This window comes from Ammospiza caudacuta, chromosome 3 (assembly GCF_027887145.1).
Source record: "Ammospiza caudacuta isolate bAmmCau1 chromosome 3, bAmmCau1.pri, whole genome shotgun sequence".
NCBI classification, from domain to species: Eukaryota; Metazoa; Chordata; class Aves; order Passeriformes; family Passerellidae; genus Ammospiza; species Ammospiza caudacuta.
Genome location: NC_080595.1, coordinates 12,555,804 through 12,627,892, shown reverse-complemented (window position 1 = coordinate 12,627,892; position 72,089 = coordinate 12,555,804). Strand labels below are relative to the sequence as shown.

The 72,089-nt window shown below is 43.9% G+C and overlaps 1 protein-coding gene across 1 annotated transcript; it reads right to left on the bottom strand.

Moving 5' to 3' along the window:
- Window positions 1-19,848: 19,848 nt before the first annotated feature.
- On the bottom strand, window positions 19,849-38,596 carry KCNK12 (potassium two pore domain channel subfamily K member 12). Its single transcript, XM_058802094.1, has 2 exons — window positions 38,245-38,596; window positions 19,849-20,744 (listed from the first exon to the last, which is right to left on the bottom strand). The coding sequence occupies exons 1-2, from the start codon at window positions 38,594-38,596 to the stop codon at window positions 19,849-19,851; spliced, it is 1,248 nt and encodes a 415-aa protein (XP_058658077.1).
- Between the last annotated feature and the right edge of the window lie 33,493 nt (window positions 38,597-72,089).

Genomic DNA, 72,089 nt, shown 5'->3' with positions numbered 1-72,089 from the left:
TTGAATAGAGCAGGACGAGGTCACTGAGTCTGTGTGTGATGTTTCACTTCTCCCTTCGTTGGGTAGTGAAACCAAGCCCTGAGCCCTTGGAAACTGAGTGGGGCTGCTGAACCTGAAGGCTGAAGTGTGGGAGAGGCTGTAATTTTTGGGTGCCCTTCACATGCTGCTCTAAAAAAGCCACACAAAAACCCAAACAAACAAAAGCTGTTTGTGCACAGAAAGTGGTCCTAGTTCTTCTTTTAAAAAAATATATACACTAGCAAAGTCTTTCAGTTCCAGCTGAGGAGGAAAGTGGCTGCTGAGATTGATGCTCCTGAATGTGTACAGAACAGCTCCAGGAACTGGATGGCAGAAAGCTTGGTGCCATCAGGTTGTCTTGTGCCTGCTGAAAATTCACCTTTCTAGAAATGCTTTTTTCCCACTGCTCTGCACCCCCTGTCAGGCCATGTAAAGAACACCCATGAGAGCTGTGGTCAGTAGGATGTGACTCTATGTCAGAGTGTGAGCTGTGGAGAAACCCTGGCTGGGCTCTGCTTGTAGCAGTTTCAGAGACCAGCTAGAAACCAGCCCAGCAGAAATAGGTTGTCAGCTTCAATGTACCCTGAAAGTCAGAAGACTCTGTCTTAAAATGGACTGAGTGGCCAAAAATGGTTGCTGGAAAAACAATATAGAAAGATGTTGGTCTTTATCCAGTTCAGAGTGGAGAAGCACATGGACAGGCATCCTCATGGATGTCCTGAAAGGAGACAAACTCTTTGCTTCCCCCCTGAAGCTTGGACCCTAAATAAAGCACCACTTTTGTGTCACCCTCCCCTCCCCACTCAGCCCCTTTCTGGGGAGAACAACATTTATTCTAACCCTTATTTTTAGTGGCTTGCAGCTCTGCAGCCTGTCCAGATGGAGATATGAGCCTGTCTATTGATAATCTATTGGGATTTGAATGGCTGAATTTGTTCAGGGGAAGAAAATCCACTTGGGGACCTGTCACTTCTCCCTCCCTGGGGTGTCTCCACAGCCTGTGTCATTTAACCAGAGCAGAGAAACCTTTGCAGTTTGAACTGAACTCCACACCACTCCCAAGGCAAATATTGCCTACTCTGAGCTCTCCTCATGGCCTCAACATCTGCCTTGCAGGTGCTCTAATCCTGCCCACAACAAATTTCCTGGAAAGCACTGAACCAAGCAGGAGCAAGCTCTCTGCAGGATGATGGTCCCAGAGCTGCCAGCATGGCATATTAAACCCTTGTGGGGTACTAAAAAAATACTGCAGGGTATAGGACTGATGCTAATAACACCCAGCTACAGTTTCTGGAGTTTTAGAAGATTTTAGATGACTTTAAAAGATTTTAAAAGATGACTGACAGTGCTGAATGATGCAGTGAATGCATCCTCTCCTGACTATATGGGGTGCTACTGGTACTGACTTGAGCCTATAAAAATCAACTCTTGGCCTGAGAAACCCCCTCATCCCTGGGCATCTGTGGGTACCAGCAGTGCCTTGGAATGATTTTCTTTATGGGGGCTGTTTCTCTTCTGGCAGGTTGTGCAGAGCCTCCATGTCAGCACCACATTATCATCAGAAGTGGAGGATGTGGGAATGAAATCATCAGAAATCCCACATAATTTTCTTCAGAAATGGGGGATTGGTGCCACTGCTGAGCCAAGGGCCTGACGGGCAGAGGGGAAATGTGCCAGGTAAACAGGATGAGAGGAAATAAACAGGATGAGAGGAAAAAATGGGATATTAGGAAATGATTTGTCATGTAAAATGTTGTCAGCTATTGGAACAGGCTGCCCAGGGAAGTGGTGGAGTCCCCATCCCTGGAGGTATTTAAAAGTGATGTAGATGTGGCACTCAGGGCCATGGTTTAGTGGTGGCCTGGGCAGTGCTGCGTTAATGGTTGGACTCAGTGATCTTACAGGTCTTTCCCAACCTTAATGATTCTGGAAATCTCTGATTCTGGAATTCTCTGATTCTCTGAAAGACTCCCTGTGAGCAGCAGTGTCACCTTGAACACCAGGCTCCTGCCAGTACACCAGCTCTCCTCTCCTTCTGTTGGGCAAAGACAATGTCTTTAAAACCCTTTAATAAAATTATATTCTCAATTTTAAAAAATGGCTTTTGAATCTCCTCTTCTGGAGTTACATATTTATTTGCTTGAAGGGCATCCAGGAGCATTTTGGGCACCAGTGCCAAACCATCTGCTTGCAGATGGGATGGATGCTGGCTGTGCCCTGTGGCACTGCAGCTGTTGCAGGTGCCCAAGAGCACCTTGCCAGGGACACCTGGGCACTGTGGTGGCACCCATTGCCCTGCTCAGAGCTTGGATCCTGAGATGTCAGAACTCAGTACATCCCTTTGAATGTCCAGAGTTGCTGGGGCCCCTTTCGGAGGGCTCAGAGACCCTGGCACACAGCCCAGAGCACCTGTGGGTTTGATTTTGACCCCTGGAGCAAGTTACCAGCTTTGTATGAGGATCTGAAAGTCACAGAAATTTAAATAATATAATAATAAAATTATCACCGGATGAAAAGGTATATTTTAGGATTTTTGGAATGGGGGTTTTGGGGACAAGATGGGAGGATCTGGGCATGTCCAGCCTTTCTTCTTCTTCTTCTTTGTCTCCATCTTTTGCTGTGATGTTGGCACTTTGGGATTGGTTTAGAATATAAGTGCAATGTCTAACATAGGTGATAGGTATTGGAAAGTTATTGTAAATATGTTATTCTTAGTTTTTAGTATAAAAAGACAACACCACCTCAGGGGCAGTCAGAGTGCCTGTGGCTGCCTTGCTGAGCAGATCTCGGCTGGGCAGAAAGAAAATTTTATAGATAAGAATTAATAAACAACTTCAAGACCGAAAACTGAAGAGCTCTGGCTCGTTTTTCAAGCACCAGGCTGGGAAAAGAGAGTTTCTAACCTTTCTTGGGGTCACTCAGACAAGCCAGAGATCCCGACACTGAGGTGTCCTGCAGGCCTGACCGAAGTGAGAGGCAGGAAGGTGAGGAATGGCTAAAACACCCCAGCTGATGTGCTGAGACCCCCATGGCATCCCCATCCCTCTCAGTTGTGCAGGAATAGCCCTGGGAGAAGGATCTGCTGAGAGATGGATGCTGGAGAGCCCCCAAATGCAGCCCAAATTCCCCCAGAGCCACCCAGATCCCCCCACATTTGGTCTCAGGGCTTTGGGCGCCTGCCCCTGCTCACGGCAGTGCACAGGGAGTTTCTCCCCCACATTAGCTGCTGCCTCTGCATGGGTTAAATTGTATTTTCTGCTGTGGAGGTGCTCAGAGGGTGCATGAGCCCTCTCTGACGGTATTGCTGGCTGTGCCCACCTCACCACCTCTGTGGGAAGGCAAGCAAGAGCACCTGTGGCTTGAGGCAGGATTCTGCATTGGATATGTTTCCATTTGCTCTGGAAAATAAAATGACGTGCTCTGGCAAGAAAGGGCTGTGATATTTCTGGGGACTTTCCAGCAGAGCCTGTCTGTGGCTCCAGGTTTCTCTGTAGCCTCTGCTCTTTGTAGGTGAAACCAGTTAAAAAGAGTGAACAATCCCTCATGATTGTTTTCACTTGTACTTTTGATGTAACATTTTTACAGCATTGCAGTGTAGATCAAAATGCACTTAGGCTGGGACATGATACCATAAAAAAGCTCGTTGGCTTTTCAGGGCCTAGGTACAAAGCAAAAACGAAGTGATTTTTAGGATAGCTTTAAAAAGTGCTGAGAGATGCAGCTGTCTTTTCACTAGCAGTTTCAAAACCTAGACTATGCTTTTTTTAGACTGCTTTGATAAATGGTGTTTTGTTACAATCCCACTGAGCTGAGCTTATTTCTGATTCCTGCTCCCTAATTCTGATACCTGCACGATGGGAGGAATTGTCCCTATTGGCTTTTTATGTGGCAATATCTGCTCCCAGCTTTTTCAATTCCCAATAATAATAATAATAATAATAATAATAATAATAATCTCAGTCGTCTGGTGTCCACTTTCACCAACTTGATGTGCACAAGGGATTTGGTCTGGTGAAAAATTCAGAAATTGATGAATACTCTGTGTTTCTGTTGGAGCCAAGGTGCTCAAGATTTGTAGGGTCAGGACTCTGATCATCTTCAGGAGATAAATGTGCTGCCTACAACATTGTCTGGGGCTCAAGGATTTGCTGTTAATTCCTGCACAGGTCTCCCATGTTGTGGTGGACAAGTCCTTGACTCTCTGGTATCTTTCTGTGCATAGACTCACAGAATCATTCAGGTTGGAAAAGACTCACGAGACCATCAAATAATGTATATGAAATGAGGGTGCCAAAAATGTCTCATTCAGAGGCTTGTGGAGGAGCCTACAGCTGGTCACGAGATGCTTGGAAATCACCAGCAACAGAAGGGAGCCAAGATGGAGTGTCTGATTCATCCACAGGCTTCTCATTATTGACAATGCTCTGAGGGGCTAGAAAAGAGGTAATGCACTTCAGATGGAAACAATTACTAAAAAATTATCCTTGGTGGTTCGTTTTATTTTCCCCTAAAGGGCTATGGATGTAGCCTGTAACTGCCTATAACCATTTTTAATATGAGATAATTTCTGCTTTAATGGTCTTGCAAATCTCAAGGATATGCTAACATTTACCATCAACTATTAGATCTATGTAGGAATATTTCACTTCTTCAGTACTAGCACAGATGATGCTCATGAGAGGTTGTTTAATTATACCTACATTTTCAAAGATGAGCGATAAAAATAAATATTGGTACAAGTCAACATTATTATACGGGTATGAATAATCTTGTCCATATTGGCTTTTTCCTTTCCCATTGCTGATGGTTTTTTACCTGGTTTGCAGAGATTTCAGGGATGAGTGTTTCTCTCCCTGCACAATTCAGATGAATTGGTTTGATTTTGCATTGCAAATGCAGTTGATGTAATGAGACCTGGGCTGCTGCAGCCCCTGGCATGCACAGGGCTCTGGCCAGGAGTGCAGGAGACGAATTCTGACCCTGTCTGACCAGGCATGAGCTGAGGAGAGCCTGAAGCACATGGATAAAGCAAAGGTACCCCTTTATCTTGCCCCAGAGGAGTCCTTCTGGTTTGGTCCCTCCATTGATTTCATCACTTCTCTTTCCATGTCATTAAGCTGCAGCAGTGTGTCAGGCTGAAGAGCTTTTCTTCCCTGGACATCACAGGTTAGCAGAAATCCTTTATTTGAAAGACACTGTCAAATTCCCACATTTCCTACTAAAAGAGCAGAGGTTTGGGGTCACTTGCCCCATATAATGTCCCCAGGAAGGGGTAGGGGTGGCCACTGGTGCACAGCTCAGCGAGGATGGAGGTTTGATCTCTTTTGGGAGACAGAGGAACAGCACAGAACTCCTCTGCCGGAATCCATGTGCCTCTAGTGCACAGGCCTGCCCTTGGTGCAATGTGTGGCAGGAGAGCAAACATTTCTGAAAGCAGAGAGGGGCCATGAGATGGCCTCTCTTAGCACAGCAAACCCAGGTACATCAGTTATGGCTGCACTGCATCCTCCCCACCAAGCATTTTGTTATTCCTTCCTCTGGCTCACCAGGAGCATGAGAAGGTCAGAAGAGTTTCCTTGGCCAAGGAGCCATACATGCAGGATTTTGCCAACTGATTGGCATTTAAGTAGTGATGGACATGTGGACATAAAACTTTGTCCAACAGGCATCCACCTGCAGCTGTTGGGGTGAGGGAAGGGGGCTCCTTCTTCTCATTCTGCCAATAGTCCCAAAGGGAAAGTGTCCCCAGTTGTTTGGCACTGCTCCAGGGCTGGGTCACTCAGGACCATCTCTCTTGGTGCCAACATGTTGTGTGTGTGAAAGACAAACAGAAGTTGTCATGCAGAAGACCCAAGACACTCAAACATCAATAAATTCCAAAATGAAGGGTTTGATCATAGCTTTATAAACTTCCCACATGAACCATTTTGAATGACTGGAGGGTGATAATCTAAATATAAATGTAATTTCTTTTTTAAAACTGACTTCAGGCACATATATACAGCTTTGGTTGACTTTCAAGAGGAGTCTGTGGGAACATCTGACAGCAAAATTAAGTTATATGTTTCTTGTGGGAGTTTCGTTTCCTCCAAAAACAGCAAACGCCTTGATTCCCTGGCACTCAGATTTTTAAACCTGCAATCCTAGCAGGGTATGAACTATTTTTAATTACCCTCAGTGACAGAATTTTGTCCTTTGAAGGAATCACTCGGGGCAAGGCATGAAGGAGGGAAGGGGGACAAGGACATTCAGTGCAGATGCGAGGGTGTGATTCATTTTTAGGGCTGGTGTGGTGATCAGCTCAGCCATGGGGGTCTTGGCACTGATTTCAGCAGGTCACAGGGTCACACACAGCTCTTGGATTGGCTTGGGAGAATAAAGCAGTGGGAAGGAAACAGAGGACTTGGAAGCAGGCAGAGGAATAAATGGGGTAAGATTCCAATTAAAGTGGGTAAAAGCAAAGAGAAAAAGGGTGGGCATGGTGAGGGCTTTAATGACTTGTACAGCACATTTCAAGGGTATTTCAGGTGAAATCTTTTTTGGGACACTCATTCAAATAGCGTCATTTCCACCAAAATAACTGGTTACATGACTAGGGTGAGGTGGATTTTAACCTTTATATAATGTTCCTGTATAAATGCAACAGTTGCACAAAATGTACTTTTTGGATATGATGTAGGAAGAACTGCAGAATCAGTCAGGTTGGTGGAGACCTCTGAGATCATCCAGCCCAACTTGTGACTGAACACCACCACACCAACTTGGCCATGGCACTGAGTGCCATGTCCAGATGTTTCTTGAACACCCGCATGGATGGTGACTCCACCACCTCCCTGGGCAGCCCATTCCAGTGCCTGACAATCTTTTCCATGAAGAAATTCTTCCTGATGTCCAGCATGAACCTCCTCCAGCACAATTTGAGGCTGTGTGCTCTACTCCTGTTGCTGGGAGAAGAATCCTGGCCAACCCACACCTGGCCACATCCTCCTTTTTGGGAATTGTAGAGTGATAGGATCACCCCTGAGTTTCCTCTTCTCCAGGCCAAACACCCCCAGCTACCCCAGTCACTCCTCATGGGATTTATCCTCTAGAGCCTTCACCAGCCTCATCCTCTGGATTCACTCCAGTATTTTGAAGGTGTCAGTGTGTTTATGGGTGTGTGTGACCAGGTGCCCACTGGAGATGGAAGGACAATGAAACCCAGTCCCAGGAAAAACCAGCAGCAAACAATCATCTCACCCCAATGAAGTTCCCAGCTTGGTGTCTGGAACCACTGAAAACCCCAATACATGATAAACCCCCAAATCTCAGTGCTCAGGGTCTAATGAACCCCCTGTAATGGCTTCATCCCTAAACACCAGCCCTGTGCAGGGCTCTTCTCAGGTTTCTGTCATTGAGATGACTCCTGAGGTACTAGAAAGTCTTTTTTCCCAGACCCATGACCAAAGAAGCTGAGTTCTGCTTTTCAAGGTTGTTTATTTTCTCTTATCCATTACATTATCTATTCTCTTATCTTTCTTATATCTATTATCTTTCTTTCTCTGACCTGCTGAGATCTGTGCAGCAGGTTAGGTTGTGGCACAGTCACTGCCCTTGAGGTGGCGTTAACTTTTTATACTATGAACTACCTTATTTACAATAGTTTTGTATTTTATTTACAATAATTTTCCAATGCCTATCACCTATGTGAGACAGTCTGTCTCTACTCTAAACCAATCCAAAAGTGTCACCATCACAGCAGAAGATGGAGGATAAGGAGAAGGAGAAGGAGGACAGGACATGCTCAGATTCCTCCATCTTGCCTCTTGAACCCCCATTCTAAAACCCCAGAATTCTACTTTTTCACCCTGTGACAAATAACTATCCTTCTATTCAAACTCCTGTAAACATACACTCTTTGTGTGGCTTGTAAATCTTTAAACAATTACCACAAAGGTGGTAATTGTTTCCATGGGCTAAAATCGAAAGCACAGGTGTTTTTGACTCCATGCCAAGGTCTCTGAGCCCCCTGCCAGGGTCTGGAATCACCCAGGGCAGCCAGAGCAATGTCCTGGGTCCTGAAAGGCTCTGTCCCAGGGTGGCACAGCAGTGACATGCCAGCAGGCAGCCTGGACACCGAGCTGGGAGCTGGAATGAGCATGGGACAAAATCCCTTTGGGAACTGGAGGCAGCCCCATCATCCTGGTACTGGAAATATAAATGCAGCCCTTATGTGAGGGCTGGGTCCTGCTGTAATAGATTGGATTAAGGGCTATTTTTACATTCCTGCCTCTGGAGAGGGTTTTGGGGGCCTGGAGACAGATGCATGTCATGGCTGGGTGCTGGCAGGCCTGTGTCCACTCCTGGTCTGAGCAAGCCAGCCCAGGCTCACCTGAGGGCAGCACGGATGAGCTCCCCACCAGCAGCAGAAACAAGGGCAACCATCTGCCCTGAAATCACCTCCATTGAAATTGCTGCCTTCTTCCAGCTCCTGACATGCGCCAATCCTGGGTGCTTTCACAGAGGCCTTCTGCCCACACCAGGACAAGAGAGAGCGACCTCAGGAGCAGCTCCCAGAGCTGCTGGTGCTGCTCATCCTGGTGGGTTTTCCCTTCTACTCATTTGCTTTGTTGTCTTCTTGGACAGCAGAGCTCAGTGAATTATTTTTTTTCCCATTAGGAAATGAGCTGAAGTAGCTGGTGACTCCTCAGGGATATTTTTGCTAATCAGGAAGGCACTTGAACAGCAACATCAAAATATAGTGGCGTAAAAAGGGTAATTATTAAAACCAAAAGATTTATGATTTTCTGTAATTATGAATATCTAACAGATTAGTAGGATTTTCCCATCACACTCTTTATGGCTGGAACTGTGAAGAATTTGAAACAGTCTGAAAATCTTAACTTCTTTGAAGCATGGGAGACCCTGAATAAATCCTAGAGGAATTAGACTCCCAGCATAGCAATTTTGGGGACACCCACCATGAATGAAATGAGGGCTAAACAGCCAAAAATTTCCCTCTCCCCTTCACTGCTGGGCCCAGCATAATTTTGGTGGCCACAACTCTTCCACCCTTATCATTTCTGCTGGTAAAATAAGTTGTGTGTGCTTTGATGGGCAGGGGCTGCCACAGCAGCCCTGGCAGGTTTTGTGTCTGGCTGGCCACAGCAGCAGCAGGTGCCATCCCCAGCCTGTGCCCAGCACCAGCTCTTTCTGGGGCCTGTTTTATTTTATTTATTTTATTAGCTGAGAAGATGGAGAGAGCAATAGTGAGGACTTTACCTGGGTTTATAAACCCTCTGGGTCCATGTTATCTGGCAAGATTAGCAAGCCTCCACGTTTGGGGCAATGACATTTCTCTGTTCACAGTGTGATTGATCTTTTAAGTGCCTTTCCAGTCAATATCAAAATTCCCAAGATTTATCTTAATACCTTGAACAGATGGCTTCTATTGATTAGAATGGGAGTTGTGGAGAGGGGATATATTGGGAGTTCCTTGTAACTGTTTACAGAGCAAACAGTTTCCATCTGCTCTCTATTTTATTGCAGAGCAAAGGATCACTCAGCTGCAGAATTTATCAGATGACCATGGGGTACATCAGAAGCACATCCCACCAGTTGTTATCCCTCCTGCCTCTGCTCAACCATTTACCCAGCACCTGGGTCTCCATATATGGCTCTGAGGTTTCCATTTCCAAGGGTTCTCTCACCCAGGAGGTGCTTCTGCCTCGCCTCCCACCCTCCATGCTCAGAAGAAAACACAAGAGCACTCACATGCACATCCCAGGCAACATTTTTTTTTTTCCTGTTTATTTCAAAAGTCTTTGCAGGAGCTTAACTGCAACATTCCAAACGTCACCTGGGATTTGACATCCTCCCAGATGTAGAGAATCCATACTCCATCATGTTTCACGGCATTGAAAACACACAGGAACGTTCCCTGGACACCACCAGTGGGTTCTTCCACTGTCTCCTTAACCACCAGCTCTACACATCCTCTGCCAATGCCTCTGCACTGCTCTGCAAAGCAGCTGCACCTCAGCTGTCTCTGCCTCCTGGATCCATAACCATGTTTCTGTGAATGAAGGGGTGCCAAGCCCAAAATACCCATTTTTGTTTGCAAACTGTACATGATGAACCAGCAGAAATGTGATCCGCCTTTGATTGGCTTGTTTATGGCTTTTAGTCCTCTTCATTCAAAGATCTTACAGTGGAAAAATCCTGAGCTGACATCAAAAGTGGGACTGATTCATAAAGAGCACTCATAATTATGGTGTGAGCTGGAGACTAAGTTCCTGTCAACCCAGGATTAAAGCATTTTTAATACTGACACTTGTTTATACAGATTTCAATATTGAAATTTATTCCAGTTTAATGTTTTGCAAGGAAGTATTATCTGAAAGAGAGTAAAAATCTGTTTTCCAATCAACAATTTACAGGAACTTATGTTTCTTCATTTCATCTCTTGGTAAACACAATCAAAATTGTGATGGAAAAATACATGCATCTCCTTTTGACTTCTAGCAGGCATTTAAGTCATTACATCTATTTAATTAGGTTATTTACTACCTGCAATTCAACCAAGTTACTCCAGATTCAAGCCACAGGAACACTTGCTTCTTAGACCCTCCCAACTCTTTTGGTTTATTTAGGTAATCTTTGTGTGGTTTGGCTCTTTGGGAGTATGTTGGGTGATGTCAGGAACTGGGACCTGCTGCAGCTCTTTATGGATGGCAAAATGTCCTTTTTTCTGACCAACACTCAGCTGAAATGTTTCTTGGTTGTTGAAAATGTCCCTGGCTAATACCCATATGCACAGTATGTGACAATAAATTGCCCGTGTAACATTTGCTGCCATCCTCTGATTTCAGCAGTAGGGATGTGAAATGTCCCTATCAGTGCAGAAACAGATGCAGAAATTTGTTCCAAAAGTGCCATTTTGATGCTGAAGCTGCCTGTAGGGCAATTTCCAGCACCCCAAACAACCATCTGGTTCTCTCCTGAACCCAAACTGCTCTCCCTGCCATGCAAAGATCGAGCTGCTGCAAACAGAGGCAGCTCTGCTGAAAGCTTTTGCATGTGAGATCCTTACCACCACATTCACGATTATTTTTCTTGTCTGAAATGCTGATAATGGGTGTTTGGGTTTTCTGTTTGGGTTTTTTTTCCACCTTTTTTTGAAAAACCATGACCAATTGAAGGTAAGCTGCCAAATGGACTGAACGATCAGTGCAGGAAAATTGAAAATCATAACATCTTGTGTGTAGGCTGTGAATAATGGGCAACACCCTTTTGATCATTAAAATAGAAAATGATCTCTCTGTTTTCCACTGTTTTTAGCCCATTAGGAAGGCAGGGATAAGAGCACAGTGCTGATGATTTGCACCACTCTCCTGGCAGCACAATCCCTGGCTGCAGCCCAGGGGCTGGCAGTGGGATGGATCCCACCCTGGCAGGGGCTGGGCTGGAGGAGGCAGCTGTGCTTTGCCATGACCTTCAGCTGCTCTCCAAAAACCACAGGCACCCCAAAGCAGGGACATTCTGTGCATTTTCTGATGGGGGCTGGACCAGTATTCATGGTCCACGGGCAGGCTTAAATTTGGGGATGGAGGCAAGCTCACCCCTGAGCGCTGTGCAGACCAAGGCATGTCCTCAGATACATTTTGCTTTCTTACAGATAAAGAAAAGATAAGCCTTGCATGCCGAGGAGCAGGCAGAAAACAAGGCTTTTTCCCACAAGACACAGGTGCATTGAGCATCGGAAAAGAATGATAATTTTGTGACACATGCCTGAGCTTTGGGGTCCAATTGTATATTTTAGCACCTTACTTTCTGTTCAGAACACTTACTTTTGTTGATTCACTGTACTGGTAACACAATTCTTCTTGTTTTCACTGATAAAGATCTCTTAGCAAATATAGCCAGACTCGGTAATTGATTCATCTTTTAATATTTATATATGCTGTCATCATATGGAAAGCCAAAAAAATCTCTCTATCCGTTTTATGAGGAGAGAAGCATCACAGTAGGATTGCTGCTTTGCCAGTGCAGAGGCACTGAAAAGAGCAAACTGGAGTGTCCCAAACACTCCAGTTTCAGGAACAACCAAGGGTTCCAAGGTGGCCAGAACCAGGAACAGCCTAGCACAGGCCACAGCACTTTGCTGTGCTTCTCAAGAGGGGCTCAATGCTACGTCCATTATCTTTTTTACTTTTTTAGTACTGGCAAACATCTCAGCAAAGGGAGCTGCCTGGATCCACCCAGCCAAGCTGCTTTAACCACTCCAGAGCCACCTCCCAGCCACCAAACCAACCTCCAAAATAATACTGTTGTGTGTCAAGAGCCCATCCATCACCCTTGGCCCTGAAGCTGTGTGGCCTTTTTGATTAAAGTGGTTAGCAGCCAGTCGAGCCCTGTGATTTATGTTTCTTTGCTTGAATTGGAATTACATTAGCATGCCCTTGGTTTGCAATGGCCAAATAGGTACAAATGTTCAGGTTTTAAAGGTCTACACATGCAATTCTGTTTGCAGCAATCAGGCAGGCTCCATTTCAATCCCTCTGAAAGATCTATTCACAGAAGCAAACGTTCAGCATAGGGCTTCTTCCAAATGGGACTAACATACTTCTGACTTTAAGAATTTGAAACAAATTAGATAGAATGGGCAAATGAAATATGCAAGTCCTTTTACATGAAACTGATTCATTAGCATCCTTCACAGAATTCATGTCAAGCAATTCTGTTAAAAAAAATTTCAGTTTGCTAATTCCAACCATGATGTAATTTACAATCAGATTCTAGATTTTACAAAACAATTTAAAAAAGAAAAACATTCAGAAAAGTGACTAATTTTGGTGGGTCTGGGAATATTTGCTGGTGTTCACATTTCAGCTATTTGCAATCAATGCAAAAAGGAAAATCATACCAACCAGAAAACAGCACAAAACTGGTCGTTCCTTCTAGAATTCAATGCAGAAATGAGCAAATACCAAAGCCAGGGGAATCAGCTCCAGAAGTAAAATTTTGAGGTTTGTAGTAGGAGATAGCAAAGCCAGCTCAGCTAAAGATATCTACCAAGCTGTGCCCTTTCAAACAGAAACAAAATAAATAGGAATACTTTTCAACAGGTTATATCGAAACTCAAGTGATTTAAATTGGCTGGAAATTTGGAACAAATATTTTTTGCTGAGAGTATCCAACAAAATAGAATTCTAGTGAAAACTAAAAATGGGATTGTATATGTAGAATTATAGCGTTTTTATTTTTGTAAATAAACAATGTTTACACACACAAAAACCCCCCACAGACAATCCCCAAACCATTTTTTAGCTGTTGTGCTTTCAGATACTGAGGTTTTACAGTAAAACTGGAACTAAATTCTTGCACTGCCTGTGCAGCCCATGGATGATACTGTAAGCAAAAACTTCCTGGACATAATTTTACTTGCATGGAATAGGAAATTATACCCATTGAGAAAACCTAGTGTTTGATTTGCACATTGTCAGAAATAGGAGTAAGTTTTTCATGTTGTTTATGCATGTTATTATAAAAGCATTAATCTTGCATTGACTCACTGGCTTTAAAAAGTACTCTTACAGTCTGCAAAAAAAGGAATATGGAGACTTCTTTGTATTACTTAGATTTGAAAAAGCATCACCTGCTTGAAGGTTTGATCCTGAAAACACTTGGGATGCTGAGGATAGGATGCTGGGATGTTACACACACTGTCAAACCCAGCTACATCCTCGTGCCAAGTCTGGGCTTGGGAGCTGGCTGGGACACACCAGGGTGTGACACAGCCCTGGGACTAGGAGGATTTGGAGGCAAGAGGATCTGCACCTCTGATAGATCCAAAACACTGATCAAACACTGATCATCACTGCAAGGGACCAGCACGGCTGCTTTCCCAGTAAAAGCTGGGCAACTGACTTGTGTGGTCCCTTTTCCCCCAGGAAAAGGCATTTCTCACAAAAAGCCTCTCTCCATGTTCCAGATGAGGTGGCTGAGCCCACGATGCCCCGAGAGCCTCTTGGGGGTAGCAGTGTCACAGCCTTGTGTGACGAGGAATAAATGCACGAGGAATGCAAAGCAACTCTCTGGTTTTCTGCTGCATTTGCTGCAGAGCACCTCTAAGCTTCTCCCTTTCCCCATGCTTTTCATCCTGCTGTATTTTTCCCCCTCATGCTAAATCACCAGACTTTTTTGGGTAACCTGCAATAAACTGTATCTGTATTTGCTCTCTTTTTTTTTCCAGGGAAGGATGAAACACAATACATTTGAAGGCTGCATATCTGCAGCCCCACTTCAAAGCTGAACTATACCACTCTGGATCCTTAGAGTTGAAAGTTTGGATTTGATCTTAGACCTCTTTTTGCCTATGCAAAATGTAGGGCAACCGCATTTTCTTTTTGAGGGTTTAAAGAGATAATTTAATTAAAGGGTGGATGTTACTCATTTAGCAGACAAAGAGAGAAAGAAAAAAGGTATGTGTGTTTGTTGGTAGCTGCATTCAGACTGTGGCCATGTAAACTGAAGTAGTTTCCTTTCCTCAGTGCCATTGCTACACAATGCATTTATAATGCATAACGAACCACTTACTGTGTATGTGCTAACATGAATAGCCTTTGTGTCAAAACTCAGTGGAATTGTCCATACTTTCCTTTATTTTCCACAATGTAATGCTTCTCTTTTCCTAGCATTCATGAAAGCATAATTTCAGCTCAAATATGGACATATTCACAACAACAACAACAAAGAAAAAGATCAAAAATTGCATACTGGTTGTACAATGTGCAATGCACCCTTCATTATTTATTCTGTGTGAGTCAAGTAGTAATTTTTCCTAATTGAATTTATTATGTAACACAGCACTTATTGTATTATTTAAATGTAACACTGCAGACGTGTGTTGGTTTGCAAAGGCACATTAGTAATCCAATTAGAGCAGCAGCCATACCCACAGATTTGCTAGGCTAGCAATCAGCAAAGTATGATTTTGTTGAGATTAGCTCTGAACATTCACTGCAATGATTTGCCAATGAATATTTTTCAAGTTAAAGGCTAGAAAAATACTAAAATGTGAGAATGGTCTCATTGCTACAGCTAATTTCCATATAGTCATAAATTCATCCCACACTCTCAATTAGGTTTATACTGAGCCCACATGCCTGGCTGTATGACCTCCACTGCTGCTAAAGTCTTTCAGCAGCAAGGCATGACTGAAATATGGGTAAATGGTCACAGTATACTCAAATTTTCACCCACAGAAAGCTGGGGAGGAGAAAAGACTGAGGGCCAGGGCTGAAGCTGTGCTGAGACAGCAGCACTACACCAACAGGGGCATTTCTGGGTGACCTGAGCATGGCACAGGGCACTCCCAGAGAGCTCAATTGGGATTCCTCTCTTCCACCAGTAATTCTGGCTGCAATCAGAGCTGAACTGCCTAAAGAGCCTTTGGATGCATTGCTGTGCACTGCTGCTTCTGCAGGGAGGCAAAGCACAGCCCTGTCCTCAGACACTGCCCTCTGTGGCTGGGATTGCTCTGAACATTGCATGCTCTGGAGGACATCGTCTGCACTGCAAGGAAATAAAGAGCCACTTGAATTTTTTCAAAATGAGAACAGTGCTTGCAGATGGGAAGAAACCAGTGAGAACCGGATGACATCTTGGTGTGACTCCAAACTTTGTCCAAGACAAACACAGGGAAGACAGACCGCAAGAGGTCAATGGAGTGACTTGCTAAATGCTACAGGTTTCACAAGAAATTATTCCTTGTGGCTGCTCTGTGCTGACCTCTGGGGTTAAGAGAAGATGTCACTTGAATTTGGTCATTGTTGCCCATCAATTGGCACCTAAGTTTTAATTTCATCTGCAAGGTGTTAGTGCAGGTGCCAGGTGAACATGGGATCTCCTTTGTCCAAGCAGCTCACACCATTGCTGCTCTCACTAGGGCCAGCCCACAGAGAAGTCCTAATTCCTGCAGCCTTCTGCTGCTCCTGAGTGCTCTTCCCTGGGCTCAGGTAGCAGAAGACCAATCTGGGGGACAGGATCTGAGCTCAGGCCTGTGCTGCCTGTGGGCTCAGCAGGCAGCTGGGATGTCTTGGTCTGTGTCAGTGAAGAGTTACTACTGCAGTTCTACAGCGTGGTGCAGAGGGGGATGTACCAGGGAAGATGAACTTTTAAAATCTAATTCAACTGTATTCTTTTGAGTTTACCTATAATTAAATTTGAAGGAAAAAAAACCCCAACCCATTTCAAGAATGTAATACAGCTCCCAAGTTACCTGAAAAGAAAGTGCAATCTAGTGCAGTGTGCTTTCACTTTCCCACTCTGTTTTCTTGTTTCCTTCTGATTTCTTGTGCTTCAGTCTGTGTCCAGGTATTGCTGGTATATGCTTTGTCTGTGAAAATGAAACACCAGGAGGAATTGCACTTGGTGCAACTGGTGCAGGTTTAGGGGGTAATTCACCAATGCAGCAGGCTGCCCTGGGGAATCCACAATGAAAGAGGAGTTAGGTGCCCAAGCCTGGCAAGTTCAAAGAGGAGTTGTCATTAAAAAAAAAAGGCTAAAGGAAGAGCACAATTGACTAGGAAAGACTGATCTCAAACCTCCTGTGGCCTCTTGGCTCATGTCCTCATGCACAGGGGTGATGGGTGCCCAGGTAGGGGTGGCGGGCTGAAGAGCAGAGATTTGGAGCTTGGTTTCCATGCATCCTTGGAAAATATTTCTCCTACTGAATATGAGGGAACTGTAAGGCCACCCTTCAGCAGATGCTTCCCAGTGAGACCCCGGTCAATTACTGTGCTCTGACCCTCCTATAAACTGAGCTTTGCTGAGGCAGATGGGTTTGGGGATTCTTATAGGACTTGGATACAACCTGGTGGTCCCTGTGGTTGACTTCTGTCAGCATCTGGGGATTTGAGACCTGCAAGCAACAGGGCCACTGTAAATAACTGGGCATGCACTTCCTCTGAGGCTAGAGAGAAGCAGAATGGAGATTATCAAGGACCTTGGGTGTAAGTAAACATTAGATCTAAGTGAACAGAGCAGCAATCTGATGCCCAAATTCCTTGAGATGCCCAGCTCTAGGAGCTGGTCCAGCTTCCTCTGGAGTTAATAGGAACTGCAAAGGGTCCTGCAAAGGCACCCTTGTGACTGATGGCACCAGAAAGGCTTGGAAACTTTCAATCACGTTACAGCAGACTATGTGTCTGCCTTTGCCTGGACTCAGAAAAAGTACAGAGGCGGTATGTACAATTTCGTATTACTTCACTGTATTTGCCAGCCTGGAATAAGTAGTTTGAAAACAATTCACAAATTTACACTTTAAAAAGGATTTTAATCATGGTTATAATATTTATCCTTTGAAACAACTCACTGAAAAAAAACCCCTAATTTGCAAATTTGTTACCATAAAAATAAGAGTTCTTGAGCTTACAGAATGTTGATAGATTTGAGCATGCTTTTATGAGCAAAATAATAAACAAGTAATTCTGCTGTGGCTTGGGGCCCTATCAGTTCAAATTCCTAAGTCCTTTGGGACAGAGCCTGTCTGCCCTGATTTATGTAATAGTTCTAATGAGCAATAGTGCCCATGATGAAAAATGCACCAAGATACGACCCTAAGAGAGGGTGGGCTGCAAAAAAAGAGCAGGGTCCCATTCACACTTTTAATAAACAAACACATAAATCACCACAGTAAGAGATTTACCCGTGGGGGTAATCCCAAGGGGAAATAACAAATTTTCATTCTTTTGGTTCCCTGCCTGTGCTTTTCCCTTGCATCTCTGGAAGGCATCAGCCTGAACTGGGTCTTCCAGCAGTCAGAGCTGTTTCCAGACCGTGACCTGTCCCTGTGCATCCTGCCTAAATTTATCCTTCAGTGGCCTTCAAAAGGAGCACCAAGCACCTCTTCCTGCTTCCTCAAAGAGGAGGAGTGCACAGACAGGAAGGCACTCAGACAGATGGACCTTGAGGAGTCTCTCTGCCACCAAGAAAGCTCCTGCCTCTTGAGTGCAGCCCCTACCATACCACAGAACCTTAAGTGTGAGTCTGCGCCAGCTGGAAACACATTAAAATCATCACTGCTTGTTTCTGGCCAAACACATCTTGATAAAAGCTGTGACATTTACAGTGTGATACAGACCCATGTGTGATGGTTTATCTGCAGCTCTAATTTCTTTTCATCAGGAGAAAAGATACATTCACCGCCATAATTCAGCTGGCAGGCTCACGTGTGCATAAACCTCAAATTTAAAGTTCGTTTTCCAAGGGTAAATTCCAAAACATTTTTCACTGCTAAAAATTTAAAAGAAAGCAAAAATTATGGCTACTCCAAACTCCAAACAAAAGTAAATAGAGTAAAATATCCATATAAAACTTCATGGAAATATTTTCAAACATTTCTAATATTCCTAGTTTTTGTTCATCAGCTTGTTCAATTTATTCAGTGACCAGCCTACTACTCATGATCTTGCCTACAATTTTCCAGTAAGTTTCCAAGAGAAGGCTTCTCAGAACATAAGCTTAAGTTTTACTTCTTGCTTGGAATCAGCAGAAGCCTTTTTATTACCTTCACAGTGTAGTAGAGAGAATTTGGAGAAATGATCCAGAGCTGTGCATGCATTTTTGAAAGAGGTTTGCAGCAAATTCTCTGCACCCACTTGTCATGCTAAACTACACACTCTAGACCAGGTTTGCTTTTGGTTCTTCAGAGATTTGGGCTAGCACAGGTTTAATATGGTTTAAGATGGCAGCAGCAACAGCCAAAGGCCAATTTATGACTTGGTATCAACATTTTGGGGGAAGCCAGCTTCAGGGGGAACTCCAAAGCAAAGCCCTTCTTCTGTACAACCTGCACAGATTTCTGGGAAACAAGTACAGGGTTGGGGCCCTCAGAGAACTGCAAGGAGATGATTTGCATGAATCTCTGCAACAACACTGCAGAAGATGCAAATTTAGGACAGCAGAGAGCCTACATTCATTTTAGTGGCTTATTTAAATGAGAAAGTAAGGAAGTAAGCATTTTTGAGGTGATGCAAATGTTTGACACCAGAGGTGCATACTGGCTTCTCTGGCATTAAACAAAGTCAGTTCTGAAGATGACAACTGCCTGTTTTCTGTTATTCAGCAGGTAGGAACAGTTCTGCACACTTTAACATGGTCCTTGATAATCCCCTGGCTTTTAAGAGTTAGGTGGCAGGTGGTCTTTCAGATAAGCCTGGCTAAACCCCATCATTTGTAGGAGGGGAGTTCAGCCCATTCCATCCTCTGCCACTGAAGTCAGTGAGATTATTGAGGTGAAGCACAGCCACCCTAAAGCTGGTGTGACAACAGCCACCTATGTGTATGTGTATGTCATACAGAGGCCTGCTATGAGGAATTGCTGAAGAGCACTGAGTACAAGGCTCAGGACCAGATCCAGACTTCAGCAAACTGGGAGATACCGGTTAGCCAAAACTTACCAACCCCATGTTTGAATCTGGAGTGCAACTTGCCCGCTTTATGCCTTTTAACACAGAGTTTGGGTTCAGGTGCTGTTCTGAAGAAGAACATGTTGGTTTTGACACCATCCTAGCCATGCACACCATTCTTCTGTAATTGCACCAGATTCTGCATCAAAGACATCCAAGTCTCATTAAAAACCCCCTTGGGGGAAAACTGTAACATAATGGTAAAGATCTCACTGCATATTAGAGAAAACTTATAAAACCCCCAAAAGTAAAATGCTGAATGCCCAATGAATACCAAGGCTGTCTCTGAAATGTAAATCCTTCCAGTAGCTTGCAGTGGCAACTCCACCCTAACCACCATTTCATTTTCATTTAAGAAACAAACAGAATTCCAAAAGCTCTACCTAGAATCACTGGTTTCTGCCAAGCGGTTGTTCATGATGGCCAGAGCCCCCACCCCCGCCGAGAACCCGTTCTGTCTCGTGTTGATGCACACATTCCTCGGGTACCCGTTGGCCGTCTCGGACAGCTGCTTCTGCAGGATGGCCAGGGAGACCTTGCTGGAGGCCGTGAGCTCCCTCATGGAGATCATCTCCCCAGAGAGCCTCCTGCCCTCGGTGTCACTGTCGTACTGCCCGTCAGCGTCCCTGGCCACGTTGTGCCGGCGCAGGCGGGCCCCCGGCGTGATGGCGTTGCGGCGGCTGAGGCGGGTACTGGATTTATGGCACTTTGGGCAACATCTGCATTCGAATTTTTTCAACACCCAGTTCAAAATCTGTTTGATTACGATGGAGATGACATTAAAAAGGGAGTATATGCAACATACTCCCATTAATATAAACATGAAGTTCCCGAATCTGTATAATCCCTGATGCTGGTACACAGCGTTTTGGTTGCTTACCAAATCTCCAAAGCCGATGGTGCTGAAGGTGACAAAGCAGTAATACAAGGAGTCAACGTAGTTCCACCCTTCCACTGCCGTGTACATGGCCGAGGCGCAGCAGGAAAGGGCAATAGCAAAGATTCCCAGGATCAGCATGACGTGGTAAACGGATGGCTTCCAGCCCACGAGGCTGCCCACCCCGGACACGGCCGGCCCCTTTCGGAAGTTGGGAGGTAGGAGACCGCTCCTTCGCAGCTGCCTCTCGTAGCACGCCTTCATGATGAACGCCAGCAGCGAGATGATGCGCTCCAGGAAGAGGTTGAAGAAGAGGATGGTCCCAGCACAGCCAAAAAGGCCATAAACGATGAGGAACACTTTTCCAGCCACGGTTGCTGGTGTGGTCATTCCAAAACCTACAGTGTGGAGGTAAACAGGCAACATTAATAACTCATGTTTTTGTGATAAGCTTGTGATATATGTACCTTAACAAGGCTTCCATGTCACTGGACAAAAGGAGTGCCAGCTCTAAGTCAGCTTAGGCCAACACAAAACCGAGTTTGGTGAAGAAGGAAGAAGGCACCAAAAGTTCAACGAGATGACTAAAATTCAAAAGCGAGCAAAAAAATCCTTGCAAGATGAAAGGATTATTATCTGTATTAACAGAGCAACACCACTTGAAATGCAGGTGGAAGGCTCACTGAGCCCAAACCTTTTCAAGGTGGGATGAGGTGAAGAGGCCATTTCCCTGCTCCCACATGTGTCAGCCATCACAACCTGATGGAAAATTTAAGTTCTCTGTTCACAAGCTGCAACCCAGTGTAACCTTTTTGTTACAGGGGTCTGATTATACCATTCCCACTGAGAAGATGGAAGTTTTCAGGTTGTATAACAGGAAAAAAAAAAACCAAACCACCTCCCAAATATTGAATTCTGTTTTAAAAATAACAGCACTTTTAAGTCTTTTCCAAATCCCAGCTGTGACTCTAGCCCACCTGGTATCATCACAGGGGGAAGGAAAAGCCATCACGCCACAGAGCTGCCTGGGGGCACTGGGAACTTGCAGATGGATAATTACAGCAGGGAAAAACACTGCTGCACAGTTGAACAGAAAAATCAGAGTATACAAACTCTGGGAAGATCCAGCAACAATATTAATGCAACTCCTCTTCGTATGAATTACTTATTGTAATATTACTTATTATACCATTACTCATACACAAAGTTTTATAAGTAAGCAGTAATGCCTTGTAGCTAACAGATGGTTAAATAACAGCAAAAGTGAACTTTAATTTGCATGCAAATAAATACAGTAAGTTTACTTCATGTCATTTGCTGATACCAGTTATCTTATGAAAAAAAATATCTACATTTCACATCCTATCTCAAGAAGTCTTCTGAAACTCAGTTCTGCAGGTATTGGCTTTTTTCTGCCATTCTCCCCTGTAAAAACACTTGGTGACTCAGGCAAAAAACATTGACAGGATTGAGGTGACTGCTTATGTCCCATGAACAAATAACCACATGTAATCTAAAGTAAAGTTTTGTAAAAAATCTACATTCCCAGATTTCATTGCTGTATTGCTCAACCAAAATACCCAGCAAGTAACATATTCAAGGAGGTAAATATCAACACCAGACTATATAAACAAAAGTTTGTGAAGGAAAAGCATAGAATATAATGAAATTATTACAGAGCATAGTGAAATAATTAAATCCAATTTATTACCAGAACACACCTTTATAAACAGCAACAGGATAATATTGCCTCTATACAATGAGTTGAGATCGCTGCTTGAAATCTCTTGATCTATTTTTGCAATGGCTGAATTTTTCTGGCTAGTTTATCTGTTTTCCTTTCCTACTGTGTTGATAGAGAATTTCCCACTGGTTGACAGAAGACTGTAAAAGCTCATGACAGGTAAACTCAGGTGTATCTTTCCAGTGACATGAAGATGAATGAGGAAAGACGTGGTCCTACTCTCACAACAGATTTGGCAGGCTCAGAAACAGCTGTGTGCCAGCAAGTCAGCCCATACCTCACAATCTGAGTAACCTGGTCTAGTGAAAGGTGTCCCTGCCCATGTGAACAGATAACCTTTCAGGTCCCTTCCAACCCAAACCATCCTCTGACTTTATGATCAAAAGCATCACTGTCAAAAGAGTATTTTGTGTAAAAGTCAGTGAAAAACTCACCCAGTATTACTAGAAAATGTTACCAAAGAGGTCATTATGTTTTGGTTTCTGGACCCACTGTATTCTCTCTTCTCTCCATTTTGCAGTGTTAGCAACACCACCTTTGAGCAGACCTCACAAAGCCTGCCATGGGCTCTGGAAAATTCTCAGTTCCTTCTTCTCTGTGGGATGGAGCTGTTCTCTGGATTGGGCTGGCTGCTAGCAGGAGTCCTCTCATTTGATGATGCATATCCAAAAGTGTCTGGTCCTCAGAAGGAGCTGGGGAGCCTGTTGTGGTTGCCAGCTAGGGATACACAGCCAACTTGTGTTGGAGAAGGCATCTGTTTGCCTGTGCCTTGTCAGCAAAGCTCTTAAACATGTGCTTCACAGCAAGCATGTGAACATCACCATCAAAATAAATGGGTTTATTGTCACACATATGGCTAGACACATTTATTAATTAGGAAAAAAAAAAGAAAGAGATAGCAACAGTTTGGATCAAGCTGTAAATGTGCTGAAGCCTCTTACTATTTCCTGGTGATCGTTCAAGAGAGGTGATGAAGTTTTATATTTTTGATGCTGTTTGTTTCATCAAGATTTTCTGAAGCAAAATGCTTCCAAAATTCAGTATGTAGCTAGGCAAGGAGGTGAAAGGGCCCATCACAGCAATGAGAATGCTAAAAAATACATAAAACAGGCCAAAAACAGGCCAAAAATGAGGCTAGGCAAACAGTGAATCATTTAGGTTGGACAAGACCTGTAAGACTATAGAGTCCAACTGCTACCCCAGCACTGCCAAGCCACCACTAAAACACATCCCTTAGGTCAGCAGCTGGCTGAGGGAAGCAGTCATGGGCTCTCTCTCCATGCAGGACCTTCCTCCACCAGCTGTGTTTGTCCCTTGGTGTAACCCCCAGCACGAGGAGTTGGTCCTGGTATGTTCTGAACCTCATCCCTGAGCTCAGCCCCTGCCCAAGGCTAAGAACTGATGCCTGGATGAAGCAAACTCATCCAGAACTGCCTATGCTTCCAACACAGTACAGGGAAAAAGCACAACAGGGCCTTGTGCTTTCCATGGCACCTCACAGGTGCCTTGGGGTTGACTTTGTGTGGCTCAATATCTGAACCTCCCCCGTGCCAATTCTGCCCCACCAGCTCAGACACAAGCTCTGTGGCAGCATTAATTTCAGCTGGTTGGTATTTCTCCTCCCCAAAGAGAATTAGCAAAGATGAGCTGATAAAAACTCTCTTCAGCAGCCTCTCATGGTTGAGTGCTGGCATTTAATGAGACCCTCATACTGACTTGCATAACAGGTTTGTGGTTACAATCCTGCTCATCTGGAGCTTTAAATTACTTAAGCTGGGGATGGATTCAAGAGGTAGAACAGATGGACAAACTTGTGACATATGCTTCCTGTTGCTCTTGCTTTCTTTTCTTTTACCCACTTTCTTATGAGTAAGAGGTGTTTGATGCCAGAAGACAGAGAGGAATAGCAGCTTTAGTACTTGTGAGCTCTTCTCTCAGTCAAATTACTTTGGCAATTACCTTGTCTTACTACATTTTGAGATTAAAGGGGATGACAGTTTTGCAGTAAAAGACGTTTTTACTCTAGATGCGATAAAGTTTTGGTCACTTCAAAAACTGAACACAAGGAAGTCACAGAAAACAGCACAAGAAAGGGCATAATGTGTCCCTGCCTCTTTCAGCCACCCCTAGTTCTTCTTATAAGCCACAGGATTTCATCACACAGCAGGTCAGCACACTGGAGCAGTCATTTGAAATCCCAGAGTGAAAGAGCACTTAGATCATCAGAGCACATCACCTCTATACCACCCTATAACCATCATGTAGTTATATTCAAGGAAATCAAAAGAAACTAAAATTGCTGAAAGTAACTTTTTAAACTTTTTAAATGGTTCCTCAAACAACAACAGAACAACTATAACCATAATGCTGCTTCCAGAGGGAAAGAAGTTCTTACAACATAAAGGCTAAGAGATGGGAGTTACAGAACACAGAGGAACAAAGAGCTACCAATTCTCATCTTTTCCTGCTTCCTGTCTTTTTCACACTTGTGTTACTTCATAGCTCTCCAATAGTCCTGGCTGGTCTTGACAGACAAATAAACCACACTATACATGTATATAGGAACCAAACATCCTACTCTGAATCCCATGTTTGGGTTCTGGTGCTTCTCTCCACCCTTTCCCACCTGTTAGCATTTCATCATTATTTCCCCTGGGAATCACACCTGTATGTTCCACAACTGCCTCTCATTTATTCTCTAGCTCCTTACCACCTAACATCCAGAAACAGTTGCCTTGGATACAGGGTCACAGCTCAGAGCTGACAAAACTGCTGCATCCAGAGCTTTTACCCAAGGAATGGGAATACAACGAGTCAGTTCTTACAACTTCTGCATTTCCTGACTACAAATTAAAGATTTACTTTCCCTTCAACACCTTTCTCAACCTGCTTTACTAAAATACCCCACTCTGGGCTCAAACAGTAAATTATTTTAGAGCTTTTCTATTGCAAAGCCTTTAATATAGAAGTTGCTGCAAAATCCCACTTGATCTTATTTAGATTACTATCTGCAAACACCTCCTGAACAGCAGCAGTCTTTCCAGCACTGTGTGAATTAAGATCACTTAAGCTGGACCTGTGCTATTTCTGAATAAATGAGATATAACTGCAGTTTTTAGGGCTGGCCTAATCTGTATCACACACAAGCTTGTAGTCCTTGGTAACCCATGTACTGGGGCAGATATTCCATGGAGAAAATACTGAGTGACCATGCAAATAAGGGCTGACTTCAATAATCATTCTCTCTATCCATTCATCCAAGAAAGAGCACCATGATGAGCCCAATGAATGTAGTTAAAAACCACCCATGTCTCTGCTGGTGCTCCTTGTTTCATTTCCACCTGTGAAACATCATCCAGGTGTTTGAGACAACTGCTGCTCAAAGGGGGCCACGCTGGCAGAACAGAGCCAGGAGATGATTAATTGAACTTTAAGGAGTTTCAAAGACCTGCAGGTGACTCTTAGAGGCTTTCTACAGTACCAATTTTATTCTATTTACACACAACGGTGATCAAATTATTGGTTATCCAAAGTGCTGTGATGCCTTAGTGAACACCAGAATCAATCACCCTTGGCACTTCTCTGCTAGCCATGCTTTAAACCACAGGCTAGAAGGTCATGGCCACATATTCACTCCTCTTTGTTGTATGTTAGCTTTAAAAAGAGATAACAGAATTGTAAGGAGGGTGAAGAGAGGAGCCCAAAACCTAAGGAGAGGCTGGCATGTGTGAAACAGCCAGAACAATGTATTTAGGGTGAAAGTGAGAGGTGTAAGGGTGAGGTTTCACCTCAGGAACCTCAACTGTGGCCACCTTGATGGGGTCTAAGGCACTGGGGGTGATCCCAGAGAAACCTCAGGGAAGGAGAGAGGAATAACCTCCTCAAAATCTGGCTGCTCAGGAAGGTTTAACTTCTCCTCCTGGCAGCAGGTTTCCCAAGGGTGTTTTCCTAACCTGACACTTTCTAGCTGAGCTTTCCAAGAAAGATTTTCATTCTCTAGTGGGTACTCAGCAGGCACATTAATCAGCTCAAGTGGCCTAACTTTTGTATGTTTGAGTGATACATGGCCCTTAAAAAGATAAACACTGGGGCTTCTGCTTCAGCACCTGCACCAGCATTCCTGCTCTTTCCACTCAGCAGAAGTAGGAAAGTTTTTTCCTCAGCTGTCCTGCAGGTTGCCCTTTCTGTGCACAGCCTGCAAAGGAAGTGCACATCAAGGACCAACCAAACAAGTCCACCCTTGCTCACTATAGATGCCATTGTCCTGAAGACAAAACCCAATAGATACAGAAGGAGCTGAAGCTGCTTTGGCACAGAACCAAGCCAAGGAAGAAGCAGAAGAGTCCCTAAAGCAGTTTTATGGTTCCCTGGCTGGGGCCAGCTGCTCTTTATACACCTTGTACAAGCAAATGGGGACTGACTTGTGCCAAGCCATCAGTGCTGCCAGCTGAGCAGCAGCTCTGGCCCAAGGTCTTGCTACGCAGGCCCCCCTGAAGAGGGAATACACGGGGAGAGTCACAGGCTTGAGGCTCAAAATCTTTGGCAAGCTTATGTTCAGTTTTCTGCCTAATCCTACTGCGACAGAAGATGGTTTTGAATGAGGGGCAGGGAGCCTCTCCTAAAAGGAGATGCTGGAGAATAAAGCTCAGAGAAAGATGAAAATCAGGAGCAGGAATTCAAATTACACAGAGGAAAATAAAGTCAAGACCTACAAACCAGCACTATTCTTGCTGAATTGACTTTAGAGGGATGGATGTGTCCTGTGGTGTGACAATCTCCCTTCTCTATTAACATGTTGTTCATAAACTTTCTTTCAATACTTAAGGTTTTATTGTTCTTATAAATAATATAATCCTCTTGTCTGCTAAACTCTTGGGGCAAGTCTATGGTTTGCAATCAAAAAAATCAAAACTGAAATTATTTTCTTCATTTTATGCTGCCTTTCTTGGACAAGCCTTCAGCAAGATGCCACTAAATATCCTCCTGTTTGTCAGTTATCCTACCCCCTGGCACAGCCAAAGCACCCTAATGGCTTGTTAAAACAGAAAGAATATGAGCTGGTGTTGCCTAAATTAGTCCTAAACCACCTCACAAAGGAGGACTTCCAGAAAAAGGGGATGAGAGCAGGATGTTCTCTCCTTTGGTGGCAGCCTGTCTCCTTGTACATTGATCTAAACCAGCCCAGAGCTGCTTCTGTGGCTGCCTCCACACTGATGATTGCAGGGTCCTGTCTCTGGCTTGTTTTCTTTTCCTATCCTAACAGCTGGGGAAAAACATTTTGCTATAATCTTCTCTGAAATAGTGGTGGTGCTAATAACAGAAAAATATATCCCACACGCTCCACAGTTGTTTGACAAAGTTGTATTACTGTGAAAAAACCCTCTCCTTTGCACTACAGGCTCAGGATTTTCACAGTGTCACATTAGCAGCTGTCAGGGAGGGTATCAAACCCCTGCTCATGATCCAGGCTGTGTGAAGAAGCATCTGCCCTGGCTCACTGCACTGCCCAGAATCACCTAAAGCACAGGGGTGTCACTGTTGTGTTTTCTGGAAAAATCCCTTTGCCAGGATTTCTTCTCCTGGGAAGCTGAGAAGCCTCAGAGAAGAATGAAAACAATAATTATCTGATTTGCTTCTCCCTGTTGTGCTGCTGTGGAATGTGGTTGGACATTGTTTATCAACAGGTGGTTGTTTCATTGGTTTCACGTGAATTGTTTTTACTTAATGACCATTCACAGTCAGGCTGCGTCGGACTCTGGAAGGAGTCACGAGTTTTCATTATCATTCTTTGTAACATTCTGTCTGTATCCTCTCTCTATTCTTTAGTATAGTTTTAGTTCAATATCATATCATATCATATCGTATCATATCGTATCATAATAAATTAGCCTTCTAAGAACATGGAGTCAGATTCATCAATTACTCCTTCGTCCTGGGGACCCTGAAAATACCACGCAGGGGTTTCTGCACCACCACCAGACATAGGAAACACCCCTGCATTTAGAGTAACTGCTTTAAAAACACACAGAAAACAAAAGCATGGTAACCAGGAAATAGATGAAATGTGGCTCAGTAACCATGGATATACACAACAGTGGAGCTCAGGGACCCCAAGAATCACCAATTCCTTCTTGCTCTTCAGATGTGTCCCATCTGTGAAGCCATACTCTGCCACCTCCTCTGACCTTCCTACAGTCTTCATGCAGCTGATGATTCTAGGTGAATATTGTTCCAAAAGTAGATTTCTGTTGCAATCATAATTTCTCATCCTTTAAAGTTGCTTCCATTCTTATTTCCCTATGTGTTTTTGAGAATGTTTTTTTGTGTGGATGATTGTGTCTCTAAGCAACACCCTAAAAGAAAAAAGCCTATGCCCTGTCATTTCAAACATTAGCATTCACACTTTTGCTTTTGCTGTTTATTGAAACTTGCAGTTGCATTTCAGATGTTTATGTACCCCCAAGGTTGAGCCTTTTTAATTTTTTTTCTGAACTCCAAGTGGAAAAGAATAATGGCATCCAGATTTTGTTATATTCTTGAGGTATTATTGGCTTCTAAAGAATACTTGCACATGTACTGTCACTCCAGTGCCAGTACATCTCACAATACTTCTCCTTTCAGGCTAAGAAGCGGCATTATCTAGATTTCACAATGATCTTGGGTCTGTGTCATATTTCCCAGCATGAGAAGTCTGACAGAAGAAGATGTCACTCGTGGGCTTCCTGAGCCTTGCAGATGGGAAAGGTTCTGTTCCATGGTTATACTGTTGGCTTATTTTTTGACTGGATTAAACAGCAGACTTGTGAAATATTTTTTCTTCTGCCACTGGTGTTTGTGTAGGTAGGTGTTCAGAGAACATCTGTTTCTTCGTGGTTGTCTCAGCTATTCTGCTTTACAAAGAGTTTGGCTCTAAAGATGTACCCAGGGATAAAAAGGCCCTAAACATGAAAACATCCTTTCCACTTTAGGTCTGTTTTTTGTTTGTTTATTTTTTTTCAAATCTCTGTACAAACTTCCACAGTTACAATTTAATGAAAAAAAAAAAACCTCTGATAAACTACCTGGGCCTCTTAATGATTTAAATATACCTTCATGGGTCCCTTATTTTAAAAAGCTTCAGCTAAAAGCAAAGAGCAAATTCTCAAGTATCATTTTGCTCAGGCAGCTCTTCCAATCCATTCGTGAAGGCACAAAGACCTAATTCTAAGTTACTGTAACAGAAATAGAGGGTGACAGGACTGCTGACTAACCAGTTATTTCGCATTTTCTACTTCTTCATTTAACTCTTCCTTCCTTAGTATGCATTTCCCTTGACTATTTTTAAATTTAATGGTACTGAACAACTCCACTACACTACCAAGACAATTTTGAGCTCATATTTTATCTGGGATTTTCCTGGTCCTCACAGCTCTGCCAGTAGCAGCTTTTATAAACTAACAAATCATCATATCAAACAGCTTGTTTCTGCCTCTCTTGTGAAAATCACAACTTGGGTTTAAGACCTTTACACTGCTGTCACTCCCTCCTATTTCCATCAAGCTTAAAGCAGACCTGACTCCATGCACATTGAGCATGAATGTGTTTTTTGTTTGACCTCAGGAGAGAAATATATTGCTTTCACAATTCTCAGGCTGAGCAACAAGATGACAGAATATATAATGATGAATAACCAAAGGCATTTTATCTGGCTTTAACTGAAATAGTTCCTCACTCGGCTCTTGCATGGACAAATTTCTTCTAGCTGCAGATTAAATTTGCCTGTGTAAGACTTGAGAATTATTGGGAAACATTTGGACAATAATTTCTAAAGGGGAAGAAGCTGCAGTGGAACAAGCTCAGAAAGGTTAAAATTCAGTGAGGACTTCCTGTGGGGCTACAACTCTTTTCAAGGTATTACTGCCTCTTTCATACACTTATCATGGAATTTTAAACACGAGCAATAGCAGTGCTCACCCACAATAAGTAATCCCATATGTTAACATCAAACCATTCAATTTCTTATCTTATTCCACTCCAAAGCTTTAATTACTTTTAAAGGCTGCTAATGCTTTGCCTTGTCTAATGCAATTAGATTTAATTTTCATTCTACTTCTCATTTGATTCAAGAAAGATTGTACTGAAACCTTCCCATGTCTAGGTGTACCAGCCAGTGCCATCAGCAGACCCACTGAGCTCAGGGGGATGTATTTGACATGCTAATAACAAGTGCATTTGTTTTATAAACCTGGTGTGCCAATAAAGCACCTAAGGTAGGATTTCCTAAAGCTCTGCAGACTGGTCTGCTATTGACTTCAGCAGAAACAGGCTATTGAGGAGGTATTTTATTTGTCTGGATTGCTATGCAATTGCCCCTTGGATTATAGTTCTGCTTGTTACTAGAGTGTTTTTATTCACAAAAGGTTTTTATTGTCACTTCAAACGTTTATTGTGCTCAGGAGGACTTTTCACATTTCAAATGTTCACCAGCATGAACCCTAATTTTGACCTTAAACATCTTTTCCCAAAACACCCTGAGATAAGCACTTGGTGCTGACACATTACAAAAACTGTCTCTTTTGATACAGGTAAGCAAGGCTTATTCAGATCATGGTCAAAGGCTAGGTTTTCAATAATACCAAGCTGCTTCAGTCAGAAAATTGCCTATGAAATGTTCTGAGCTGCTTTTCTGTTGCTCTAACCCTGATGCCACTATGGCAAGAGGCAAAATTCTCTTTGACTTAACAGCTTTAAAGATAAGGTAATCCTGCGTTCATTAAAATGAAGAAATGACATTGTATTTTCCAGCACACTGCCAGCAGCAGGTAATGTTACACACAGTTAATTCTCAACAGAACTACCCTGTAATTGTTTTCCTCTTCTCTCCACGATGAAGAGCAATTAAAGCTTGTATAAAAACAAGACACTGTGCCGGCAAAGATGACCCTGTGGTTCGAGTGAGAAAAAATTGTGACGTGCGTATGATCTGTGTCAAACTGAAGACAATGAGAGAAGGAGGAAACAAACCAAGAAAGAAATGAGGGTCAATAGCAGGATTAACACTAGGGAAAGGAGTGAGGGTGATGAGGAGCAGGGAGAAGCTGTAAAGCTTTACTTCTTTGGTAGTCCTTAACGTGAAAGACTGTAAAGTCAGCAAACAAATATCTGAAAGTTAATCAAGCAAACAAATCACCAGTAGGGAAGGGCATCCTAACTGGAGGAGGGCAGGAGAAGCTGGAGAAGCTCAGGCTGGGAAAGGCAGGTGAGCAGCAGCAGTGGATAAGCACTATGAGAAGGCAAGGGGGAATATCCCCAGGAGAACAAAGTGGGGGAAGGCTCCAGGGGTGGCAGGGCTCCATGGGAACACAGGACACAGAGCTTCAGGCAGGATTTGGCTTTATGAGCCTGCAGCAAGCAGGGCAGCTGATAAGCCCTGTAATTATGATCCCTCACAGGCTCACAGGGCTCACAGGGAGGTTGCTTGGTCATGGAGACGGACTGGCTGGAGCCACAGGGGATGGAGAGCTGTCAGAGGGTGCCTGGGCACACCAGGGTCTGCTCTGCAACCACATCCACAAGCTCTGGTAAATGCACAGGGAACTAAAATAGAGGTGTCTGCAGGACTATCACCAAACACCAAATGGAATGTTGTGCTGAGCAGGAGGTACCTGCTCACTAAGCAGGCGTTGCTCCTTCAGTGACACAAGCCAGAGGGACCCTGAAGGCTGCAGAAAGGGAGAATCCAAGGTACCTGCTCACTAAGCAGACATGGCTCCTTCAATGACACAAACCAGATGCAAAAAGGGAGAATCCATGCCTACAAACTCCAACTGGTCTTTGTTTTGAACCTGAACCAGCACCTGGTAAGGCACTATAAATTCTCCCCAAGCTTCTGAGATGCTGGACCATATCTCATGTAACGCTGGGCAAAATTTGGTTTTTGGATGACTGCTCTACAAAGCTGTGGTGCTTGACATTTGATATTGAGACCACACATTTCAGTGCTCCAGCTGAGCACCTCACACTCCACAAAAGAAATACAATTTGTTTGTCCTTGACTTCTCTATCTGTTACTGATGTTAATGTTTTGAAACATTTAGCTAGAGGTTAATATTAAAGAAACATCTGAAATGTTTAGATTAACTAATCTGAACTGAAATGCTCTGTAGAGATCATTCAGTTTAGATGGCCAAAGCACAGTAAAAGCTTAATTTTCTGTGGCTGGCATAATCCTACAGGGACAGGCAAACCCTAAAAAGCACTGAAATTAAAGTAATATTTTTCACAATTTTTTATTTTTTAAATTTTAGGAAGGGTTTTATTTCAAGTATTTGAGTTTCTCCCTCCTGCCTTCTAGAATAAAATCCCAACAAATTTAGGATCAAAATGATTTAATCATGACCCTTCAGTGGGGACTCCTCAAGTCACCTGTGTAATTACATGGATGTATTCCAAGTAAAGATTTATGTTGCTGCTCTCAACTACAAGAAAGCAAGCTGTGATTTAGATTACTTTTCTGCTCCGAGCACCCAACCTATGCCCACACACTTGGGAAATTCTTATCAGTGGCACCCAAAGAAGTTAATACTCCCATGCAGCTATGGCAAGCAGAAAACATTGCTATGGTGACAGTACTTCATCTGAGCAAAATCAGTGTAGGATCAGAACTCTCCACAGAAATGTGCTGACCATTGACCTGCTGCCCTCTGAGCCTCTTGCTCTCTGTTCTTTATCGAGATTGCCCGAGTGAGAAAATAACTCAGAAATCCAGGGGCACATTGATCAAAGCATGAAGGAATCAGATCTGCCTCAAACACCCTCCCATTCTGCCTGCAGATTGTGTATAGGATGGCAAAGACAAATAACCTGACACTGCAGCTTAATAACACTGCTGCCTCTTCCAGCTGCTTTCTCATTCAGCTTTGTTTGATTATTTCTTAACTTTAAGAAGGTCAGATCTGGAGGTGCTCCCCCCTAATCTGAAACCTCTGCAAAAGCTGCCTGTACAAGCCCCAGAGAGCTGCAGAGCCCTGAGGAGGTAGCAGTGCTGCTGACTATCTGAACCAGATCCCTGAAAGGGCAGCCAGCCCTCACCCGAAGCTGGGGGGATGTCACATTCCTCCATAATGGGCTTTAATAATTGCCCTTCCATGAAATAAAATTAAAAAGAAAAGAAATAAAAAAGATAAAGCCGACTCTGATTTAACTAATAGGTTTGAATTTGCACACCCTGGTTGGGCTGTCACCTTTTGGTTGGGCTGACCCCACAGACAGCAGGGAGCCAGAACCTCCTGTGGCTGCAGCTCTGTGACGGTGTTCACAGGGGTTCTTGGATGAGGGAAGAGATGAGGATCTGACTCCATGTTTCAGAAGGCTTGATTTATTATTTTATGATACATATTACATTAAAACTATACTAAAAGAATAGAAGAAAGGATTCCATCAGAAGGCCAGCTAAGAATAGAATAGGAAGGAATGATAACAAGGGTTTGTGGCTCGGCTCTCTGTCCGAGCCAGCTGGGCTGTGACTGGCCATTAATTACAAACATCCAACATGGGCCAATCACAGATGCACCTGTTGCATTCCACAGCAGCAGATAATCAATGTTTACATTTTGTTCCTGAGGCCTCTCAGCTTCTCAGGAGGAAAAATCCTAAGGAAAGGATTTTCCATAAAAGATGTCTGCGACACAGCTCTAATTCACATCCTGGAATACAAGACGAAGATGGGATGAATATACTTCCCTCTTGAACCTTCAGACCATCTTGGTTACTTGTGGGATTTCTCACCAAATTATCCTCTGTAGTGTCTGCTCTCCAGGATTGCTCTCAACCCCTGGCTCCTGGCAGCGCAGTCCAACATCTCACCTGTGCTTGCTGAACTGTCCAAGTGTGCCTTGCACATCACTTCCATTAAATTATCACCTCCAGAACATCTGGATCGACAGATACTATCACAAGACTATGATACAGAGCCAGAGGGTATTTTAGGAGTGAGTTATGGTGCTTAGGCTGTGGAGCACAAGCAGAAATGCTGGGCTGGGTGTGCTGGTCCCTCCACAGGAGCCAGAGAGAAGAAGGTCCAACCCAGCTGAGATCCCAAGCAAGGAGAAAACCTCTGCCAGAGCCAGTGAGATGGCAGAAAACACAGAATACTGTGTCTCTTCCTTAAGAGCAAAGGATGCCCCCATCCCTTTGGGTGGAGCTGTCAGTCCACAGGAATATTGAGTAATTTAACAGGATGCCTCAGGGATAAGGCAAGTACGAATTGTTCTGCTCACTCCTACACACAGTGTCCCCAACACCTGTAACCCCTGCACAGCTGTACAGAGAGAAGGTCCCTGCTTCTTTCCTTCCCAGGGGCATTTCTCAAGCACACATAACCCAGACTTGTTCCATCCCAAAATCATCTGCCCACAGTAAAGGTGCTATAAAAATATTTTATTGAAAAAATCCCTTTTATATATCAGAGTGCTTCACTTGACCTCATCTTTTAATGCCTGGTATGGATTTCTATAAATCAATTCTATCACTTGATTTTTGAAACATGTACTTACACATAAGAAGCTTAGAATCCAATTTAAATGGGTCTATGTTTCAAAAGGTTTTACTATACAGACACCTAAGATTTATTGTAACCCTTAAGAGAGGAAAAAAATCTGGGTACAAAGTCTAGACTCATGGACTGAGTCAGAAATCCAGATCTTCAGGCATTCCAGAGTTGCCTGGTGTGCTGGCAGAATAAATCTCTGCTACCAGAATACAGGGAAAGCCTGGACTGATTACACCTGCATCTGTAACATTTTTACCAGAGAGAAATCTGGTCTGAGTTACACTTTTGCTTTTAGTCTTTAACAAAGTACTATAGGTGGTTGGCATTTGGGGAGGGAAGGAAAAAACTCAACTGAAAACCAAAGTCTACAGTCAGTTAGACCAAAGAATCAAGAATAAATTCCACCTAGCTGCTCCTTAAAGAAATCAGAATAATAATAATTGCCTACAAAGCAACCCAATACCTTTTGGAGTGCAAAACAATGACTGAGTAGATGGTGTAGTCCAACAGCCAGCAATCAGAAGTTAGACTGAAGGATTTTCTTACATAGCTCTGAAAATCCAGATGTGTCTAATGAAAACAGACTCAACATTTCATTATTCAAGCACAAACAATACAGTAATAAAAACTGAATGCCCAGAGCGCTATCAGGAGGGTGTTTTATGGACTGCAAGCCACACACTTTGTGGGCTATTCAGGAAAATGCTTTATAAAATGACAATTTCAACTCTCATTTCTTAAAGACCCCATTAACACGTTTCTCACCCAGACTGTTTGATTGTGTCCCTGAGGATTTAGGGAAGTGCAGAACTGCAGCCAAGGAGGCACCTAAGAGAGGGGAGCTGCTTGGCTCTGCAGAGGAGCTGCTCAAGGAGGGTGGATGGAACAGTTCTCTCCCAGCCTGGCTACTCCAAACCCTTGTGTTCACAGAAGGGTGAAGAACTGGGAAGGAAAGATGAGTCTTTCCCAGCTCAGCTCACACAAACTCCAGGAAGATTTGCAGCCCTGCGCCTGGATTTCAGTGTATTTCAATGCCTATATGAGAAAGATTTAGTAGTTTTATTAAACCTATTTAGAACAGCGTGAGGGTTTGAAAAGATAGCAAGATTCCTGTGAGTTGGAATCCTCTACAGAGGACAAGCTGAGTAACCTGTGGGTGATTTACTCCTGAGAGACACTGAGTATACTTGCTGTTTGTTAAGCAGTGAGTAAGGAAGCTTTCCTCCACCTCGCTAGGATGGTGCAGTGTTTAGCTGGAGTAATAAAGTTGCTTTGACACACGTAACTGATGAAGCTGTGGAGGAAGGAAAGCTGTTTTGACTCTGCATGTCTGGTAGTTCTTGGCAAGGCTGGGTAAAAACAGCATTCTTGTCAATTAAGCACGACAGGAAAGCAAATCAAACTGCTCAGAGCCAGGATAACGTGGCGTGTGAGCTGACAGGGGAATCAAAGGGTGGGAAGGTACATAAATGAACTGGCTGGGAGGGAAAAATGGACCTTGAAAGAATGGCTTTGGAACTGCTCATCCAGGGGACATCTCAGTGCCCTGCCACTTGGTTTCTCTCATGCTTGGGACCATGAGCCAGAGAGCTTTGTGCACATTTGACTAACAGCACAGTGTCATGTTTCAGTGGAACAACTAGTTAGTTAATTCATGAGGTTTTCTCACTTTTGCTGGGCAGAACTGCCAAAAATAACCAAATACAACTGTGTGGTGGAAGAAACCCTGCTGCAGCTGAGCTCTTCATGGGCTCTGCCTCTGTGAGCTGCAGCAGCTTGAACAGGCACACGAAGCGAAGCAGCACTGAGGTGGGGGCAGCAGTTTCCTCTTCATCTGCAGGGGCTGTACACGTGAAATGTACAGGGTGAAAGCCATGCTGGGATGGAGCACAGCAGCCTCGGGATGCTGGGATCTGGCAGACACTGCTCCTGCCAGGCTGTGCAGCTTGGCATCCCCAGAACAGCAGCTCTGCCACAGCCTTTGCAGTGCCCACAGGCACAGCTCAGCCTGCATCTCCTCACTCAGAGCTCTCTGAACTCACACCAAGTACTCTAAGCAATCCAGGAGAAAGCACTGCCAGGTAGCATTGCAAGGGAAGGAATGACTTGAGGAGCACTTGTCAGAACCCAGCCTTTGTTGCACATCACAAAAAACCCCCAGTTTTCAGCCCCCACCTCGCATGTGAGATGTGACATTACTGCCTCTTGGCTGGTGCCACAGGAACATGAGAAACACAACTCCTGGCTCTGCCATTTACACCTCTCACCTGGCAAAACCCCTGCTGAGCTCCTCAGTCCCCCTGCCCAGGTACAAATAACTGCAGGCGGGCAATGAAGTGGAGATGGAAACAGAAACATTTTACATTTCAATGACCTCAGAGAGCAGAAGCTGGAGTTGGCAGGAAAGCAGTGTGTTTACACATCACCTGAAGATTTCTGTGTACTGAAAGAATGGGTTTGTTAAAACATTGGCTTTTTTGTTCACTCATTCTGATCAGTCAAAACAATCTCTTTTAAACATACGTTCCTGTGATGAAGAAAGCTTAGTGCTTAATTAAAACGGTGCTTTAATGACCGGGCTACCAAATGTAATTGCAAAGCAAAAGGTAACTAGATTTTTCAACGCAAAAAGTAACAATACCTGACAACACTGCTGTACTCACCATCACGACTCCATTATACAGATTAGTCATTATTGATAAAACATTTTCCATACCTAATGAGTGCAAATGCAATAACGAGCTGTGAGTTTCTTCCTCTACAACAGATGGAAAACACAACATTTAAGCTCAGAAGACACCTGGCTTCTTACAGAACTTACAAACTGGCAGAGTTAAGACTGCTAAGATCTTATACTCAGGGACAGGGTTTCTCAAGTAATAGTCCAAGAGCAGTAGACAGCCACAGAGTCTAAAAAATAATAAAAATACTCCCACCATAACTTATAATTTGCTTTACAAAGTGCTGCTCTTCCTGAACACCTATGGGATAGGAAAAACTGCAGCCGGCTGCAGCGATACACTGAGAACCGTATTGTGCTACAGCTGGAGGACAGCGACTTCGCGTCTTTAAACACACACACACACATCCTAACTTTGCCAGCAGTTAAAGCCGGTACCCAGCTGAGCGGCGAAAGCCTTTCTCTCCTTCAGCATCTGCATCAGCCCGCTACTGCCGGCCCCCGTGCGCCTCTCCCGGCACCGAGCGCATCCCGGCGCCGGCAGCGCCACTCGGGCAGGCAGCCGCCAGCCTCGTCCGCTCCCTCGGGCCGGCGGAACGAAGCAGCCCAGCCGCCGGCAGCAGGAGTGTGCTGGGCAGGGACGGAGCTCCGGCAGCCGCGACGGCGGGCGCTGCTGCGAGCCCGCGGGAGCCGGAGCGCGGCGGGGCGGGAGCAGAACCGGTCCCGGCTCCGTGCAGCGGGATGGGGGGGTTGGAGGGGACCGCGACCCCCGGGACGGGAGGTCAGCGGGGACAGAGCGACCCGGAGGCGCTGCGAAGCCCCGGTTGCCACAGCAACGCGGCAGCGCCTCTCCCCAAACTTTGGTCGCTATAACGACGGGGCCGCGGCCGCGGCATCCCCCGGACGGGCGCGTCCGCTCCGCGGGGCCGTCGGGGCGGCGCTCACCTATGGTGGAGACCACGGTGCCCACGAAGTAGAAGGCGCCGGGGAAGTCCCAGCGGGGCCGCAGGGCGTCGACGCGGATGCCCGCGGCCATGGCCGCCTCGTAGCTCCGCAGGAAGGCGCGCAGCTCCGGCAGGCTGATGTTGAAGATGCGGCTGAAGTTGTGCAGGGTCCGGTTCCAGCGGAGCTGCGCCGCCGCCTCCGACGGGCTCTCGAGGGCCGAGAAGACGGTGGCGCCGGCGCTCAGGTACGCCGCGATGAGGGCGGCCAGCAGCAGGAACCGCCCGTTGTCCTCGTTGAGGGGCGCCAGGCGCCGCCGGCGGCAGGAGCCCACCGCCCCCCGCGGGGGCATCATCCGGTGCGCGGCGCGGCGGGCGCGGCGGGCGGCGGGCGGCCCCCGGCGCGGGGCGCGGGCATGGGGCGGCGCTGCGCGGAGCCCGGCGCGGCGGCGGCTTCGCTGCAGGGGCCGCGGCTCTGAGTCATCCCCCGGCGGGGCTGCCCGCCCGCCTGGCGACGGCGGCGCCCCGGGGCCGCTGGCCCGGCCCGCCCGCGCTGGGCCCCGGGGCCGCGGGCAGCAGCGGCGCGGGCTGGGCGGCGCGCACCGCCCGGAGCGCTCTGGCCATGCGGGGCGGCGGCGGCGGCGGCCCCGCCGCGGGGGAGACGCCGCGGGGAGGCGGAGGCGGAGGCTCCGCGCGGCGCCCGGTCGACGGCGGGCGGAGGGCGGGAGCGTGCGGCGCGTCCCCCGGGGAGCCGCATCCCCGGCGGGGAGGCTCCCGCAGCCCCGCTGCTGCCGGGCCGGGCCGCTGGAGCCGCCGCTGCCGCGCCCCCGGGGCCGCCGCGCCCGGCCGGGGGAGGGATGGGGCGGGACGGGGCCGCCCTGCCCTGCCTCGCCCTTCCCTTCCCTTCCCTTCCCTTCCCTTCCCTTCCCTTCCCTTCCCTTCCCTTCCCTTCCCTTCCCTTCCCTTCCCTTCCCTTCCCTTCCCTTCCCTTCCCTTCCCTTCCCTTCCCTTCCCTTCCCTTCCCTTCCCTTCCCTTCCCTTCCCTTCCCTTCCCTTCCCTTCCCTTCCCTTCCCTTCCCTTCCCTTCCCTTCCCTTCCCTTCCCTTCCCTTCCCTTCCCTTCCCTTCCCTTCCCTTCCCTTCCCTTCCCTTCCCTTCCCTTCCCTTCCCTTCCCTTCCCTTCCCTTCCCTTCCCTTCCCTTCCCTTCCCTTCCCTTCCCTTCCCTTCCCACTTTTCTCCGCTCCCCCCGCGGCACCGGCCGGGCGCGGCGGGCACGCCGGTCCCCTCGCCATGTGCGGGATGCGCCGCGGCCGCTGCGGGGCTGGTTTGGCTTCAAAAGCTTTTCTCTACGCCCCGTGCCGAGACGGTGCTCGGGAGGGAGTTGGTGGTGGTCGGTGGAGCGCTAATTACTTAATTTCAGCCATTTCTGGACGAAGGAATGGTTGTTTCTGATCTGACTCCACTGAGGTAGACCCAAGAAAATGATACATTTTGGGTTCGGTGCCAAATGCCCATTTAATCTTAGCTCGTGTCTGAAAAGTGATTTTTCTCCTCCTAAGATGTTGGATTCTGTCTTTGCTGTTTGCCTTGGAACAAACACTGTAGCCTTTCTTATCTGTTATGCTGCAGTGAGAACTGCAGTCCTTTCCTGGGAGACTTGAAGTAAATAATTACATTCGTATTTTTAAAATAAAATGAGAATTCTCACTGATAAAGCATTGCAAAGAGGATGGGAGTGATGCCAGTCCTGCAAACATATGTGTAGGGGTTGATAACACGTGTAGGAAAGATCTGGGCTTGGAGGAGGAAATGCTCCCCACAATTTACAGTTGCCAGTGTCAGTCTCACTGGGATGGGAGCTTGTGTCCTGGTTTATGGGTTTTTTTAGCCTAGGTTCTATTTTTTCTTTTCTTTTTTTCTTTTTTTTTTTTTTTTTTCATCTACAGGAAAATATTTGCTGCCTCTTGGTAGCTACATGATGTCTTTTAGCAAAGGGCTATTTGCCATCACTAGAACATCTCCATAGCTTCACACATCTATTTCTTATTTTGGATCTGAGAGATTTTGCTTTGCTGTGAGATTTCACATTATTGGCAGTTATCTCTTGGCCACCACATCCATAGCAGGAGGACTTCCTTCCTTTCTAACACACTGTTCATACTTGTCAGGTGAAGAAAACTGCTTGGGTTTACACCTCTGCTTCCTAGGAACATGTCTAATCAAAGTATCATGTTTTGATAGCCACTAATATCTCTAAACTTTGGGGTTTTGCTATTATTGCTGTTGTCCTAAAGCATTTTGTTCAGTAGAGGTGGAAGTGTCTAGAAGTATCAAAGAAGATTTCCAATCTCCTTTTGTGCTCAAGGCAACCAATACCACATGCAACCCTTAAGAAAAAAAAGTATCCCCTATTTCAAAGTGTCAGTTGTGTCCCATTATAAATACTAAAACTGAATAAAAATAAAAAAATTAAACCAATAAATCACAAACCCAATAGCTGGGGAAAGCAATAGCAGATCTCAAGAACACAAGAGGAGGAAAAACATTGGGAAAGTATATCAGACCTGATCAAAAGACCATTGGCATGAGGGGAAAGTCTCCCATGGATGGTCAAGGGTCAGAAATGGACCATTTAGTGCCAATGACAATTGCTGAAAATAATTTCCACTGTGGAAATCCAGGAATGATTACATGCAATCCACTGTGTCAGATGATGTAAAACTAAGCTCATTTACCTGAATTGTGTTGCTTCAGATGGATATCACTAGATTCCTGGTGCTTTTGTGTTTGCAGGGGAAGTTTTTGGTTTTGTTTATGTTTTGGTCATTTGTTTTGGGTTTTTGTTTTTGTTTTGTTTGGTTCTTTGATGTGGTTGCTTTTTTCCACTTTCCTGTGGGGAACATTATAAAACGAGGGTTCAGTTCTCCGGAGTCCTCAGCAATTTCACCTACTGTGAGAGGCCCTGATGTTTTCAGTGAGAAGCCAGTTAGCAAAGTTTGTGTCACTCGTGCCTGTCACCATGCCATGCATTGTGCCCTCCTGGGGCATGGTTTCCCCTAGGTGGGGAGTGAGAAATTGGCCATTTCCTTGGGTGACAGGACAGTTTCCAAGCAGCAGAAGCTGGCTGCCTCTGGAGTCTGTGTTGGCCTCTCTGGAGATGTCCTGCCTGGGAAAGGATGATGCTGGTGGGATGCTGATTAGCTTGAGGAACCACCTCATGGCTATGAAAGCCTACCAGTAACTTTCCATGAGGAAAAAAGCTCAGCTGAAGCAGCAAGGGACGTGGTTGAGCTGCTTCAGCATGGACAGGGTTGTATTTCCAGCATCACCGAATCATGGTTTCTAAGAATTCGAGCTGTTGACAGATTTTTCAAAATGTTTTGACAACTCATTTCGCTAAGATTTTTTTACTTGGAGTCTTGAAAATTTGTCACCATTTTGCAGAAATACTTAAAGGGGTTTTTTTGGCTATAAAGCTAGGGGGAAAATGTTGGTTTGGGTTTTTTTCCTCATTAAAGTCCCACTGAAAATGTTTGATCCTTTCCAAAGTAACTGGCTCCTGGAAAAACTCCATTAGCTAGATAAAAAATCTTACAGAGTTGTGGCTTAAAGGAAGGTCATGGTTTTGGTTGCTCTGATCCAGATATGAGGAAACATCCTGAAGCTGCTGCTGCTGCACCCCTGCTTGGGTAACACTCTTAAAGGCTGTTATATGGTTAAATGAATAATGTTTTTTTATTTTCTTGAATAATTGAATGAAATATTGAGGGATTTGGTGAAAACACCACTGTCTTTAAAAGTCTTTGCCTAGAATTTTTTTAAAAGCTAATGGTCAGCTGTAAATTGGGCTTTATGCTAAAATTAGGTCCTCCCTGATCTGTGGGAGTACTGTGTGCATGGCACCAGCCATTTGGTTTGTCAGGAGGTCAGTGTTTGTGAAAGCAATTATTTTAATAACCAAAATGTGGTGTTTACATTATTATCTTGGTTGTGTGAAGTTTAGCTCGTGCAAAGAAACGAGATGGGCTCATTAAATGTTTAATTAAAGCATTGTCTGCAAATAGGTTGTACTGCTAAACATTACATCCCTTTATTAAAGAATAAAGTTTAAAATGGTATTTTAAACCTGAAAATGACCAGTTACTGTTATTCCTTTCAAGGGAGTAGTTATTTTTATTTTATTTTTTTTAATGGGTAAAATCCTCTAAATTTCCAGTCATGGTTTGACTGTGTAACTCACAAGCAAATTAGCAAGACTACTTCTTTTGACTTCAGGGATACCAAGACCTCCACATCTGTGTTCTCGGTTCCAGTACAAGCTTCACTCATACACGTCCCCACTGACTCTGTAGCAAATATTTGCCAAGAAAAAATATCAAGTACCTCATTCAGGAGCTTTTTACCACTATATTGAAGTAGTTATTTTGAAGTGTACCATACAATCTGAAGGTAAACATGCCATGCAGTCCCTGACCTGAAATATGTGGCTTGTTTGCTGTAGCTGGACATATTTTCTACCTCAACAGTGACCAAAGGCAAATGGATTTGTCACTGCTCCTGCAGCTGGAGTTAATGTGCAGATGGTTTTGTGTTGCTCTCCATGCAGCCCAATAGGGGCTGTATGAATTGGTTTTTGTCTGTAACATGTACCAAAGAAATTATTTTTCAGTGAGTGGCCTTATGGTGAGCCTGGGTGCTTGATGAGCTGCACAGGCAATGAGATGTTGCTCTTCTTCACCTTTACCTCCTATCATGAAACAGAATCTTGGGTATTACCTTGTAGTAAAAAAAATGGATGAGGTAATTTGTAGTCTATGCAATCAGTGCCTTGGTAGCATTGTGAGCCAGGGTTTCAGTCACAATACATAAAAGAAATGAATATGCCTCATTTTTAAGTTAGAAATTTGGATACTTTGGGATAGAGGGCTCTTCCCAGTACCTGACTTAGTGTGATGACAGACTGAGACAGTGAGAAGTATACTAAGTACAAAGTATTTGGGGATGAATGTGTGTTTCCATGGAACCTCAGAAGTTACTAGGGTCTCCTGACCCTCCCCAGGCACTTTTTAGGTTTTGAAACAGAAGACCAGTCCCATGACCCAAGTAGCCTATTGTGTTCTCATGTCTTCTCTCTGTATCAGGGTGAACTTTTGGGGAGGGGAGGGAGAAAACAGCCAGGCTTATAACTGCTCTTGAAGCCATCAGTTGCCTGTTGCAGACAATTTGGTTGAAAACTACGACACTCTATGTGTTGATTAGCAGGTGGTCCATGAGGAGTCTTGGCATGGAACTGTTTCCAGGTAGCTGGGCTCTGTAAGCCCCCATTGCTCTGCCAGTAGCACTCTGGGTTTCGTGGGAGCAGAGCCAAAGAAGCTGATGAGATAAACTTGAGAATCCTTTGGGAACCATTTCTTGTCCTCCCAAACTCAAAATCGAGTCACGGCGAGATGTAGGAGTCAGCCAGTGCAGGGTTTGGTTTGCTGGGTTGAACTGCTAGGGGATGCTAGGCTGTAGGGAAACTTTTGTTAACCAAAGACATGGTTTTACTGGGAGAATATTTCCACAGGTTCAAGAGAAACAGGCAGCAATTGCTGTCTAAATCAGATTCCTTCATTCTTCCTGCTAATTTATGAATATGCAATGGGCTTTTGTTTTTATTTTTCCTGAGGCTCAGTGATCTAACTACTACTCTCTCACTTTCACTGAGAATGATCTAATTAGTGCTGCCAATTACATTCAGTTTAAATCTGATGAGGAGCCAATTTCAGAGGGCCTGATTCTTTCTAGTGCTCCGAGTATCCTGAGCATGTTAACAAATTAATTAATTAATAATGTGTTCTCACTTGCCTGCGCTGCCAATGGAAGCTGCAGGCACCCTGCATCTTGTGCAGGTAGCTCTGTGTTCACATGGCTTACCTTACTCACAATTTTTGGTATGAAATCTCACATTTTATGGGAAAAACTTCCACTCTACCGGCTTATGCTGTTCCTGCATTAGTTTTGCTAATTTGTTTTCTATTATTGCTTTGCACAGGGAAATCTCACTCAGTGGCTTGACATGCAAGGGATTTTTAATGCATTTTAATAATGGAAAGCCACTATTCTACTACTCAGGAAGATGCAGCTCTGTAATATTTCTGAGACCCTGCAAAGGATAATTTCTGAATGCACAACCCACTGTTGAATTCATGTAGACTATTAGGCAACAAACCAGATTTTTCTCTGGATCTCACCTTGTTCAGCCTAACCAGGGCCTGGCCTTTCAGGAGAGGTCAGCATCCTCCAGCCCTCCAAGGGAACAGCTCAGTTTTTGAAAGGACTGAAAGGCCACTTAGGCAGTTCTGTCACCTGCCATTTCCCTTTACAAGAATTTGGACGAAAGAGGAAAAGCTCTTTGTAAATCTCTGTTAAGGTCAGAGATGCGGCCCCTGTATTCTGTGGTTGAGCTTCCCAGTGCAGAGGGGAGGGATGGACAGACAGATGCATGGATGGATGGATGCAGAAACCTGCAGAATGGGATTGGTGCAGCTCCTGAGAAATCTGCATCCTCCAAGTCCATGCTCGCCTGTGTACCAATGAGCTGCAGGGAGCTTGCCAGGAAGGGAAGTAATTTTAGAGTGTGATTTGGAAAATGATTCAGTTTAAAAATTGCTATTTTTGAAGGGCTACTTTCAGCTGGGATCCAGTCTCCAGCCTGTTCCCAGAAGCACTTGCCTTGCTGCAGCAGAGCGTGGTGAAAAGTGGAGGAGGAATGTCTGTCTGGGAGCTGGCAGCCCTGAATCTCGTGATGCCACTGAGGAAACAATCCCTGGGCATGGGCATGGGGCCTCCTTGCATTCCACATCCCTGCCTGCATTGACAGGGGAGTGTTTAACCCAGCTGGGCTGGTGAGCATGGCAGGGGTCACTCTGCCCACCCTCCCTCCATGCCCAAAGGAAAGCACAGGAATGCGCATCTGGAAATGGGGTCCCTGGGCAGGCAGAGTTTCAAGACAGGAAAGCCTACTTTATCCTGTTGATAAAAGCCAAGGACAGCATGAATCAAAGTTGTGAAGTGGCAAACACCTTTTTCATGCCATTTGAAGGTGTACTGGGTGTATTTGACCGAGCCTGTGGCTGCAGCTCCTGCAAATCTCTCCAGGCAGCAGCACCAAATGAAATCAGCTCAGCTGACACTCACTCCATCAGGCTGAGGCTTTACAGGAGTTCAGGACAGGCAGCATTTGATCACAGCTATGAAGAAAATATTGGCAACCTCTTTGGCCTGTTAGATTTGCTCTCTAGGGTGAGAAGTTTCAGAGAGCAATTGTGTGCTGATTACACCTGCCAGTTACCACCAAACAGGCTAAAATGTCCCCCTGCCCTGGATCTGTCCTGTTTGTTCCTTTCAGGTAGGTGCTGGCTGATGTTCCTCTAAGGTCATTTACCCTGGTAAGCTTTTCATAAACAGGTTCCACTTGTGACCAAGCAACTTCACACAACTTGGTTTGTTCTTGAGGATGTGTAGAATGGGAAGTGCATGGCTGAAGACTTTGCTTTGGTTCCTGTGCAGGTATCAGGTACATACAAGGAAAGCAACACAGCATCCTTAGAATAAATTTTAAGCTCCTCCTAGGAAGCAGAAGGTGAAGAGAATGTCATGGTGAGGAGGGCTTCCTTTTAGAGCTGTCCATTCTTGTTTCAAGTGCAATAAGCAATGGGGAAATGTATCAAGCTTTAAAAAAAAAGTAGAATTCCAGTTTGCTGTGTTGAGGGTTTAATAGGGCCTTTTCAGATTAAGATTTCCTGTTATTTATGGCCGCATAAACATATTTAAAGTGTTTCATATGTAATACCAAAACATTCTTTGTGCATCTTATGAAAGAAAGACAATTGCTGTGCCGCTGAGCATGCAGAAATGTGCCAGGGAAAACACTCAGGACCAGAGTAATTTCCATCTCTGGTCTTAGCCTGAAACTGAACTTCAGCCTCCTATTTTCCTATTTTTAGAGATAGCCACTGCCCATATTCACCTGGGCACTGGGGGAAAATGAAATGAAGCTGTTTGGCAGGGTTTTGCAGTCATTTCACAAAGGAGCAGTTAAAGTGATGCAAAGTGATTAAACTTGTTACAGTGGCTTTAATGCATTGGAGGTGTAGTGTGGCCAGTGCTCTCACTTTGGTTTTAGAGCACTGGGGTATTGATTTAGCATTTAACCAGCACTTATCTAGTGAAAATGCATCAGTGGAAACTTCAAAAATAAAAATGCACAGTGAAGAACATATGATATTGAAACCAAACTGCACAGTGTGCTTCAGGGCAGAAATTGCTTAGGTAAGGAATGAGGTGGACACAAAGGGACAGGGGGATGGCAGGTGCCTGAGAGTGGGCACTTCAGAAGTGGAGTAAATTGTGCTGGGAGATCACCTCTGCAGCTCTGCATCTGGGAGAAGTGCAGGGGTGGAGAACAGAAAGGAGCACAGAGCTCAGAAGCTCTGAGTCCTCTCAGATTATTTCCTTCCAGCTGTGCAGTCCCCTTGCTGGCCCTTCAGGTGTGCTGACGTGGAGTTAAGCATGGTCTAGGGCACACATTTTTCAAGCAGCACTTGCCAAAGTGTATTTGAATTTTCTTAACCAGAAGTTCAGTGGGCTGACAGAGGTTTGGGAGATAGGGGCTTTGTCCCACATGGAAATGAGCTGCCTCGGGGTGGCTGAGTGTTGTGTCCCAGCCAGGGCATGCAGGGGCTGCTGCCTTCCCTGGGACTCTTGGCTGTGTCTCAGGATGGAGCCATTCCCATTTTACAGTGACTCTGTGTCAGTCCAGCCCATGTGCCACCCACAGCTCCTGACTCCTGGTCTGACAGCCAGGGCACCTGAGTCAGGCTTGGAAAACATGGATTTCTCACCAGTTAAGAGCTGACACATTGCATCACCTTGGTCCAATAATTTCTCTTCCAGTTGCCTTACTCACCCCTCAGACCCTGGTCCTGTTTCTCTCCCTAGGTTCAGACATATTCCAGAATAGAACAGCTTTTATTTTGATGCATTATCACAGCTCCATTGGCGATGCAAAGAAATCATGGCCAGCTTCCCACCATCCCTGAAGGAAATAAAAGAGAATCCTGCTGGTGTGAGAACCATGGTCCTGGGGAGACCTTGTCATGCTGATAATGATATAAGGGGAAAATGCTGTGAAAAAAACATGTTCTAGCAAGCAGGCTTCATTTCTGTCCAAATGCCAGTGTGGCTTACTATTTTCTAATGAAGTGAAATATATTCAGGCTTTCTGAAGCTGACTGTGTTGATTTAATTTGTGTTTTATGATCAAGAGTCTAGATTTCATATCTTTTATGTTTTATAAATAGTGAGCAGGGATTTAGCTGCATAAGACACATTAATATCCATACAATATAAGTCCCCAGGCACTTCTTCAAAGACTATTTTATACATAACAACATGGAATTTCACATCTATATTTCTCTCATTCTCTGCAGGAAAAACCAGTGATAGCTAATCTGAAGACAAGCACACATTTTATTATTGCTCTCAGAGCAGTAAGCATTTTTAATACTCTGAATTTTTCCTGCTGACAAACAACAGGCAGTGTATAACACAGAAATGAAATAGCTGCTTTTTTGTGGGCTGGGCTGGGGAAAGCAGCAGAGCAATCTCAGGCAAGAAATCACAGGTTGTTATTTATTTCAATTTTATGTGATTTCAGTGCACTGCTTGCAGAGTTTTTTTGCTTTAGAGAACTGGTATGGACTAAGTGAGTGAGATCCTTCTCCAGTATGAAATGTTATTAGAAAAGGAATGTTCACTTTTCTAGAGGAAATTTCCTGGGTCTGCTTCATTCCTCATGAGTAAAAATGATCCAAATACTGTTGAGAATTTAAATAGGGAGGAAAAAATGACGTTTCCCAAGCAAAATATGTTAATTTTATTTTTACTTTGTCCTTACAAACCATGTTTCTGACTTTGATCCCAATCACTAAATTTATCTCTCTGTACTAAAAGACAATTGTCACATCTTGGACACTTGTCCATCCAGGAGAATGGAACAATCTAGAGAGGATCCTAGATTTTTTGGAGTATTTTCCAGGAGAAGGAAAGACCTCTCAGCATCACCTGAGGACTTTGGCTGGGTCTTGGAGATTGTGAGATGTTCTGATTGAGCTGGTGAGAGCTCCTGCCAGAGCAGGGTCTGTGCAGAGGGATGAAGCAGCTGGCTGGACTTTGCAGGGTGTACCTGAGGGACTGTAGGGTTTTCTGGCTGTTGCTGTTTAGGTGGCCTGGAAAGGCCCAGGGATGGCCTTGGAGAGCCGACGCTTCAAAGAACGAGGAGAGACTTCTGATCTTGTCTCGGTCTCGGTGTTTATTAATTGTTTATCTAAAAGATTTTCTTTCAGCCCGACAGAGGTCTGCACAGCAAGCCAGCCATGGGCACACTGCCAAGCCCCCGGGCGGTCACTTATCTTTATACCCTAAGTTACGTGTACAATATTTATCATTTTTCTCCAATACTTTCTACTCTTATTAACCTGTGCACTTCTAGTAACAACCAATCCCCAAGTGCCACCACCACCACAGAAGATGGAGGCCAAGAAGAAGAAGAAGAAGGACAGGACACACCCCAGTTCCTCCATCTTACTTCTTTAGACCCCCCTGTACCAAAATCCTAAACCCTGTGTTTTACACTTTAACTAACTTATCCCTTCACCATTCACCCAGTGAATTCCTCCCAGTCTTCATACAGGTCTCATCTCCTGTGTAGGATCAAAATCCTGCCACCAGACACTTCTGGCAACATTCCAGGATTCCCGAGCTCCCCAAGGGTGGTCTCGGCCTCTCTGCACCTCCGTCCTGAGGTGCTGAGATCCCACAAGGGACCACACCTGTATCGTGCTTACCCTCAATAAGGAAACATTATATTTGCCAGAGTTTAGTCTTCCTAACATTTGGCTTTCCTGATTTAGCTCATGATTCATTCTGGTTATTCTGATGACATTTTAGAAGGGTGGGACTCACGGTGACCCAGTCACAATTTGCTCTGGTTGGGGATTGCAGAACATTCCTTTTGCTCTGGTCTGAGTGATTTGGCAAGTATGGAGTGTCTCTGGAGCTGTGCAATCCTGGTCCTGAAGAGGATTGTGCACTACACTACTCAGTGGTACTGTTGTGTATTGATCCCATGGAGCAAATTCTCCCACCTCTGATCAAGTGCTGAAGTTTAAAGGGGCTGTTGCAATACAAGAGAATATAATTCATTGCCTTAACTGCAGCCCGTGGTAACCTGTGCCATGGGATTCAGCCTAACAACAAAATAAATCCATAAATCAGCTGGAAATGATCGAGGACATGAGTGCCTGGATTTTATCAGTTGGGTGCTGAATAATTATGAGCTCACAGTGTGTATGCCCAGGTCTCTCTCACACACACAGGAGGTGTACAGCTGATAGAGATGTAGTCCAGAAGTTCTTTATTTGGCAGCTGTAGGAGTTATGAATCCCAGGGGCTGCCTGACCTTAGGATCCTTCTTCTAGGCCACATCATATTTAAATAATGCTGGATTTCATAGGACTGAGGAATACATGAATCAGAGGGATGAAGGTCAGGGAAAGAATGTTTAAGCTAAAGCATAACATCGTCTCAAAAGCAAATGAGTATGTATTGCCTATGAATGCACTGAGAGAATATTCCTAGCTGTTTAAAATAATCAAATTTCTAAACAGTCTTCCAATAGGCAGAACTGAGAGCAAAAAGCTGCACTGCCTCTAAGGTGGAGTCTGAAGTGTGTTATATAAAGTGACGTCTGCAATAGCACTGAACTGAATTGAATGGCTAAAGTGCTCCAAAACATCAGCAGGTATTTTAAGCTGGGTAACATACAGACCTCAGTCACACACAGTATTTCTTTCCAATCACCACTAAAAGGGGTGTTACATTTCCATGCTCTTTTTATAGCAATATTGACTTTTGGAAGTCAAGTAACTTTTGTAAGCTGGCTGAGGAATGCATTTAGGAAGAAAGGCTAGGGATGATTTTGCTAGAACATCCTTATCAGTGGGAAAAAAAAAAACAAAAACCAAAAAAACCAGGAAAAAGTTATGTCTGTTATAATTTACCAACATGAAAGCTCCTCAAGGTCTCCAATGTTCAGAACCCAGCAGGAATTTTCCAAGTGAGGAGGAGAAAGAGAAATGTTTACTAAAAGACAGATTGCAAACATCAAGCTGCCCGTTCTGCAATTGATCTTTTACACTGAGCCTATCCAGAAGATCTATACTTATGGTTAGGCTCTTATTTGAAAAGGCAGTAAAAGACATTCTGCTGAGAACTGCTTCATATTAAGCCTGCAACTTGGGGAGCTTTTAAAATACAACAATTGCCTTGGATGTTCATTTCAAGGCAGACCTTACTCTGTAAATTTAAAATAATGATTTGTCTTTTGGATCCGCTGGAAGTATGTTGTTTTGGTTTTTTCTCCTTGCTTGATTAAGAAGCATAAAAATATCACAGAGGAGGAAAAAAAGGCTGTTGGAAGGTTTTTGTTAAATTCAACACTCTGGACCCTTCATGAACAAAAAGAGGCAAAAAATTTTTTTGTAAAATAGACACCTCTGTGCTTACAAGTCTGGAAAGTAGGTGCAAACATTCTTGAGCAAGGAAGCTGTCAAATTCAATCCATGTGGCTGTGCTAGCTCAGTGAAACACCATGAGAGAGCCCAGAAATGGGAGAATGATGTTGGCTGCACATTCACATTGTCATTTTTAGGAGAGGCACATCCACACTTTGTCATCTTGACCTTTAGTTTCTTATCATTGCAGATTGATGTCCTCTTTTGTGCTCTTTCCCCAACCTCTTTAATCAGTATTTTCTCAATAAGAAGACAATTCTGAATAATTAGAAGATTAATTTCTACTAGGAAGAAACTTGAGTCTTTATCAACTGCCCTTTCAATTGCTGCTGCCAGGAGACTGAGACATGGAAAAGAGATTTATTGCTTACTGCCATGCTTCTTGCCTGGTAACATGAAACTACATCCACATCCCCATGGCTCCTATCTGGTACTTGTGCACAAACTTGTCTTCTATGCAGCAGCAAAGCTTTGATAGAAGTTGCATTTGCCTCTTCCACTGCCTCTGTAAGTCTGAAATCCTCTCCAATAAAACTCCTTTCAGTATCATTTCCCAGCAGAGGTGTGATAGCTATAAGCTGGCTCCTTGACTCTGATATTAAATTCCCTGGTATTAATGAATTATGGCCTTCAGCATTGTCAATATTATTGAGAACAATATTGTGACACTGGAAACTCAATGAAACCTCTCCTTTTACATTAATTGTTACACAGTTTTTACCTTAGCACTCTGAAAGCAGGCAATTATCCTGGATCCATGAAAACATCTCAAGTGTAAAAGACAGCAAGTAATGACTGCTATCTCTCCACCCTCAAAGAAAGCAAATAACTGCAAAATATAAATAAAGACACTGCTGAAAGAAAAAGGGATATAAATGGGGCCATAGGTCATAAGAAATTCTGCCTGCTTGCATCACCAGTGCACCAGCAGCTCAGCAATTTCTCAAAGGTATGTGGGTTGCTTTCACAGCATTTTTTGATGCATCTTTTGGGAGACCTGGGGCTAAAAAGATTGCCCAGGTGTGATTTGTAATTCTACTTCCTGCCTGTTCCCACACATGCAGGGAAAAGTCCTGTACCCTCTTCTTCTTGAGCATGGCTGGCTAAAGGCATGGATCCCCAGGGAAATCTACAGCAAAACTGTGTTCCTGCTTTATGGTGATGGTTAACTTTGAAGTTAAAAACTAATAAAGAAAATTCTAACTGAGCCCAAAATGGTACTGGCTTTTTGAACTAAAATTTCAGGGTTGAATAACTGGAATTTCAATATCATCCCATATGTGTTTGTGAAGCAGCATTGTCCCAAATGGCTTGTGCTGCAGTGCTTTCTCAGTCCTGCTTAATAAATCTATTTTAAGTCAATTCCCAGTAAAAAGAGCTTGAAAACCTCTTCTTGCTGTTGGCATTGTTTATTTGCAGCAGTAAAAATCTGCCAAATTTCAGGTTTCATCCTGAAAACACCAGGAGCTCAGTCCCTTTTCCAGCAAAGCCTTTCATCACAGGCTTAATTCTGAAATATATGAATGGTTCCCAGTGACATCTGCAGAATAAGTCTGTGATGGTGTTCACAGGGGTCTTATGTTGAAGGAAGAGATGAGGATCTGACTCCATATTTCAGAAGGCTTGATTTATTATTTCATGATATATATTACATTAAAACTATACTAAAAGAATAGAAGAAAAGGTTTCATCTCAGAAGGCTAGCTAAGAATAGAATAGAAAAGAATGATAACAAAGGTTTGTGTCTTGGACAGAGAGTCCAAGCCAGCTGACTGTGATTGGCCATTAATTACAAACATCCAACATGGGCCAATCACAGATGCACCTGTTGCATTCCACAGCAGCAGATAATCAATGTTTACATTTTGTTCCTGAGGCCTCACAGCTTCTCAGGAGGAAAAATCCTAAGGAAAGGATTTTCATGTAGAGATGTCTGCGACATAACTTCAACAGCTTAGGTTGAGCACCCCCATCCCCTGGATCTGAGGGTTTTGTGTGTTCAGAGCACAGCACTGCAGGAAGAGGTTCACCAGCAGAAAGTGGTGAGTGGTGTTCCACAGAGCTGAGCGGGGCAGGGGAGTGGGGACCAGCTGGGCATTAGGGAAGGACAGAGCCATGTCTTCATGCCTTAAAATTTATTTTCCACTTCATGCCAAAGACTGGAAGTTTATCTTGGTCTGGGAGTGCGCTCTAGCCAAACACAACGTCAGGCCAAACACAATGTCAGGTTTCTGCAGTCTTTGGAGATTTCTGTTTGGCTTCAGGGGCTGTTTCAGGGGTTTCATTTTCCTGCACCTCTGCCCAGAGGGGAAAATGCTGCAGAGGATGGAAGGCACAGCATTGCTCAGCCCTCAGAGATGTAAATGGGTGCTGCTGAAGGAGGACCTTCTGTCACAGACATCTTTTTATGAAAAATCCTTTCCTTAGGATTTTTTCCTCCTGAGAAGCTGAGAGGCCTCAAACAGGAACAAAATGTAAACATTGATTATCTGCTGCTGTGGAATGCAACAGGTGCATCTGTGATTGGCCCATGTTGGATGTTTGTAATTAATGGCCAATCACAGCCCAGCTGGCTCAGACAGAGAGCCAAGCCACAAACCTTTGTTATCACTCCTTTCTATTCTACTCTTTCCTCAGACCCTTGTGAACACCATCACAATCTTCTGCTGCAGCCTAAAACCTGGCACAGACATCCCTTCACTGCACTGACTGATTTTAATCTGTAGGAGTCCTCTTTATTAAAATCTCATCACTTTTGACTGACATCAAGGGTAAAAATCTTGAATAGAAATGTTTCTGTCTGTAATTATAATTGGATTTTACAAATCTCCCCTCTCCACTACATTGACCATGCAATGATTTCTTTCAGTTCTGTGCTTGTTGGGAAGAAAGCCTATTATATCATCAGCATGAATTGCTCTGCAGAGAGTTTACAAGTGCAGGTGCACAGGAGAGAAATGGATAACGTGGCCTTGTGTTGACAGGAACTGTTACTGGCATGGAAAAAGTGTAATTTCAACCTCACTATAAAACATGAAGCCAATAACTCTGTGGGTAGTGAAACTCACACCAGGCACACTCATCCAAGCCATGCAAGCAGGAAGGGGGCTCTGACTCAGCTGGGTTGAAGGCAGGTCAAGGTGAAAGCACAGGAAATGAAGAAGTGACTGATGGTGCTGGGGAGGTGGATGGCTTTATTTCAGTCCAGTGAACGTGGTGATGTGCACAAGGTGTCCCCTGGCTGGAGGATGACAACAAAGGGCTGTGGGGTGGAAATGGCTTTGTGCAGCAGCAGCCTGAATGCTCAGGAGCTCAGAGTGTGCCTCACCAGGAATGTTCTGTGATAATCTAAAATATGGTGGGGCCTTTGCTGTGTTTTGTTTTGTGAGAGCTGGCTGCTGCTTTTAGTGGCCTCCCCGAGATGAGCTCTCAGCCAATGTGGAGTGCATTTACAGCCCTGGCTGCATTGAGTGCACTCTGATGGAACAGTCTGGCTGCACCTCCAGTGTCTGCATTTGTCTGCCTTTGAACAAATGGCAAAGAAATAGTTAATCATTAAACTTAGCAGATAATACTGTTTACAGCTGTTGAACACATTAAAAATGGTTTTCTGTCCTCGGCAGCTTTGTGCCTTTGAGGGTTCTGCTTTTGTACAGGAAAAAAGTGATTTTGCTCTGCTTCAGGCAGAGCACGGGAGTCCTGTGTTTGTCCAAATTCTTGCTCTGAAATCCTGCTTCTGTTCTTTCTCAGCATTGCTTGTCCCATCCCAGGGTCATTCAGACTGAAAAGATATCCTTAGCCTGAGTGCATGGAAAGCATGAAAGGCACAGCTCAAGGTCTTTTAGTTAAATAAACTGGTGTAATAAACTGAATTATGACAGGGGAGAAGCAGGCATAGAACCTTACATGGAATTTTGTGCTGCTTTTGCCATTCAGGCAGTTGGCCACCTCAGCCCTTGATATGTGAAATACCAACTCTGGCTCCAGTGTTTTTAATTGATGATTTTTGTTCCTGCATGCTGTGGGCTGCTCATGAACTGTCAGAACAACAAAAAGCTGTGAAATGCTCCTTCAGACTAAGCAAAGTGATTGCTTTGAGAGACACATTGCAAAAGGGTTGTTCTTCTAAGACATCAGGTACCCTCCTAGAAAGTGTTGGGCATCCCTGTGCTCATTATCATTGGAAGGAAAGGAGGAGCGTGATGGGATGCGGGAGCAGGCATGGGGCTGGTTGTGGAGTTTGCAATTCCCTTCCCTTTCAGACTTTTCACATGAACCTGCAAAGTGAGCCTTTGTTTTAAAAATGACTGGGGTGACCATCTGAATCATCATCATCATCATGGACACTGAGATAGATTATTTGCTCTCCTGAACCTTGCCTTGATGACTTCATTGCAAACCTATGGAAAATACTATTTTTATTATTCTTTCTCTTTTCTTTTCTTTTCTTTTCTTTTCTTTTCTTTTCTTTTCTTTTCTTTTCTTTTCTTTTCTTTTCTTTTCTTTTCTTTTCTTTTCTTTTCTTTTCTTTTCTTTTCTTTTCTTTTCTTTTCTTTTCTTTTCTTTTCTTTTCTTTTCTTTTCTTTTCTTTCCCTTCCTCCCTCCACTTCCTTTCATTTTTTCCCAACACAGAAGGATTGGAACATCATGTCACTGAATTTTTTTGTTCTTTGCCAGTACATAGCAATCTCAGCTCTTGAATCTTTAGTTTGTAATGAAATGCAAGCTAGAGTGTCATGGTCAAAGAATTTTGCCCCTTAATTTGTCTTTAAATCGAGGTTTTAATGCATATAAATTACAACCATTTTAATCAGCACTGTATATGTTTTTATTACTGTGAATGAGCTCCAGAGACATTATTTATGAGGAATCAAGTGAGATTTTATGGTGGGAACATAAAAGAGGCTCCTTTCACTTAATTAATTAAAAGCAGCTCCACCAAAATCAGCAAAATGGTGTGACAGACAGTAGGAGGGATCAGAGATTTCTCCTCCATCTTTACTGAGCACTTATGAATTCCTTCACAAGCTGGTAATTTGCAGAAGACTAATGACTGCTGAGTGTCTGCCTCCTGCATCAAGCCTTGAGACATGGTCAGGTTTTTGAGGTTTTTAAGCTCAGGGGAAAACCCAAGGTATCTCAGTACCTGAGAGCGCAACATGGAGTCTTACATTCCTTTTTTTCTTTTTTTCCAGAAATAATAACAGAGCTTCTTATCCACTGGGAGATACCTGGTCATCTAAGAATCCTCCTTTCTTTGGGGAATATTTTAAGGGCAAAAGACATGTGTTGACCTCTCAAAAACAGAATAAACATGTCCCTAAAAATAATGACTTCTTTAGGGAAAAGATTTTCTTGCTAAACATTGAAAGTGGAACTAAGCAACCAGATTTGCTTCAGATGAGTTGTAAACTGCCCTGCTTGTACAGAACATGAGAAATAAAACTGGAATTTTATTTGATGTAGTTGTAGAAGGGATCAAGAAAATAGCCATTACTGACTGAAAACTGCCTCCTGGGCACTGTAGAGAGAAGTAAGTCCCAGTGTAACAGGGCCAATAAAATGTCATGAAATATAAAGAAATGTCTGTGTCAGTGATTTTACAAAATTGTTTTGAGCAGCTCCACAGTTTTGCTGGAGATTGCTTGCAGAATGGACTGGAAACACTTTTCCTAATGACCAATGTGCAATATAAAAGTCACATGGTTTTCCTTGATGCCGAAGGGTTGGAAGTTCAGAATCTTAATCAAAACTTTTTTCCTCTGAATTAGAGCAGTATTCATAGCCCTAAGGACAGCTACACAATTTGGGCAGCTTTGTCAAAGAAGATAAACTGCCTGCCATAGTAACCCAGATCTCAAAAAAGTCAACATGCAGCTGGCAGAAAAGACAAGCAAACACCCCAATGGTTTAATATAACTATGAAATGTTGAGGTTGTCTTGATGAAAGCTCTGTTCTATCTGACTCAACCAATGCAGACATTGTCACTTAGGACCAGAGGGGATGTTCTGATCATCAGGTGAAAGTAGAATTTAATCCAATTATTTTTCTGGGGAGCCCAAGACATTGAGTCTAACTCAAGCCCATCTTTTGGAAAGACTTCAGTAACTCACAGTGATTAATCACACTTGAAGTTTAAAAATGTGTATCTAGTTTCTAATTCATATTTGTCTGGCTCTAGTTTCTAGACATTAGTTCTTGTTTCATATTTATTGTTTGAATTCTTGTTCAGTTCAGCTGAACTATTGTTAAATTCAGCTTACTATTTGTTCTTTGTGAAAACGTTTATAATCCAGACAGTTTTTCATCTTATTTTTGAACATGACAGAATATTTGGAGCTTTCTAGATCTAAATCTCACGCTGGACTCCTCCATATTGTAACTGTACTTTTGTAAATGGAGCTCTTCCCAATTTCAGTCTAGACCTGTGTCTAAGAAATAGAGAAAGCAAGGCAAAATAAAGAGAGGAAACAGGCTGCACAGGGAGAGATCTCACAGGGAGAGACTCTCAGAGTCAGAAACACAAAATCCTTGGTTCTGGCTGATGTCATGTCCAAACCCTTGCCAGGGTGTCCATGGGTCACAGACATGGCTTCACACCACAAACTAGAACAGAGTTTTTGGGAAGAAGCAGAAGGGCCACCAGGAATTACAAGGGAGGCATGGAAAATCTTTAGAAAATCCCCTGGGCATCCCTGTTTTGCAAAATTATTCCTGTGTTTTTCTCCCTGCTTCCTCTTCAAGACAGGGAGTAAAGGATGAATTACCTGGGGGAATGGCATGAACCTGTGTCAGGGAAGGCTTTAGTTGGATATCAGGAAGAGATTTTTCACCCACAGGGTGCCTGGGCCCTGCAACAGGCTCCCCAGGGCAGTGCTCACAGCACCAAGCCTGGCAGAGTTCAAGAAGCATTTGGACAACAATCTCAGGCACACGCTGTGACCCTTGGGTTGTTCTGTGCAGTTCCAGGAGTTGAAATTTCATGGTCCCTGTGGATCCCTTCCAACTCAGAATATTCTATGATTCTATGAAATTCAGTATTGCAGCATCTGTTTGCCAGTAATTTGCATCTTGTTCAAAAAATATTAGAAGTTAAAATATATAAAAATCACATTGCAACCATGGAAAAGGCCATTGCATAAATAAGGAAACAGTGGAGATAAAAGGAAACTGTTTGATCCTTTGCTGACCAATACACAAATTGCTACATATAGGATACTTAAACTGCAAGAAGGAATAAAAGACACTGAAAAATGAGGGAGAAAGCCAAGAGACAACCTGAGGACCCAGACTGGCAAACTGGTCTCAGCTTACAAGGGTGATTGGAGCCATTCAGAAATGGAAAATAAAATTGCTGTTGATGCAGCACCTATTGGGAGATGCAGCATCAAAGGTGGCTGTGGAGCTGCCCTGGCAGCAGTTTCCTGGAGGGAATTGTGAGTGACCTTCTTCCAATTGCCCCTGTGACCATGGTCACAGGCCCCCAGAAACTCTGTGCCCTTGGGGACTTTCCCTGTCAAGGTCAGCTGTAGCTCTGCTTGAGCAGAGTGCCTGATTGCAGCTCCAAGGTGGTTGCACGAACCTTGGAGGGAGCTCCAGATGAAATTCATGTTAGGTCTAGTATTTTAGGGTTATTTATAATAACCCATCTAAATCTGTCTGGTTTCCCCAAAGATCACAGCAGGAGCCTTTTCTCACCAGTGCCACCCTGTGCCCTGCTTCCATATTTCTCTTGTGCAGCACAGGAGTGGGAGAAAGGAGAGCTGTTCACAAAAAAAGTCTGAAATACAAAAGCAGAAACAAAGTGGTTTTCCCAGTCTTTTATGCTTAGAAGTTCTGGAGTGATGTGACATGGAGGGGTGTAAGGCTGGTTTCTTTAGGTGCTGTAGCCTCATGCCCAGCTCTGTGCCTGCAGTGCCAGCCCAAGGTGATGGTGGTGGGCTCGGGGTGGCAGCCCAGGAGCAGCTCTGGGGTGTCCCTGTCCCAGCTGGACAGGCTCCCACTGTGTGCCATTTTTGGGTCAGGGTGGCTCCAAGCCCTCAGGGCTCCCCCTGTGCCCCTTTGCAGGGCTGCACTGTGCAGGGATGCAGCAGGGTGGGTGGTGGCTTTGGGGACACCTCTGCAGTGCCGTCCCTGGTGTACTGGGGCATGTCCCTTGGCCACAACGCCAAACTACTCTGGGGAGGAGCTGCTTTGGCCCCTCTGTCAGGCATATTGTGTCCACAGGTGTCACAGACATCTTTTATGAAAAATTCTTTCTTTAGGATTTTTTCTCCTGAGAAGCTGTGAGGCCTCAGGAACAAAATGTAAACATTGATTATCTGCTGCTGTGGAATGCAACAGGTGCATCTGTGATTGGCCCATGTTGGATGTTTGTAATTAATGGCCAATCACAGTCAGCTGGCTCGAATTCTGTCCAAGACACAAACCTTTGTTATCATTCTTTCTTTTTCTATTCTTAGCTAGCCTTTTGATGAAATCCTTTCTTCTATTCTTTTAGTATAGTTTTAATGTAATATATATCATGAAATAATAAATCAAGCCTTCTGAAACATGGAGTCAGATCCTCGTCTCTTCCCTCATCCTCAGACCCCTGTGAACTGTCACACACAGGGCTTTTAATGATTCAGGGGAATGTCCCAAGTAGGTGAACAGAACAGAAATTCACTGATAGCACATTCTCAATCCTTTTTTGTCAAGGTTAGCAAAAATTCTTTTGAAATTAAACCTGAAATCTATTTCGCTCTCTCCTCCTCCTCTCTTCCTCTTCTTCCTTCTGTTTCATCTTCCCTGCAGAAAAAGAATCACCACTCAGCTCAAGGGGGACTGTCCTCCAGAAGGAGCTGGGAATTAATCTTGTTGCTGAAATGAAGAATAGAAAAGTTCTTCTAAACTTTGTCATTTATTTATAAAATACAAGACTTATGATTTATTTGCCCTCCCTTCCTCATTAATCATTGTGATCTGCAAGCATTCAGGAAATGTATGTCAGCCCCCCCAGATTCATTAAAAGGAATAAAAAGGTTTCCTTTTTCTGCCTTCTTCTGCTGAGCATTGTAGGACTGGACTTTACAGATGTTTTTGGAAAATATAATTTAAAAAAAATGAGATATACCTTGAAAATTAAATACAGCCTTAAGAGGAATATCAGCGCCCAGTACATTAGTGATAAAACTGTGTGATTTGGATTCTGGGTATAGGGTAAGAAAAAGGAAGCATAAATTTCTTTGTTTAATGGATGTGCCCTCCAGTTCTAAGGAGCCTTTGGTAACTCTTGCTCTGAAGCTGCTGCCAGAAGAATTCCTGTCCTGCCAACACAACAAACACCTGCACCTGATGGGCATGGCAGGGCATGGGGCTTTGCAGTGGCACTGTGTAACCCCAGCATTTGCTGAAGTGCCCTTGACACCCCAAGTTACTGATTGCAGGCCTCTCCCAAATCACCCAATGAAGGACAGAAAGAGAGAAAGGTGACACAGGAGGAAAAAGTGGCTTCCCTGCCATTAATTGATGGTAAAAATCTGCTTGCATCATTTCCTCCAGCACAAATAAAGGTGAAAAACCTTGTTTTTGCTCAACAAAGCTAAGATATGGCAGAACTTTGATTAAAATGTGCTGGGAGAGTCAGGTGTGTGTTTTGGAACCCAAACCATGGAATTGTTTCTCAGTTTTCCTCAAGAGGGGAAAAGCTTCCCAGGCTCCCAGTGGCACACCAGGATTGTAGAGAGCAGGGTATACATTTCTTTTTCTCTTTGAGCATCTGCTCTAAAAACACAATTTCTAGAGCTTTATTAAATGGCCCCGAGCATGAAAGTGGGTGCTACATATGTGTATATTACAAATAATATTAATGTAGCTGTGTTACAGTAAATTTCCAATACATTTTCCTTTCTTTCTCCTCTTTCCCCTCATCTCCATTCTAACATATTTTTGAGGTGGAGCTGCTGAGTCACGTTTAGAGGGGATGAGGGACTGTTTGGTCTCTCAGGTGTGTCTTCCTTCAAGGCAGCACTGTCTCTGGCAGCTGTGGAGGTGAAAATAGCCCTGAGCTCTTGCCAAGGACCTGTGGAGAGCTGAACTTGTGTTGTCTCAGGAGCTTGAGAAAAGACTTGGTGCTGCCAGGGGTCTGGATGAAAGCTATTGTTTGAATTTTTTGTAGTAAGAGACTGTCTCTCCACCTGGAGAAGAAATCAACATTCAAAAGTTAATTTAAGGCAGTGAAAATGTAGCATTTAGTGCAACTAAAGGTTGCACAGAGAATAGGGGTCAGCTGTGAGCCCCCGTCTGGAGCCCCAGAGATGCTGGATCCCTCTGCAGCTCTGCTCCCAGTGGATGCATTGCTCCACCTGCAAATGTGCTGGATGCTAGGGCTTGAAATTGCTCTATATCTGCTCATTTCAATATATATGAGCCTGACTTAAGCCTCAGACCTGGCTTCTTCAGTATCAAGAAATCTTCTCAATAGTCAAAAATTTCCTTCCTCAATTTCTCTTTGGTTTTTACCTTCTTTCCCTTCTCACCCAAAGCCACCCCAGGTAATAGTTCATTTTAAAAATTGACATCTAAGATTGTTTAGAACTATTTGAGTAGTTAGCATGTACACTCTTACACTGCATTAACTTGCCCAGCTGATGTGTGTGTGGTCTGAGAGGAAAATTTGTGGGCAGGGTTGCTTCTCCCCTGTACTCTAAGCAGGTTTTGGTACAGCTTTCTGTAATTTACATCTCTCTGTTTCAATGAATTTAGGATACCCCTGTCTCACCAGTATATTTCTATGTATTTTACTAACAGAGTAAATCCAGTATATTTTACTAATTTTTGGAATACTCCTGCCAAACTTTATGTTGCTGGTGGAGATAATGGGAAGAGGGATACAGGACCTTTTAAATCCCACTGTTCCAAATCTGTGTGCTGCAGGTAACTAAGACCATCTATATATCAGCCTCAAGGTGAAGGTAATAAATCTTGCTCATCCCTGGGACACTTTGCCAAGTGACTGATTAAAAGCAATCTTCACAGGAATTGCTCTCTCTGCAACTGGCCCATAAAAATCCCAAACTAATCCTTCTTTTCTTAGTTACTCCAGTACCTGTAGTAGAAGAAAGCTGTTGGTTCTCTGAGAAGACTTGAATATTCTTCTTTTAAACTTCTAGCACTATTCTTCACTGCTGCTGCAGGTATTCCATTCTGCTGAACATCAGAGCTACACAATAATTAATATAGTTTTTTGTTTCTCAATGCCTTTTGGCTGCAGATGTCAGTCTGCAGACAGAGTTTCTGGAGAAGGCATGTCCTGCCCCAGGAGAAAAATCTGGACCAAGCAGCAAAAGTGCTTTTTGGAGGTAGACAAGTGGCTGATTGGCAGTGCTGGGGAGGCAGGGGAGTATTTGGGTGGGGAAAGAAGGTATTGTAACAGAGAAGAGGTTTTAACTGTAAATGTATGGTGAGCAAAAGGGAGACAAAACACTGCTTAAGAAATTGTGTGATTTAAAAAATACATTGTTTGGCTGTCAAGTGAATTATAGAGGAGAAAGGGAGATTATTCATTAGATGCATCATAGAGACAGGACATAAAGGATTAGACATGCTGTGTGAGCCATAAAGCTTTCAACCAAGCAGGGAAAGAGTAATGATCTTGGTTTTATTGTGCTGTTTTCAGGCTGACAAAGTTCTAATTTTGTTCCAAAAATAAAGTTATGAACCAAATAGAAAGGGCTCCTGAATTGTGTATGTTCCCTTCTGTGGTGGCGTTGACTGTGCAGAGACAGTTTGATCACTATCTGTCAGAGCTGCAGAGAAACCTCTGCTTCATGGGAGCCCAAATAACTCCCAAAACAAATGCAGATAAAATTTCTTGTTATTGATTGGCTTCCTGGCTGCTCTTATTTGCCTCTACAGCCCCCTCTGTTAGTGCAGGGTGAATTGCTGGTGACTTGCAGGGGCTGGCAGGCTGACCTCAGCTTCTCAGGGGTGCAGGGCTGTGTTTGATGCACCCAGAGCCAGGAAATGCTGCTCCAAAAGTGGCTCTCCTGCCTCTCACCCCCACTGTCCTGAGTCAGATCATCATCTGATAATTATCTACCCACTGTCCTGGTAGATAATTGTCAGCACCCAGGACATCCCTCTGGCTGTCCTGAGCAGCCAAGACCCCTGCCAGGATTCTCAGAGACCCTGGCACAAAATGCCCCTGTGGTTTTGATTATGACCCATGGAGCAAATTACCAACCTTAGATGAAGATCAACAAGCCACAACAGTTTAGGTAGAATAATAATTAAGTTATCACGGGGTGAAAAAGTAGATTTTGGGGCTTCTGGAACGGGGATTCAGAGGGCAAGATGGAGGGAATTGGGTGTTTCCAGCCTTTCTCCTTCTTCTTCTTGGTCTCCACCTTCTGCTGTGATGGTGGCACTTACAGATTGGTTTAGAGTAGAAGCTCACTGTCTAACATAGGTGATAGTTGTCACAGGCATCTTTTATGAAAAATCCCTTTCTTAGGATTTTTCCTTCTGAGAAGCTGAGAGGCCTCAAACAGGAACAAAATGTAAACATTGATTATCTGCTGCTGTGGAATGCAACAGGTGCATCTGTGATTGGCCCATGTTGGATGTTTGTAATTAATGGCCAATCACAGCCCAGCTGGCTCGGACAGAGAGCTGAGCCACAAACCTTTGTTATCATTCTTTGCTATTCTATTCTTAGCTAGCCTTCTGATGAAACCTTTTCTTCTATTCTTTTAGTACCGTTTTAATGTAATATATATCATAAAATAATAAATCAAGCCTTCTGAAACATGGAGTCAGATCCTCATCTCTTCCCTCATCCAAGAACCCCTGTGAACACCGTCACAGATAGGTATTGGGATGTAATTGTAAACATTGTATACGCAGTTTTCAGTATAAAGACATAACATTGCCCTGGGGGCAGGCAGAGTGCCTGGACTGTCCTGCTGGATGGACCTCAGCAGGTCAGAAGAAAATTTTTTATAGATAAGATACAATGAACAACCTTGAGACTGAGAAATGAAGAGCCCTCACTCCCTCTTTGAGTGCCGGAATGGGAAAAGAGACTTTGGAACTCTTCTCGGGGTCACTCTGACCAGCAAGAGACCCCCACAGATAATCATCCCTCAGCCATGGGGAAATGCTGCTGCCACCTCCTGTGGCTGTGCCCCTGCAGCACCACTGAGCCCAGGCAGGCAGGAGCATCCAGCCTGCCTTTCACACTAACACCAAACCCAGTAAAAACAGGGGAGGGACCCGTGTCAAGCTGGAGAATTAACCTAACAAAGGAATAGCAGTGGCCTGGCTTCAGCTGGGACAGAGTTAATTGTTCCTAGCAGCTGGTACACTGCTGTTTTGGATTTAGGATGAGAATAATGTTGATAACACACTGATGTTTTAATTGTTGCTCGACTGCTGCTCAGGGACCAGCTGGGCACTGTTCAGCAGGTGGTGAGCAATTTTATTGTGCATCACTTACTTTACTTGGGACTTATTCCTCTCTTTCTTTTGGTTATCTCCCTTTCCATCATCATTCTTAATGTTGTTATAAGAATTTACTTTATTTCAATTATTAAACTCTTTTAATCCCAACCCACAGGTTTTACCTTTTTCTGATTGCCCTCTCCACCACACCAGGCTGGGGATGGAGTGAGCAGGCACTGCCTGGCACTTAGTTGCCATCTGGGGTTAAACCATGACAGCCAGGCACTTCAATTCTATTGCTTCACATTTATTATGACTTGGATAGTCCCTTGATTGGCTGTGGAGGAAAACTTAAAATTAAATTCTAGAGCATTTTGTTGACTAGAGCAGCATGTTCTGCTCTTTTACAGAACAAGATAGTTGGTGAGGAATGTAAAAAATACACTTAAATCCCTTCTGTAAGCAAAATTAGAAACTCAGAGGAGCAATTTAACCTCCAGAGCTCACAAGAGGACAATATAACAGTGTGGTCACCTGCAATTTTTGAGTCATTCACTCCTTTGAATCACTCTTATGTGATTCACACAGGCTGAGTGAAAATGCAGACCTGCTCTGCTAGCTGCTATCTTTACTTTTTCCTTCAAGCTTTTCCTATGTTCCTTAATTCTCTCCCTTCATTTACTTCACAGTAAATTTATCTGAATTTCTGAACTGCAGTTAACAAAGAGAAGGATGTATTAACTACACAGTCAACATGTAAGGGCTGTGACACATCAATGAAGCACCAGAAAGATAATGAGATATTAAAAAGAAGTTATTCTGATTTATAAGCACTGGAGAGTTGTATTTTCACACCCTCTAAGCAATTTGAAGGTTAGAAATGTACTTGAAAGAAACTTCACAAAGATTTCTTATATTTGCTCATTGGTGCTTTCATAACATTCACATCTTTCCCTTTCTCATGAGTTCCCAGTGATGATAACCTTAATTAAATCAGAAAATTTTGTTAGCAGTTCTTAAGTGTATTCTTCCTCTTTGGGTTGCATTGTACAATTAAACTAATTTCTTAGGCTGTATTTCTTAAATGATCTGTTTCTTCCTGTAGCATATTCCCATTCTTGTCAGCAAGTCCTGTCAGTATCTGAAGCAAGATCTTTCTCACCAGCTTTTTTTATTTTTCCCTTCTTTTTGGAGAGACAGTATTGCATAATAACCAAATAGGAAAGAAATATTTCTAAGCTTGAGCGTAGAAAAAACTTCAACTGATCCTTTCTTCATTCCAAAAGGTTCTCTTTACCTGAATGTTTTATCATTTACTCTTTAATTGGACCCCTCTCTCATGCTGAGCCTCTTCTTCTCTGCCTTAACTAATATTTCTTCATGAACGTCTTCATCAAACACAAAAAAATGAGGTGGTGTTCATCATGGTTTGGGGAAAAAAAACCCTCATCAATCTCTTCTCTGGAAAAGAGATCATATTTATCTTTAGTCATTTTATTCTATACTTCATCCCTCTTTCTTTTGTGTCTGGGTTTGCACTTTTGCATTCCAGCTTTGTTCTCAATCCTCCAGAAAGTCCTATTAATTAAATGCCTTTCTCAGTCACTTCTTCCCACTATCTTAAATATGGATAAGCCTGGGAAAGGTCAGCAGCTTCAACTGCTCTTTTAATACAGAGTGGAGCCAGCTATAAAACAAAGCCCAGATAAAATCAAATCAAACCTGGAAGGACTGAGCTGAAAAGCAATAATTGCTTGGCTGTCCTCAACAGAACTACAAAAGTGCTTAATTTAAACCTGAAAACAAAACTGAGAGGATTATTGGCAAGAACTTGATGAAAGAAAACCCAGCTGATAATATTGATTGTAGTTGGCAATTTTTTCCTCCAGAAAGTGCTTTACAAACACTAATTAACCATGGTATTACACAACTGTGGATCTCTTCTAGCAGGGTTTTTAAGCTTTGGTTCTCCTGTGATATCTGGCCAAAAGATTAAGCAAAGTATAGCAAAGCTTTTTCTAGTGGAGAAATGGACCCATTTTAATCTAGTGAGCAGTTTTGGTGTGTGCTAATGAACTCTGCTTTATCAAGCAGCAGTCAGCACTTCTTGATGGAGGTGCATTTTTATTGCATTTGCAGGGAATGCCCCAGCAAAGGCAGGAATGATGAAGCTGACTCCATGTTTTCAGAAAGTTAATTTATTACTTTATTTTACTATATTATATTAAAAAATACTATACTATACTGAAGAATACAGAAAGGATACTTACTGAATGCTAAAAAGATAATAATGAAAACTCGTGACTCTTTCCAGAGTCCCAACACAGCTTGGCTGTAATTGGCCAATGAGTCAAAACAACTCACATTGGAGTCCAATGAAACAATCACCTGTGGGTAAACAACCTCCAAACACATTCCACATGAGCAAAACACAGGAGAAGCAAATGAAATAAAAAATAGTTTTCCTTTTCTCTGAGGCTTCTCAGCTTCCCAGCAGAAAAATCCTGGGCAAAGGGATTTTTTCAGAGAATGTGAATGCCACACATTTGATCTTATCTAATTAGGCATTAAATAGGGGTAAAACAACATGTTCACTCCCTGTCCTTGGGTGGAAGGGTTGGGAAGGTGCTGGTGAGTTGCTGCCAGTGGGCCATGGCAGTTCATGCTGCTGGCTCTGCTTGGGTTTGGTTGTTTTGGTTTTTTATTTAAAAATGGGCTCTGTCCATTTCTGCACATCCACAGAGGAGTCTGGAGGACCCATCTAAGGTCTGACCACTGCTGAAAAGCACAGGAGTGCTGCTGTCTCTGCAGTCTTCACTCTTCCATCAAGTGAGTCCCTACGGTGGTGACCATGAGATTGGCCTGTAGAAAAGTTAAACACAGTTCCAGTTACCAAGGGTGAATAAAAATAATTAAATAACTCTTTCCTTTGCCGGCTGTCAAGTCTTTCATGCATCACTGATATGGAGCCCCTCAAGATTTGAGCCCCTCAAGATCTGAACCAAACTTGACAACTTTTTTTAAAGTTATTAATCAGCAGCAATAGCTGGGCAGTTATGATTAAGCAATTGCATTGTGAACCCTGTAGTCTTGGCTAATCTTTTGTTTTAAGTGAAAGGGAAGACAATCCCAAGAGAAATGGGCTGTCTGGACCAGAGCCACCAGGACTGAAGTCAGCAGAACTGAGCAGGAACTGGGGGAAAGGTAATTCTGGCAGTGGTAAACCACAACCTCCAACCCACTGCCCACCTGCTCAAAAGGGACCCCAGGCTCAAATGGAGGGAAGAACTGTGCATGCAGACTAATAATTAGCATGAGAAATGAGAGATAGGAACTAGCAAATAGAGGGCTGAGTACTGATTAATATAAAATTATGTAATCAGTAAGGATGCTGATGCCTTTGTTAAAATGTTTAATTAAAGTTTGGATGGTCAGGTAGCCAGCCTTTTATGGGTTACAACACAGCTCCTGACTTTGAACAAACTAGAAAAAACTGTTAGAAATGCCTCACCTTAGTGTGTGTGAATTGATGTTGAGCACCAGATAATGAGCTGGCATTTGGGACAGTGGAGCTAAAAGCAGAGGAAGTCTCAGTTTTGGTTTCTGTCTCCATCTCTCATTCTCACTGTGCAGCACAACAGCAGCTGCTTAACCCAAAAAATCCAGTGGCCAGTTCTTCTTTATGATGGGTAAATCACCAAGCCTCATAGGTTTCAAAACACCTGGTAGCACACAGACTGTCCTTATCATCCTCTCATGCATTATGTACAGCTGTTTATTTTCACTTTGACCACCAGTGTCTATCTTCCATCTCCAACTTTGCTATTCCCAGAGATCTGAAATGAAAAGAGGGGTGTATTTTGAAATGACAGCATCAATTTTCTTTGCACTGATAAGTAAAACTGACCTGTCATTTTAGGTAGAAAAAACCTGCTCTGCAGCCCACACCCCAGCATGGTCTTGCCCTGCTGTTGTGCAGGAGCAGCCTCAGCTGTGGCACTGCCCTGGAGCCGTAGCAGGAATAAAAACCTCGTTGTTCTTCTGGACACCTCAAAGACCTCTAAAGTCTTGTGATTTTGGTGAGGACTTTGAGAAGAAGAGAGAGACCAAGAGTTTTATCTGGTACCAGTCTTCTCCATAGGTATTGCAACTGACTCCTGTTTATTGCATCACAGCTCTTGCCTCCTTGCTGCAAAAAGAGAAAAAGCAGAAGTGAGGTGTGGACCTCCAGCCAGCTTGGTTGTAGCTCAGACTGTGCTGGGGGAACAGTGTCACTGAGGGAAGGAAGGGGGAAGAAAGCAATCCCATTTTGGGTGGAAGCCTGCCCAAGTGCAAGCTGCAGTCCCAGGTGGTATGTTTGTGTTTGTTTTCCGGGCTCTAATCAAACCCATCTGTATGCAATCACTGCTGGACTAAATGGAGGGAGATTTGGTGAGCACATGTGTGTTCACACCAGGATTTTGAGTGGAGACAGAGCCTGCAGGAGCTGTTGCTCATAGCTCTGCCTCTGCCAGTGTGAAGGCAATGTGGGAAGCCAAGCACAAAACCTGAGACCCAGCTGACACTGACACTGTGCCTCCATTGTCACAACCCATTCATTTTCAAGCATTTTTTAATTTAACATAGCTTATTAGAAGGAGAAGGTGCTTAACTCCAGATGGTGTTACCTGGTTTTAAATGTCATTTCAAGGGGAAGGGCTGCTTCCCAAGGGCTCTGTGGTTTTTCAAGTTCCACTGCGAGTAAAGTTAAAATGAAAAGGTTTGGAGAAGGGTTGCCTAATGAATGGCATCCCAGCCAGGAGTAATTAAACAAGCCATGGCTTCCCAGCATCAGTAGAGTCAGTAAGATGGGGAAGGTTCATTTGCTAGTCCTCGTAGATCAGTGTCATGAGACACCCCACAAAGCTGCTGGGTGGCAGGTTTAAAATTAAAATAATGAAGCATGACATCATGTGATTCATAATTCAGCTGCAGAACTCATTGCCACCAGCCACTGGGGGCCTATCACTCGAATGGCTTTCAGGGGAAATTAGCCTGTTCAGGGAAGGGAGGTCTGCCAGGACCTGCTAACAGCAGAGATTCTCACCCACAGCTGTGGGCAGGAGTCACAGAGCCAGTGCTTCCATGGAAGTATTGCTGCACAAGCTCCTCTTCTTCCATCCCCTAAACCATCCCAGCAGCTACCAGCAGGGGAACCAGGGTCTGATAGTGCTGCTATTACAGGGCAAGGATTCCTCAGCCCCAGTCAGGAAGGGGATGTTAAGCAGTTCAAGTCCCTGTGCAAATAACCACTCTACATCACTTGTGCAGAGCAGAGCAGGGTGTTGCATGGAGGTGGGGACACAGTGAGATAAATACAGAAATATATTTGAGCCTGCCCAAAACCATGTATCAGCATAAAAGGGGACCAAGAGCTTCCCTGATCTCAGGCTTGTGGTGGTGATGTCCTTTGGTGTTGGTGCAAAGGAGCTGTATGATGCTAGAACAGGAAAATGAATTTTATAATAATTACCAATTACCACACAGGAAAAAAAACCAACTATCTTCTTATGCAGGGTAATAGAAATACATTCAGTGCTTATAATGATCCCTCTAATCTGAACAGGATCTGAGTTTTATATTTTGGATGAGAGGGAGTGCTCAGACATAATTCCAGCGCAGCTGCAGACAATGCTCTTGTGTGGCTGATTATCCATCCATAATTCAGGATGGTGAATTCAGCCTTTTCAGTTTTGCACAGCCCATTTGCTTCCAGACCATTTAGGTTTTCCCCAGTGTTTTAAGTGGTGGAAATCATGCCAGAAGGTGACAGTTCTGCAGTCTTACCCAGGTGTGTGTTAGCTACCGTCAGTGTCTGCCCCTAGAGTAGCGCTGAGAGATCCTGCCTGGGAGCTGGGAAATTGGGATACAGCTGGCTCCTCAGCTGGTGTGAAGGTGCACTTCATTCCTGTTGGCGAAACCTCTCTTGTGTGCAGGAAAAGCAATCCCCAATTATTATGCTGTAGGGAAAATACCAGCTGGAGAATCTGTGTAGCCTCATGGTTTTGAGGTGTGTGTTTGGGTTGCCTTGATGCAGTCTTTGGGTTAAAAAAAAAAAAAATTGGTGGCCCCACTGCATTTTTTTTGAGGTGGCAGACCCCTGGCTATGTGATTTATATGTGATTTGCAAATCCTGGGATGCTGAACTACTGTGTTTCTTTTCCATGTTCTGGATGTAGGTGGCAACTAGACCAGCACTAGACAGAGTCAGGATGACCTGCAGCTGCTCTTACTTTACCTCTGCAGAAAAAGTTTTCTAATGATGCCCAAGTGCTGCTGACTCAGCACCTGATTTTTATATGTTTTTTTTTCAGGAAAAATAGCAGAATTTTTCAACCAGTTGGTCTCATCCTCCCTCCTGCCTTTGAAAAAATCAATGAATCTGAAACAAAGAAGATGAAGAAGGATTTCTGCTTGTGTCAAGAAAACCCTTTTATTTCTCAATGCTAGTATTTCTAATTTACATTTACTGCTTGGGGGTTTAGAGATTATTTGGAACAGCAACTATGAACCCTCCTTGCACATATGTTGGGACAAGCAGCTATTTATAGCTTTTGATTTGCAGTTGGAGGGAGAACCATAAATATTCCCTACTTCAGCAGGAAAATAGTTCCAGCAATATTAAAAAAGAGCCTCAGTACATAGGAATGGCATAGGATTTGGGCTGCATTGATTTTGCTGTTTCAGCTAAGATTAATCTCTTTGAAGTTTCTGAGACTGGTACAGTCTTGTGTCCATTTAAAGACAGCAGAGCCCTATGTTAAGCTTTACATCATTAACAGAATGGTGGGCAAAAAAGTGCTCTGTGAAAACAGCAAAACCCCTTGGCTTTATGCTCCTGAATATTCTAGGAGGAGACCTAAAAATCACTGATGTGAAAATTCTTATTATGCCTTTGGGGACATGGTAATAATCTGTGATGCTTCACCTTTTAACCAGTCATCTGTGATGGGGAGATAGGGAAAAGGGCTGTAATTGTTCTGCATGTGTGTCAAAGGATTATTTCACTATGTATTTGATAAAATACAGTCCCTCATGATCATGTATAATTTTACAGTGCTAAACGTAAATATCACAATAGCTTTTTACAGCATTTTTTTATGTTAACATAGCTGGGTAGGTGTTTCATATGCAGTTTATTGAAGTTGTATTTTTGATTTCTCCAAGGGGGATGTGGAATTGCTCTTCCCTGGTTCAGAATTTCTCAATACATTTACTCACATACTGCACCTATTCTCCTATTTCTGTTGCATGCAGTTCCAGTGGAAATGAATGTTCTTAATCCCAGCCAACTGAGATGCAAACATTTAAAATTGAATATAGTTACTCATTTTAAAAAGTCACTCTTGTCTTTTTATTAGTGCTATTTATTTCCTCCAACCTGTTTCACATTCAGATCACTAAAATGAAGAGCAATGTAACCAAGAACAGCCAGAGCTGGGGCTGAGAGTGGAGGGGAGAATTCTGCCACATGTGGCTCCTTGGTCTCAAGTGTTGCCCCTTATCCCTTGGGCTGTGCACAGTCTGCAGAGACAGGCCCAGTCCTCTGTGGATCTTCTCTCAAAACATTTTCTGCACTCCTGAATGGTTTGTTTTCTGCTCTGTTGTGGATTTCTGCTCTGAGCTACGTGGACTGCAAAATGCCTTGATATTCCAAACCAAATGGAGATTCACACTCTGTCTGGTTCTCCTGAGCCCTGTACCCCTGGGTGTAGCTAACTCCTGGGAAATGCCAGCAGATCCAAATAAGAGTGGGAAGCCTCTGAA

Bases quoted from the DNA above. Each gene is read 5' to 3' on its own strand.
- KCNK12 (XM_058802094.1), bottom strand. From the start codon at position 38,596: ATGATGCCCCCGCGGGGGGCGGTGGGCTCCTGCCGCCGGCGGCGCCTG. The intron at 20,745-38,244 runs GTGAGCGCCGCC...TCCACACTGTAG, and splicing joins CACCGTGGTCTCCACCATAG to GTTTTGGAATGACCACACCA.